Source organism: Lactuca sativa, chromosome 3 (assembly GCF_002870075.4).
Source record: "Lactuca sativa cultivar Salinas chromosome 3, Lsat_Salinas_v11, whole genome shotgun sequence".
NCBI lineage: Eukaryota > Viridiplantae > Streptophyta > Magnoliopsida > Asterales > Asteraceae > Lactuca > Lactuca sativa.
In genome coordinates, this window is record NC_056625.2 from 191281278 (window position 1) to 191353366 (window position 72089).

The 72089-nt window shown below is 39.2% G+C and overlaps 2 protein-coding genes across 2 annotated transcripts; one reads left to right on the forward strand and one right to left on the reverse strand.

Annotated features, from left to right (window-relative positions):
* Positions 1-19599: 19599 nt before the first annotated feature.
* Positions 19600-22360, forward strand: LOC111887256 (uncharacterized). Its single transcript, XM_023883416.3, has one exon. It carries the CDS (start codon positions 19658-19660, stop codon positions 22010-22012), a length of 2355 nt encoding a protein of 784 aa, XP_023739184.1. The 5' UTR covers positions 19600-19657; the 3' UTR covers positions 22013-22360.
* A 6133-nt stretch (positions 22361-28493) lies between these two features.
* LOC111887257 (uncharacterized mitochondrial protein AtMg00810-like) lies at positions 28494-29060 on the reverse strand. The gene has a single exon (XM_023883417.1). It carries the CDS (start codon positions 29058-29060, stop codon positions 28494-28496), a length of 567 nt encoding a protein of 188 aa, XP_023739185.1.
* Between the last annotated feature and the right edge of the window lie 43029 nt (positions 29061-72089).

A 72089-nucleotide genomic window follows, 5' to 3' on the forward strand; every position in this document is an offset into this window, starting at 1 on the left:
AACACAATATGCTACAACCTAGAAAAGGGATGTCGTAATCTAGTTGCAGAATATTTGAAGGTAAGTGAATGACAATTCAGTAATTTCCACCATAAAAACGAAAAAGAAATTTAAGTTTTAAATCTATGAAAACTCCTAGATCCTTTGAGATTCATTGAACATTTCAATGGCATGTTTAAATCTCGATATGCCCCTCTTGTTTGTGACTGGGATGCCGAGGATCACAAAGCGGGTGTGAATAACCATGCAAACTTACATGGTGCCCTCACATGTTACAGTCACCTATTCGATGTGCCGGTAAACCACACACGCTCCACCGAACTATGACAAACATTGAGTCACCCTTTGCTACCTTTGCTTAGAACCATTTAGTGTGCCGGTAAACCACACACGCTCCACTAACGTCTTCGCAAGGTTACAAAGTGTAATTTCATGGAATTGCATCAGTTCACTTTGCCTATGTAACTAAGATTGGGAATTTGTAAAACATTTAGTTACTTTTGTATTTCATTATACTTATAATGGAAGGTTTCGTCCTATCCTACCCGTTCGGCTAACGACCCTCCACTAGTCAAGAGTGCGGTGGGTAAGAGTGGATACCCATTCAATCGCCATATTATAGGCAGTTTCCTTAAACACCCCTTATAGACCAGCTTCGTGAATGAGGCCTACTAACGGTAAGACTGACTTTTACTCATACATATATATAATGTTAGACTTTTAATTTTATATATAGTATAGGGTGTATTTTACACTTTTAAAATACTAGGTGGTCAAATTTAACAATTATACTTTTAATTCAATTAAATTGTAAACCTAAACTTTTATGGATTTATTAAACCTCTTTTAATTATACACCTTAATTAATTAATAAAACCATAAGAGTGTGATTTGAACTTTTCAAAACATTACTAGGGTTTTAGAATTTAACATTCCTAATTAAACCTTTTAAATCAACTTTTAAATTCCAAAACTTGAGGGCAAGTTTTGAAACATTTCAAAACATTAGAGTTTAGAATTTAAATATACATCAAAATTAAACTATTAATCAAAATTTAAATTCCAAAACTTGAGGGCAAGTTTTGAAACCTTTTTCAAAACATTAGGGTTTTAACTATTTAAATTTCAAAACAACAGAACTTTTGGGTTCAAATTTAAACTATAAAACCTGAAGGGGAAAATATGAAACTTTTCCAGGCACAAGTATCAAATAACAAATAATCTAAATTAACATTTAATCTCATAATTATCCATATTTGATTTATTTAATGATTTCTTGCAAAACAATTTACCAATTTAATCAAAATAATTAATCAATTATCACATAAGGAAACAAATATTTTATTAATTGATAAATATCTTCAATTAGATCAAGAATATAGTCAAATATATCATAAAATCGGATTTATATTGATCTAATATGATAAGGCCACTATCCTTAAGCAAAAACAGCAAGAAATCCCAGTTTTCCTTCCATCTGACCAGCTGACTCGCCGAGTTAGGCATGGACTCGTCGAGTCACCATGGACTCGGCGAGTCCAGCCTCCAGAAACACAAAAATCGAATTTTTCAGTTACATCAAGCATCAATACAATAGAAACCAATCAAGGCTCTGATACCACTGATGGGTTTTGGTCATAAAAGCATCCTATGTGCTCATACAAACCCTAATGCTTGGATCTAGGTTTCTCTATTGTACATGCAAGTTATCCAAGACTATAAACCCTAATTCTAGCATTCAAGTAATCATATTAACATTAGAATAGGTTTAAGATCATACCTTGATTGTTATGTAGCAATAACAATCCCAAATCTCCTTGTATTGACTTTAGAAAGCATAGAATCACAAATATCACTCCTCTAATGGTTCACAAACACCATAAGCAAGAGGATGAAGAGGAGAGAGGATGGAGGCTGCCCAAAACGTGTTCTAACCCTAGAAGAAAGCTTCACCACGTTTTTGGGTCATAAGGGTCATATATATAGTGAGGCTATTAGGGTTATCTAACAAGGAAACCCTAATTTGGATGCTTAAGCCCTAAGCAACCTATGGACTCCTTTAATTAAGGCCTTGGACGATTTCCCCATGGGTTTCCCCATAGAATTCATCCACTCCTTAATTTAAGACAATCCATAGCCCAAATTGCAATTATCTTATAATTTCAATTCCAGTCCCTTAAGTTTAATTAATCTCTTTTAGTCACAAAACTAATTACCAATTAATTATTAACTAATATTAATTAAACAATATGATTTCTCCTTTAATATATTATTATCATAATACATTAATAAATCATATTTAATCCTTTCCATAATTCATCCTATCAAGTTGCTTTGGTGAAGGACCCAAAAGGACCATGCACCATCGGGTCAAGTACATACCAAAATAGTTATGGACTTAGACACTAATCCAACATATACCACATGCATTATCTCTCCCTGCACCTTTCCTTGATCACCAATGACCCTGATCTCATCAATTCAAGCCGTAGGTTTCTGTATCCAACCCTTAACCGCTCTTGCACAAATCCCTGGTTCCCTCAATAAAATACCCGGTTCTCCCCCACATAGGGTTCGAACCATCACCAACTGACATATCAATAATCCACCCCACAGACGGTTTCCGCCAGAACGTCGCACCTACGCTTGGAAGGTGCCACACAACGCCCAATGACCTCCCCACGAAGAGATCAAGAACCCTCAATTACCCTAAATCTCCGATGAAATCCTCAGGAACTCCTCATTATGACTGCCTCTAACCATTCAAAGTCTCATACCATCCCAATACCGAACACCTCAACTGTCCAGTACTATCACTGACTCTTAGACTGAAACAATATATCATCCTACTCCCCATCCTCGACTTCTCAACCTCCGTTCCAACACATGAATCATCACAAGAGTAGGGACTCCACTAGCATACTCAATACTCATCATAGACAGAAGAGCCACCGCTCTGATATACTCGACTGGATTACCCACTGATACCGCTACCACACGCCCTACTATACTCAATTAGGGTGTAATGTGATCCTTGACCATTTCAGTCCCCACTAACTACCTGCTCATGGTAGATCATTTCCTCGCAGCAGACATGCTGCCTGACACTCTGGTGGAAAAATCGCCATCAATGTCGACCCGTAGGGTTTACTCCTAAACCCAAAATTGAAATCTCATGCCTCTCATACTTCCCACGAGAAACATAAATAGCTCCCATCCGGTCACAAAAGGTGACATCTCCTCCATCGACTGATGGCTCACTCAGACCGCATTCCCCCATAAATGCCTTCTTTGCTAATTCCTGAGTCTTGCGACTACCTCTGACATCTTACTAAAATACTCTGAAATATTCTCGACCTCCCTCTCAAGGGATGCCTCTTCGAACTCAACCATGACCCTCAGGCCTAAAACCCCATCGCGTCCAAATTCCAACAATCAATCCTGACCGGACAACCGGAGAATCACAAGCATCATTTGCTAAGAACCATGGTACTCAACCCATGACATCCCTTCTCAATCTGCTACAATATATGGTACTCGAACCATAACATCACTCCTCAATCTGCTCCGATGTATGGTACACGAACCATAACATCACTCCTCAATATGCTCTGATGCATGGTACATGAACCATAACATTGCTCTTCAATCTGCTACGATGCATGGTACACGAACCATAACATCACTCCTCAATATGCTCCGATACATGGTACACGAACCATAACATTACTCCTCAATCTGCTACGATGCATGGTACACGAATCATAACATCACTCCCCAATCTGCTACGATGCATGGTACACGAACCATAACATTACTCCTCAATCTGCTACGATGCATGGTACACGAACCATAACATCACTCCCCAATCTGCTATGATGCATGGTACACGAACCATAACATTACTCCTCAATCTGCTACTTAGAACCTTCAGAATACTCCCTGTATCGAGTATGGGTCCTCTGCTTTCGGTAGTACGGGCCCATACTACCTGCCACATCTACCCATAATTTCCACACGGACCATCCCAGAGCTCCTAAGTAGCTACTCAACCTTCTCGTTCACTAATTCCACCACGCGTGTTTGCTCCTCAGCGAAATGCTCTACTCCGTCAGCCTACTCATCTTACTAAGGTTACTCCCTAGGCTCCTCCTTGGTCCTCCCACTTATCTGCCATCAGCTGTTGAAGAGCTCCCAATGATGTCAGCCATCTACCTCCTGAATATCGTCATATTCACTTGGTAGTTGGCTCCGATCATCGAGAGTTCCACAAAGCACGAAGCAAGCAGCATTCGGGCATCGAAGAATACATAGGACTCACTTTGGGTGATAACTCCGCTTGCTCTGCTCATCCTTGAAAGTACCACCGTACTCTGCAACTCTACCCCTCGCGGGTTCTAACTATTCTTCGATAAGCACCACAATACTCATCTAGGCATCTCCCCTAGATTACTCCTCTACAAATCCCCTAAAAGGATTCCAATTGGATATTCTCACTCATCACATACTCAAAAGCACCTCACATATAACAACAACTCCTAGGCTAAGGCATCACAAATCAGGCCACTCTAGTCCTAAGATATGAAGTACCTAGTCTGTCTCTAGCATGCATAATATCTCATAAAGTGCATCATAAATATCTCATAACACAAAAGTAAGGGTATTTTGGGAAATCACCGTTCGGGCTCTGGCTGATTGTACACACTACTCTTTCTTGCTTTCTATTTGAACTCTTATTCTCTTTAGAAAATCATTTATTTGAAAACTTTTCTTACCTCCTCAGTTTGAGTCCAGATTTACCCGAAGGTGCATCCGAATCCCTCAAACCAAGGCTCTAATACCAACTTGTAACACCGAAATTTTCAAAACAAAATTTTCATTTAAAATCGTTTATATCTTTAACACTTTTCACAAAAATCTCCATTTTGTTTAATTTACAATACATGACTCTTTTGTTCAATCAATTAATAAACTAGGATCCTCAAAGCAAACGCTTCCTCTGGTGTGTACAATCGAGTCGGTGCCGTCCCGTGATCCTATGATAACCTGAAACACATAACACAAAACACTGTAAGCACGAAGCTTAGTGATTTCCCCAAAATACCACTCTAACACATATCAGCCACTCGAGGCTATAATCTCTGTTGACCCTCCAGTCAGCGTGTCTCAATGGGACCCTCCAGTCCCAGCTCTCTGTGGGCCCTCTGGCCCTAACTCTATGGACCCAAGGGTCCTAACTCTGAATCATGCATATCACATATCACAATAAATCTCAACATATAAATAGCATACAAATATATTGGCACATAATACTAGAAACACCACATATAGCACATATTAGCCACTCGAGGCTATAACTCTGTGGGCCCTAACTATGCGGACCCTCTGATCCTAGCTCTGTGGACCTTCTGGTCCTAACTCTAATATACACACAACATAAGTCACATAGAAATAATGCGGTGCCACACATAACATAGATAGAATACAATAACTTTGTCACATAACTCTGTTACCAATCTAGGTAAAGTATAGTGAGAAGACTCACCTGGCAAGCAGAAAGCAGATATCCTCATACTTGAATCTCGAACTCACCACCGCCTAACACATATGGAAAATACTCTCATGAATATAACTCTTGAGACTAGACTCAACCCTCTCTTGCCACCCTCTTAAGCGTAAAAGACCATTTTACCCCTCTCTTGGCCCAAAGGCCACATCGCTGACCAAACCCTAAAAGTCAACAAAAGTCAATGGTTAAACTTTGACCCGACTCGTCGAGTGCACTTTGGCGACTCGGCGAGTATACACGTGTCCACTAACTTTTTAGTCCCGCTTGGCACGTCGAGTCCCTCCCCTGGCTCAATGAGTCACAACTGGCATGAATCGCGGGGCCACCCCGACTTAACTCACCGAGTATCAATAACAACTCGGCGAGTTCCGCCTTGAACTCCAGTCCTCTAATCCCCCTTTGACTCACTAAGTTATTCCCCTAACTCGTCGGGTCTCAACTGATCACGAAACTCGGGTAAACTCGATCCGACTCGTCGAGTCCTCCTATGGATTCGGCGAGTCTTCTCCATGACCAAACTCATTCGACCTTTTGAGGTCAGATCTGCTTCACCAACTTGTAGATCTATCCTTCTAGCACCCACAAATCACGTAAAGGTCCAAACTTTATGTCCATGCGTCATGATTAGAGCCATAAATGAAGAAATAGCCATCTAAATGGAAACCTAGGCTCAAACTCTCTATGTGACTGCATAAAGCTAAACATAAGGGACTCTCTAGACCTCCCATGGTCCAGATCTAAGGCGTATTCCATATTGGGACCTCAAACATTCCATAAACATCTAAAGGGAATGGTTAAGAAACCCTAGATTCATGAAATCAATATCAAAAAGTAGAAATGGTCCGATTTGTTACCTCAAAGTGAAACTCCAGGCTTCATAACCTCAGTACATCAACCCCCCTTTGGTCCCTTTTTCTAGATTCTCATCTTCTCTCTAGAATGACACCAAAATGCTCAAGATGGCTCTTCTTTACTCTCTAAGCTCTCATGGATGATTTTGGGTTTCTCCAGGGAAAGGATAGCCGCAAAGTGAGGCTATGAGTGCCCTTAAATAAGCTCCAAAACCCGGGAATTTAGGGTTTCATTAAACAGTGTGTACTCATTGAGTCCACTCATGGACTCGCCGAGTCTAGTCATGAACTTGGATGAAAATCCGCGACCCTACTCGGCGAGTCTAAGCACCAACTCCCTGAGTCCCTCCATAAACTCCAAAATAAATGAATAAAATAATATACCTGGGGAATCCAAATGTTACAGTTCTATTATGATAATATTATTTGTCTATGGTGGTTGGGCTGTTCACCAAGCTTGTATATTTCAATTGTATTTGTTGTTGTGCCTCTTAGGACCAAGTAAACCGATAAGGGTTAAGACATAGTCGAGAGATAGAAGAAATTTTAGGTGGATGGTAGATCCTGACTCAAATCCTTATATAGTTTTGCGATATACAATCCTTTTAATAATTACTTGTAAACTACTTGTTAATATAAATGTACACCATATTGTATGGTAACTTTAAAAATGATTATTTTGGGTGTACGTTGTATTATTTTTTCGAGTGTTACAAGTTGATATCAAAGTTGTGATTTAAGTGAAATAGGTTTCTTATAGTAGATTCTCATACTTATCGTGGACATACATTTGCCAAATATTATATACATTTAAAGTATGTTAGAGTGCCTATATTGTGGTTCCTTATAAACTACGTTATGGAGAAGAAAGCTTGATTGTGTGGGTACTCTTATGATTAATCATACAAGCTTTCTAAATATGTATTGTTTATAGTTAAAATTTGATAAATTCAGGCTCATTTGGAGATGTATGCGTATTTAATCTTATATAATATATCATTTAATTGCCCGTCGCTAGGATTACGATTAATTGTCCATTATTAGGATGTTATGTTATGTGGTCTTTTAATAAATGAATAGAAATTTTGTATGTTCAAGTTGGGATTAACAAAAGAAATTTTACGAATATGTTTAAGTCGGGACAATACTTATATGTTGTAACATGTCCGAATCGGGATGTTCTCATGAAGTCAAATGTACAAGTCGAGACTATATAAAGAACTTTGGTTTTCCACGTTGGAGATACCAAAAGGGGATGTGAATATACTCTAGTCAGAGTTATTGGTGGCGCACCTAGATGCTCTGATCAAGATAGAGGACTCGGTAACATAAGGGATTATATATTTAGGCCGGTAATTTGGTTCTCAATTCGAAGACAATTATGGCACTTATGACAAAAAAGAGTAATTATCCACTCAAAAGAAGACACAAGACACAGGGGATCCGAGAAGAAGGGTAAATCTTCCATATTGTAGTCCCAATTCAATTAACACAAGAAAGAATGAAAGAAGATGGTACTATAAATGTTGAAAGAAACATGTTGAAGATTATCACATGACATCTTTAACTCTTTGCATTATAAGTGTGGGGATTTAGGCCACCTAGCATAAGATTACTCGGAACGTGCTTGTTTTTTGTATAATTACATGGAGAAGATCATATACACCAAAATCAACCAAAACTTAAGGTAGATATATAGAAATAAAACCACGATATGGTTGAGGAGCTCCTAAGGATGATAACAAGAGTGGTAGTGATAACATTATAGATTGAGAATATCATATGAGGGTTGATGATGCAATGAAAATACTTGATATGGTGTCATATATGTTTACCTTAACCTTAATCTCGATATGTGCACTATTGGATTCGGATACAACATTTTGTATATGCTTCCTTTACTACTTAACTTACCACTCCTTCACCCTGTTGAGTGAGGGTATAGTGGTAGACATGGTTGACAGAAGTGATTTTACAGTTAACGAACAAATACACGTGCATTAGTTTGAAGTTGAACACCACTAAAGAGTTTAATGTAATATTGGTTTTGGATTGGATTGTTGCAAACAATACCGACATAATTTGCAACAAAAAGCTTTTCGTAATTTAGGCTCTAGATAAATCCCAAATAGTCATGAATTGTAAACGACATCATAATAGAATTTTTTATGGTTTTCGTATCTAAAGCGTGAAATGATATTAATAAAGGAGGTTTGTTGTACGTTGAAAATGTAGTGTAACTCGAATCGAAAATACGAGTTGTGAAAGTAGTACACGATTACCCCTAATGTATTTCCAGATGAAGTCTCAGGATTGCCATCCGACTAAAAAATACAGTTTATTATCAACTTGGTATCAGAATCTAATCCCATCGCTCCTGTACCCTATCGATTAACACCAAAAAATGGACGAATTAATGGTTCAATTGTAGAAGCTGATGAACCGATGTTTTATTTGTGAAAAAAGATGGGTCGATGTGTATGTGAGAACTGATTATAGAGAGTTAGATAAGATCATGATAAAGAACCGATATTCTTGTTGAGAATCGACGATTTATTTGATCAAAATTAAGAAACAACATTCTTTTCCATATATGATTTGAGATCAGGGTACCACTAATTAAAAGTACATGAATATGATATTCCAAAGACTGCTTTTCATACCCGTTACAGGCATTAGGAATTTATGTTGATGCCGTTTGGATTGATGACATTACTTTTATGGATTTGATGAATAAAGTATGTAGGTTGTTTATGGAAAAATTGATGTCGTACTTGCTTATTCTAGAAGTCAATATGAGAAGTTGCAAGTAAAGTTTTCAAATGAAAATTTTGGCTAAAAGAGATATAATTCTTTGGACGGATCATTAGTGGTGAAGGTGTTAAGGTCGATCCTACAAGTATTGAAGCAATGATGTAGTTGAAACCTCCACAAAACCCTATAAGATCCATATTTTTATATAGTTAGCATGGTATTACCAACAATCTATTGGGAACTTTACTAGTATATATAGCAACATCATTGCCTAAGTTGACAAGAGAAGACTACAAATATTTTAATAGTAGGAGGCACAATAAATGGCCTTTCAACACCTTAAACAAGCCTTGTGTGGGGATCAGATGTTGGTACTATGACAAGTCGGGATGATTTTGTTGTTCATATCAACACTTCACGAGTAGATCTCAAATGTGTTTTATTGCAATTATTGAAAGACTAAGACTACGAGATAAAGTTGAGAACAGTTGCTAAATAATGCACATTGTACTCCTTATACGATACACCCTAGCAAAACCAAAGAGGTATAAAACTCTTAAATCATTGTATTAGTGGGCAATAATGAGAATGGATGTGGGATGATACGTTGAGGGATATGTGACATGTTTGCAAGTAAACTTGAATCACCAAAAACCACACGAAAAAATTCCACTCGTTGTCGATTCTAAAGAAAAAATTATACAAGATTACTATATGGAATTCAAAACTAAGTTGCATCGAACAACAAACAATTATAATTCAATTTGATTTGTGGTAGATAGACTGACAGAGTTTTCTCAATTTATACCTATTTGTGAGAGTTATTCGACAAAAAAGTTAGTAGATTTGTACATTAAGAAAGTAGTTAGATGTTATGGAACACTAATATGTATCATTTATGATAGAGACAATCTATTTACTTCTCGCTTTTGGCGAAGCTTCCAGGAGGAGAAAATAGGCTCCAAGATACTTATGAGTATCGCTATCACCCGAAGACGAATAGACAAAGTGAAAGAACAATCTAATCATTGGAAGATAGGCCTTATGTGTGTGTCTGCGTGTGTTATAGATTTTGTAAGTAGTTGTGACGATTAATTACTATTAGTGAAATGCACCTATAATAACAATTATCATTACAATATTCAAATACCACCCTAAGAGGCATTACATGGTGCACCATGTAGAAGCCATACTTGTTGGATTGAGCGGGAAAAAAGCCTTTTACGGGACCTGAAATTGCAGTGGAAACAAAAGTAAAGATTATAAAGATTCGTGAACACATGCATTCAAGTAGCTTAAGAAAGTCAAAAACAATATTTCAAAATACGCCAGAGGCCACTAAAATTCGGGTTTGGGGACATGGTGATGTTTAAAAGTTTTCCCATAAAATGGTATTATCCGTTTTGAAAAATATAGGCTAATTTAAGTCCTAAAATGTGACGAATGAATGTGGATGCCGACACGTATCACCTTGAGTTACCGAGTGAACTACAAGGCATCCATAATACATTTCATGTATATTATTTGCAAAGTACATTGTCTAACAAAACATTAAATTGTTGTTAACCGAGATCAATGTGTTGGGTTATGAGCATTCTAACACTCCTAAGTGTACATGCAACACTAAATACCTTGGATCTAGGTTTTCTCTTCTAGACATGCAAATATGAACATCCAAGGTATTATCCTAATCTAGCATACAAAATTATCAATATAACAAGATAAAATACATACCTCTTTTGATGTAGAATGTCTTCATGAAGCTTGAGTGCCTAGTGCCCCAAGTGTGACACCTCAAATGGTTCACACAACACCAAATACACTTGGAATAACTTGAGAGAAATCTACACTTCATGAAATCGGCTAGCCCTCTCTAGATCACACTAGTGGCGATTTTGCAAAGAATAAGATCTTTATATAGTGTTACAATTAGGGTAAACCCTAATTGTCATGACTTTCCATTTCCTTGGATCCATGGGTTCAAATACACCATGGAGCATCCATGGACCATCCTATGGTTTTTAGCCCAACTTGATTATCCATGGAGCATTAGCCCACTATACAAGTATGGATGATTTACACAATCAACCCATATATTTAATTAGTCTTCTTTTGATCACTTAATTAATCCTAGATTAATTCTTGATCAATACTAGTTAAATAATCTCATTATTCTTATTACTAATATACTAGAACTTATGATATATTAATAACCATAAGTGTCTTATTTCTCTCATTATAGTTTATCCAAGTGCATGATGTCATGCAACCCAAATGGACCATGCCGGGTCGGGTCAAGTATTACCAATTATAGTTATGGACTTAGACATTAATCCAACAGTCTCCCACTTGGATAAGTCTAAAACTATTATTGCGTATGACTTCAGGAACCAACTGGCAATCGTAGCTCTCAAAAGCTTCTGTCGAACTCTGACCTTGTCGATAAACTCTGACCTTTGTCAATGACTTGTCCATTAGATAAGTGATCATATATTCCTCCATTCTAGATATCATATGGACTGAGACATGGATTATAATCATTCTCTCTGTCCATTTGTTGTTTCCCGATTTCCGATTTATGACGACTGACTAATTGAACAAATCAAATCAGTACTGGCCCGGCCGAGCACTTCCATTTGTCATCATCAAATCATCGAGGGGCCCACAGATATCGCTTTTATCCCGAAGGTAAAAGGAATGGATAAACTTCGACTCATATGGCTTGTTCTACTACTTGTTGAATCATACACAAAGGCACGTTTTATAGCACTGAGTTACCAAATGCGGTTTCGTGCAATCAATGTACAACCAACTCATAGTAACAACTCATATCTCTAGGTTTGAAGAATATAAGATATTATCGTCTCATGATCACTCGTGATAAAATCCATGATCACTCGTGATAGAATCCAATACTCAGAACTTATGAGCACTCATGAGTGTTGTAGCCCTTTGTCCAACACCTTAGACCTCTACAAGCCAACCCATGACAGTCTTAATTCATATCTACTTCCAACATATGACCGACTGTGGATGGTTTGAATAACTTAGTCATTCCGGAAGAATAACCTAGTTTATTCGGGAAGTCAAAACATGCAAAGTGAAACACAATAATAATTGAATCCAATATGGTATCAAAACCTATGAACATAAATAAAACACCTTTTATTTATCACCATATGATTACACATTATTCATTGTATACTGTTTCAGCTATCAACTTTATTCTTGAATTTAAAACAATAGTTGTCCCATGCTCCAAGCATGTACACTATGTTTTCTAAACACTAGTCATGCCATACACCAAGTATGCATACTATGTTTGTCTATGATCTTTACTTTGTGAACTAGATCAATTGAACATAACTTCAATGATTCTCTTTTCACACTCCCAAATCCTTACTTAAATACAAGAATTCCAAATTCATGTCATTTACTGAAATCTGTTAGATTCTAAACTTATATGCATTGATCCTATTGTAACGATTATGCATAAATTCACAAAGACTTGACAACAATCATTACAGAGTATTCCAAAGGAGATCAATTCCTTGGAAACATCCTTCTTGCATTAAGTTTCCTTAATCTTACACAGATTGAAATTTCTGACTTTGAAACATTTCCAGATTCCATTTTGACTATCACTTCTGAACAAGAGTTGCCTCCTTACAGATTATGTCAATATGGTCCTTCCAGAATTATCACTATACTTCCAACTGTCCTTGAGCAACCAATCTTTGGTAAACCTTAGATTTTCCTCGACAATTGTTTAATCCTTTTAGTCATATCTAATTCTAAACCTTTTCCCTTCTTAATGCCCCAGGCATTTGGAAACTTTTAGAAAGGATGAATATAGCACATGTAATCGATCCTATATCCGAAGCATATGGGACACGATTCATGATGTCTCACATAAAGACTAAACCAGTCTTTTGCTATAACATTTCCATTTCTATTTGCCAAGTTCTCATAATTCAGATTATGAAAAGGGATACCGTAATCATAATCGAATTTAAGAACGCAAATAATGGACCCATATACAGAATTTCCTTATGTTGAGCCATTCCAACATGAAATTCATATATATTTCCTTGACTAAATGACTAAAGCCTCACGATCTAAGCTTATAGATTTGAGATGAAGTATAATTTCCTCTCCCTTAATTATAGCAAAACAACTTTTTCCTAATTGAAACCTTTTATTTTCAATAATTAACATTGCTAACTTGCAATCTTTATCATAATTATCATGCTCCCACTAACATGATGATTATTAGCATAACACTTATGCTCCCACTAGCTTTGACATGTACTCAGAAATCAGCTAGACTTCTAGAAATCAATACTTTATTGACTTTCTTACCAAAGTTCTGATTTTTGATACTGGATTGTTTTGATAGAACTTTATCAAAATCATACACCTTCCTTTAGATAGTACACTCGTGTGTCTACACAATTATGAAGAGGGATGTCGTAATCATAATGGTTAGACCTTTTTGCCACTTCTCACAAGTCCAGGTTAGTGTGCCGGTAAACCACACACGCTCCACTAACGACTTTGAGAATGCAAATATCACAATTGCTATCTATCTAAAATCTACTTAGTGAAAGTGTTTCCTCACCATCATTTTCATGAATCGGAGAGAAACCTTATGACACTTAGATTTAATGGTGTATGTGTTCTTATCCATGTGAATTGTCAAAACCATAGTCTCAAGACAAGGATAATGACAAATCCGAACTCATATGCACTGAACTCAATCTTAACTTCTTGCTACCTGGCAGCTCAAGGGCCTGCCATTGCTTCCAAGTTGTTGTGCAACACATTGAGAAATCTAAGAACTCATATGAAAAACCAACTTTAACTGGAATGGCACAGAATATGTCAACACGATAGGTTATAAACCTCAAGTCATGTGCTAGTGAAGAACTTCAGGTTCTATTCTTGATTAGTTCTTGAGACTTTCAAGACCTTTAAGACTCCCACTTTCCTCTTGACCTATAAGACTCCCTTGTCAAACATCCAAGAGATAGTGTGGATTCTAACCAAGACAAACACTTCACACAATTGGCCTAAGTTGGTCTTTGTTTTATCCAAAACATCACAACTTACCAATTTCAAATGTACAAGAGTAGAAAACTTTTACTCTTACATTTGACAAGTGTTTTAAACCTTCTTTGAGACATGTCACTCAAGTTACAATCTTGGAGTATGACTCTAAGACTTGTATTGGAACGAAGTATGACTCATCTTCTTGATTTAACCACTTCAACAATTCAAGTTCCTCTTCTTAGTCATAAGAATGCACTAAGATTTTCCTTAGAGAACTAATTTTGATATGGTTTCTTAATCATTAAGATGATCACAAAGCTGATACTAAAGTACTCTCCCATCTTTTCAGATTTGAGAAACTTTTATCCTTCTGCCTAATTTGATTCTTCTTATTCGCTCTGCCTTACATTGGAACCTTTTTCCAATGTCTCAGAATTACACTTAAGCTTGTAAGTATAACCATATTTACTGAACTTTAGTAAATTATGACGAATAATCTTATTGATCTTTTGTGGTGGACTTGACCAGTGCACAAGAATGTGTACTTGATCCCTTAGTCCTTTACTTGACTCACACATCCATGTGAACAAGTAATTAGTCTTAATTTTCCAATACTTGAAAGTTCTCATTCATCATGCTATACAGCTTGCATGATTCCAAGTTCCGGTCTAATTGAGACTTGGGTGATGAGAATCTTTCCTTATTTGGTAAATTTAGACATTACCACAAATGAAAGAATCAATTTCATATTTCCACTCTTGCTCTTAATATAATCATATAAGCAACAATTTTTCCTCAAATGCCATTGTAAGGATATTTTAAAATAACTAAAATCAAAAATTTTATTTTATTTTAAAACTATGCAGAAAAACTTATCCTTACAATCCATATGAAAACTTGTTGTTATCTATTCCTAAGCAATATCTCATAACTCCTAAGAAGTAGCTCAAGAATCCGATCTTCAAACTACGCGATAGAAATCCATCTATGCGATCAGATTCAGCATATTCTTTCTTTAAGTTCCTTCACTTTTCTTTGATTCTTAAAACATCACCATGTGACCCAGTCACATCATGTATCAAGAATCTCAGAATAGAAACTTAACAGAGTTAGATAGTGGACTTTACTGAAGTAGAGTCAAACTTATTGACTTTAACATCCTTAGGTAAATCTGGCAGCTTCGCAACTAATGACCCTTCCTTTGGCAATATAAACATATGGACCCTTTGATAATGGTACACGGGACTATTACAGACTTAGCCTTTTCTCTTTACCATTTGGTCAACCTAGTTGACTATGGTCAATTCCTTTCCTTGGGAAGAGAATGCTTTTTCTGTATTTCCAGTGTCACCATTGTCAATGTCCATAAAGTTTCAGGAAGTTGATCTTAGCAAATAGATAAGATCATTAAGGGTCTTGTCATAGTCTGTTTCATAGGTGTTCCAAAAGAACTCACTATGTGACTTAGAAAGTAGTTGAACCAACCACTTGGGTTGTGGTGACTTGGTAAGGCATGTGGAAGATATGGTGGATAACCTATTGACCCATGTTCAAATCCTGGCACCACTCAGCCCTTGTGGCCATGGAGGTTCGCCTGCAGTGACTCCAGGGCATGAGGCAAAGCTTTATGTTTGCAGCGGGGGATTAGTCGGTGCGCGAAAGCTGGCCCGGAAACCCTCGTTAGGGAAGTTCCTTTTCTAAAAAAAAAAAGTAGTTGAACCACCAACTTCCTCAAGACTTTGACACCCTTCTCTCCCGACTTGTCAATATGTGACTACATCTCCAAGATGTGACCATACCTAGACCTTTACTTGCCAATAGGGCTCGAGTAACCTTAAACTTTTCAAGAACTTGTGGGGTAGGGAAAATAATTGGAGGAGGTGAAAGAAGTATGATTTCCATGGAACATCATCTTCATTTAGGAAAGCTTGTTTCAAGAGATTTGGGAAGATCATAAATGTCTAAACCATACATGTTTTGGGAGATATTCAAGATAGTTGATCTTAAAGTCCTTAATATGACACCCAATATGAAATATTAAGGCTAGGACCCAACAAACTATTTTATAACTTAGAAGAGGTATGCCGTAATCCAAGCTATAAAACAATTTGAAGGTAGGTGAATGACGATTCACCAATTTCCACCAAGATAAACGAAATGTATTATTAGGTTTTAATTGGTTTTTGAAACTCCTAGATCTTTTGAGATTCATTGAACTGTTCAATGGCATGTTTCAATCTCGAGTGTGCCCTTCAGGTTTTGTGACTGGGATGCCAAGGATCACAAAACAAGGTGTGAAGTAACCATGCAAATTACTTGGTACCCTTAAGTGTTTACCCCTCAATCGATGTGCCAGTTAACCACACACGCTCCATCGATACTATGATAAACATTAAGTTACCCTTTGCCTACCTTGTTAGATACGAGTTAGTGTGCCAGTTAACCACACACGCTCCACTAACCGACTTAAAACAAAGTGCAAAGTGTAATTTCATGGATTAGCACCTTATTCACATTTTCCTAAGTAACTAAGATTGGGTATTTATAAGAGTTTAGTTACTTAGTATTTACCATTAATACTTTTAATGAAGGGAGAATTATAGTCCTGTCAAACCCGTTCGGCTAACGACCCTCCACCAGTCAAGCAAGTGGTGGGTGAGAGTGGACACCCATTAAGTTGTCATTTTATAGGCAACAACCTTATACCCACCTTATAGACCGGCTTCGTGAATGAGGCGTACTAGCGGTAAGACTGACTTTACTCTTATACATACATATATATATATATATATATATATATATATATATATATATATATATATATTATTAACTTATAATATTATAAAGTATAAGGGTTGAATTTTAACTTTTAAAATTCTAAGGGCTAACTTGGAATTAAAGTATTCATAAGAGAAAACTTTACAAATTCCAAAACTTGAGGGCAAGTTTTGAAACTATTCAAAACTAATTAATTCCATAACTTATGTGTTTAAAGTAGTTTTAATCCAAAAAACTCTTCATGTTCCATAACTTGAGGACAAGTTATGGAAGACTTTAAACTAATAAAAGAATTAACTTTTCTTTATTTTATAACTTATGGAATTAATTAAGGTTACACCTTTTTTTATTTATTATTTAATGAAGAGACTCTTGGTCCTCCATAACTTGAGGACAAATTATGGAGTCATAACTCCAATTAATTAGAACTAGACTCTTCATTTTGTAACCTTTGTCAACTTTTATGAGTTTTATGAAACTTAAATGTGACTTTTCATATAACTTGAGGACAAGTTACAAAAACACATTTTAGAATCAACTCTTAGATTAATTTGGATTGAAAACAACTATTTCACTCAACTTTTCTATTAATCTAAGCAACTCATAAGAACAAGATAATTCAAATCAAACTTTTTCATGTAATTAGTCTAACCTTTAAACTAATACAAAACATGAATCTATTGACAATTATCTTTGAAATTGGATTAGCATGAACATTACCACATCAAAAACATGTTTATAAGTTCAAAAACATCTTAGGGTAATGTTCCTAGTCCAATTCCAGCCAAAAAAGTCGAATTTATGCTGTCTGGGGGTCCAACTCGTCGAGTGCACTAACCAACTCGGCGAGTTGGATGCTTTTTGCCTTGGACTCATCGAGTCCCTTCATGGACTCGGCGAGTCTGCTGGGCAGACAGCATCAAAACTCGTTTTTTCAGCTCCATTTGCAAGTATAACAAGAAAACAAGCCTAGGCTCTGATACCACTGTTGGGTTATGAGCATTCTAACACTCCTAAGTATACATGCAACCCTAAATACCTTGGATCTATGTTTTCTCTTCTAGACATGCAAATATGAACGTCCAAGGTATTATCCTAATCTAGCATACAAAATTATCAATATAACAAGATAGAATACATACCTCTTTTGATGTAGAATGACTTCATGAAGCTTGAGTGCCTAGTGCCCCAAGTGTGACACCTCAAATGGTTCACACAACACCAAATACACTTGGAATAACTTGAGAGAAATCTACACTTCATGAAATCGGCTAGCCCTCTCTAGATCACACTAGTGGCCGATTTTGCAAAGAATAAGATCTTTATATAGTGTTACAATTAGGGTAAACCCTAATTGTCATGACTTTCCATTTCCTTGGATCCATGGGTTCAAATACACCATGGAGCATCCATGGACCATCCTATAGTTTTTAGCCCAACTTGATTATCCATGGAGCATTAGCCCACTATACAAGTATGGATGATTTACACAATCAACCCATATATTTAATTAGTCTTCTTTTGATCACTTAATTAATCCTAGATTAATTCTTGAACAATACTAATTAAATAATCTCATTATTCTTATTATTAATATACTAGAACTTATAATATACTAATAACCATAAGTGTCTTATTTCTCTCATTATAGTCTATCCAAGTGCATGATCCCATGCAACCCAAATGGACCATGCCGGGTCGGGTCAAGTATTACCAATTATAGTTATGGACTTAGACATTAATCCAACACAATGTGGATGAGCAATTAAGATACAAAGAACAATCATAGATATGATGTTTTAGTTGTCTAAAAGTAAAGAATATGCAAAATGAAATTAAAAGCGAAAAATTACATTTTTGTAGATCTTAAATAGCCATATGTTTCAATGTTTGATATTTGGTTTATTGCTTGAGTGGTTTGATGCCTTGACATTTGGTTTCTTGCTTAGAGTGGTTCGATGCCTTTAATTCACGGGCAATGTATTGAAAGCCTCATTTAAAAGGAAGAAAAGAAGGAAACCGATGTTAGTCTTTAGTTTACTCGTTTGTTTAGATTATTTGGAAAGCTTAAAACTGATTGGTTCAACAGAAAGAGGTGCACTTTGCATATGCTACTGAGCCCATAGTAGTTTACCAGATAAATTAAAAAGTCGACATTCCTAGCCCACCAAGAGAAACCGATGGACGCTCCATTAAATATGGAAGATGATATTCAACGGTTGTGAAAACTGAATGAAGCATAAATCGTCTTTCAACTTTAATTATTGGTTTAATCGGTGTATTTCTCATTTTTAATGTTTATATCTTGTAACGTTTGTAGCTTATATTTTCATTTTTAATGTTTGTAGCTTATATTTTTACTCTGAGTTCTTGATGCTAGTCCTGTTTTAATACATCCACTCTTCATTTATTTTTTAAATCATATGCATTGCTTTTATGACAAAAATCTTACCCTTAACTCTTATTCTTAAGGACTAAATATATGGTTTCCAAAGTCATAAGATAAAGTTGCAAATTTCCACATAATCCAAGGACTACTTTCATAATTTATTGTTGGTGGACTTGGTCAAACTCAAGTCAGTCAACTCCTCTAATCGCTAATCCAAGATCGCGGCCTCATAATTTTCAGAATTCACCGCCCAACCACTCATCAATGGCCTCCGATCATCACCAGCACCACCACCATCAACACCGTCCCAACCGCCTATCTCTCCCGCCGCGCACGGCCATCCCGATCACCTCATCCCGCCATTACCCTCCCTTCACTCCAACTCCTACCCCCTCCAAAAATCGCCACCGTCTACCTTCCTTCACCGCCACAAAAAACAAAAAAATCTCTCCGTCATCCCTCTTTCTCCTCCTCTTCTCCCTCCGTTCCCTCTACTCTCTCCTCCCGTTTCTCCAATCTTCACCATCTTCGTTCTCAATCTTCCCTTTCGCGTTCCTCGTCTCTCTCCTCTCATTCCTCCTCTCTCTTTCTTTCTCTCTCTTCAAACAGAAATCCATTTTTACGTTTCATCAGTCGATCACCAAATCCCAACAACGAATACTCTTCGCTAAATCGATTCTGCTCGCGATCGTCTTCCTCATCCGTTTCCAAGCGCTTCGTTACTGCGGTACCGCTGCTATGATCCTCGCGGAAACGTCCGGTTACGTCGCTTCTCATTTCGTCACCGGACAAAATCGCAGTTTCACTCATCTAGATCGGGTTGGTTCCAATAAGGTTCGTGGATTTTTCGCGTTGTTCATCGGATTATTATTATTATCCATCAGTTGGGATCGAATTGAATGTTTCCCTTTCTCTTTTGTCAACCTCGGTAAACTAGGGTTTTCCTCTTTTCTTATTGCCAATAGAGAGAAATGCGTTAGGGTTTGGCCAATGCTGCTTCCCTTTCTTTCAGGGTTTTTGAGTGGGTACGAACAAGGGTCTATAAATTGGGGAACAATCAGGGAATTGGGTCGGAAAGAGGTTCGACTGATTTCATTGCTCTACACTACTGCTATCCTCTTTGTCCCTGCTGCCATTAGTATGCTGGTCTTCGAAGCAGAGGGAGACAGTGTTTCCATTCGCACCCTTGGGTGGCCATTAACAAACACAGTAGTTTTCGGAGTGCTTTTGAGTGAGAATTACACCGATGAGAAGCTAATAACCTTCAAAGATTTCCGAAAAGAGTTTCTTGTCACATTCGTATGCACCATTATCCTTGAGTTGCTTTATTACCCTGAACTTTCCCTTTGGGGGTTACTAATCTGTGGTATACTTCTTGGAATTGGTGTGATGGAATTAGATCCTGCTCGTTTAATCTCTCTGGAATTAGGGTTAGAATCATCAGATTCATTTCTAGTTTCAGTCACAAAGTCAATTCGTCACATTATGAGTGAAAGAAAATCAAGAAAGATTGCTCTTTTTCTCTTGATCAATTCTGGTTATATGGTGGTGGAATTTGTTGCAGGTTTTATGAGCAATAGTCTTGGGTTGATATCTGATGCATGTCACATGCTGTTTGATTGTGCTGCACTTGCTATTGGTCTTTATGCATCTTATATTGCTCGATTACCTGCAAACAATCAGTATAATTTTGGTCGTGGGAGATTTGAGGTTTTATCAGGTTATATGAATGCTGTGTTTCTTGTTTTGGTTGGAGCTTTGATTGTTTTGGAATCATTAGAAAGAATCTTGGAGCCTCAGGAGATTTCTACTTCAAGTTTGTTGATGGTTTCAATTGGAGGTCTTGCTGTTAATGTTGTGGGGTTGATCTTTTTTCATGATGAACATCATCATGCCCATGGTGGAGGTGCATCATGTTCCCATTCCCATTCCCATTCCCATTCCCACTCTCATCATCACGATCATGCCCATGTTGGACATGATCATGAAACAGATGGTAAACATCTAGAAGATCACAAACATAAACATGATCACCATCACCATGAACCCCATCATGATCATGATCATCACCATGATCATCATCATGAACACCATGATCATGATCATCATGAACACCATGATCATGATCATGTTGTCAAAGAGGATAAACAGAAGCAACATCATCATCATCATCATATTGATCACAACATGGAGGGAATATTTTTGCATGTTCTTGCAGACACATTAGGAAGTGTTGGGGTTGTAATTTCAACTCTTCTGATTCAATACAAAGGGTGGCTTATTGCTGATCCTGCTTGTTCTATCTTTATATCAATATTAATCGTGTCTTCTGTGATACCATTGTTAAGAAACTCGACAGAAGTTTTGTTGCAAAGGGTTCCTAGATCTCATGAGAACGAGCTAAAAACAGCTATAACTAGTGTTATGAAGATAAAGGGTATATCTGGAATTCAGAATTTTCATGTATGGAGTCTTGCAAATAACGATGTTGTTGGGACTCTTAATGTGTATATTTCTGAGGGAATTGATCAGGTTTCTATGAAGGAACAAGTTTTGGATATATTACATGATGCAGGGATCAAGGACTTGACTTTACAGGTTGAATATGTGAGTAGTTAGATTGAAAGATTCTTGCTTTCAAGAATCTTGAAAGGGCTCCAAGATTTGATCATAGAAGGAAAAGATGATGACTTTCTTGTTGGGTTTTTCAAGGTTGACCCATGGTGGTGGTGGTGGTGGTGGTTATTGGCGGCTGAAAACTGAAATTGTATATTGATAAAGAGTTTGCCTACACGTTTATCAAACAAGTGAGATTGTAATCGGATAGGATATAATCAAGATTATGGTGAAATTAGAGGTGCATGATTTGGTTAGTTTATGTATACAATGAATTGACAATTGGTGATTTTATGCAACATCAATTGAATGAAAGTAGAAGTTTTAATAGAAATAGCAACTTTTTACATACTTTCTAGTTTTTACACATGTTACATATGGGTTTCTGTGGATAGTTTTTTGCTTGAACTTCCAACATTCTCATATCATTTGCAAAAACCATCATTCTAAAAAAAGTAGTCGTTTCAAGGATTTCAAAGTCTCTTCTTAGCCTATTAAGATGTGCTCTCTAAACTCGATTATTTCCTTTATATCTCACCTTTATTGAATCCCACAACTGATTTATAGTCTTCTTTTTTGCTACTATTTAACGATTGTGCCAAATCTACACATACCATAATGTGTGTGATTCATGGGGTGTAAAATGTACACACAATGACACTTATCATGAATTTTCTATCTAACATCACATTTGCTAGACCATCAAATGTGAATCATGGTGCCATAACCATACTATCCGAAACACTCCTCATGTGTGGTTTTAAAACAATTTATAAAACCAAGTGGTTTTAGTTCTAAATAATTTAATTGTTGAAAATACATAATTAAGGCCCCAAAGTCCAAAAATATAAGTACTCTTTTCAAAATACAAGATATCATCGGTTAATCTAAACCCATAGTTAAAAAATGTAACCACTACAACAACATGGCCTTCTAAATATCATTCATATCCTCAATCTCTCTTCTTCCAATCATCTAGGCATATATCAAAATACAATTGTTAAGCTTGAAAATCCTAATGAACATATTTGTGGTTGGATCTTTAAGAGTTTTAGATAATGTAGATTATTTGAACTCAAAGTCAAACCTCCAAAAGTAGTTTGTAAAACCGAAGATACTATTTAGAATTTTGGGGTAATAAAGGCACTTGAATATCCTGAGAATTGTGATTTCACTATCAAATCAAAGTATTTGGGTGGTACTCCCTAATCTTTGATTGGATAAGACTTATAAGAGATTAGGAACAGAGAATCGGATGTATGAATTTCTTTAGTACAAAAAAACTGACCACAATTGGTTAAATACCTCATTTGTCTAAACACTGTCATAAAACAGTTTGGCAACAGTAAAAAGCCGTCATAAATCCGGGTTTTCTATAAGGATTAATACCAAGCCAAAAAACGGGTCAAATATTCTAAATTTGGATTTATGATACATTTTCAATACAACAATATAACCCAAATAAAAAACAGTCAGGGGCTCTGCCCCTTTGGGCCCCGGCAGGGGAGGTCTAGCCCCTTGGACCCTGCTCCTAGGGGCACTGCCCCCGGAACCCTGTTCGTTCAGGGGCTTCACCCCTAAATGACAGTCTACTTTTAATCTTGAATAAACTTAAACAAGTGTGCACTCCACACTTTCCTTACTTGTTTAATATTCATCAAGATTGATTTTGGTCAACAAGTCAAACCATTACACTTAAATACAATTAGTGAAACAAATCACCAACATATACAATATCGTTAAGGAAAGTAGCTTAAACCAAAATAACATTGCTTAAAACCGTTAACATTCCACAAAAAAATAGATAAATAATTAAAGGATGCAATGAAAAATACTTCTAAATCCCAATCCAAGTCAACCTCAACAAACCAAATCTCTCAAGTGCTAGTTAACAAATGCCACCTTGTAAATTAGTTAACACATAACACAACTATTTAACCGTTGTCAATTCTGCAAACTAGATACCAGTAGACCATCATACTAGACCACATGTGGGGTTGCAAGTCCATATGTTCATGTGAGACTGTCACACCCCTAAACCGAAACGACGGAAACGTTCGGGGGCGGAGGACCTCATGTACAATATCAAAACAATGAATAATAATAATTAAAGCAAAAAACAACCATTGTATTAACAATATAGTATTTACATTGTATTCGAATCACAGCTGATTGACTCCAAAAGTAAATAGCAAAAAACAAAGTCTTGAAGTTACTATGCTCCAACTTCTTGGACCCTATGCGTGTACCCGTCTACTAGTTTCCTGAGAATACAAGTGGTTTTAAAAGTGTAACAACATTTAAGTTAGTGAGTTCATAAGTATTTTGTTTTAGAAAGTAAGTTCTTTGTTCTTTGAAAATATTCATGTGTTTCTCCAGAAAATTCTGTATTTTCTTATTAAGTAAATGACCATACTAGTTCCTTCTATGATTACCTAGTGTATACAAGCTATATATAATTCAGTTTGGATGGACAATCGAATGGGTGAATCTGCCCTAAGTCCACAACCAAACAAGGAACAGGAAATGAGGCGGAAGTCATGCGTTCCACTGTCTATCAGATCCTTATTATATATAGCCCTATCGTATCCGCTAGGTAATCGTAGAGTTAATATTAAAAGTCGTTTTAAACATGATGAGTGTGTTCCTTTAGAAAATCTTATATTTTCTTAGTAAAATGGAATGTATTTTTATGCTTAAAGAATGATATATGGCACTTTAAATTCGTATAAGTAAAACGACCAATAATAATTCCTACCATGATTACTTAGTGCATACAAATTATATATAAACAAAGATCGTACGGACAGTCAAATGTGTGGATCTGCCCTAAGCCCACAACCAAACAAGGAACAGGAAGTAAAGCAAAAATCAAACATTCCACTGCCTATCGGATCTTCATTATATATAACCCAAATGTATCCACTAAGTAATCACACTGAAAATTAAGTAATCATGTTTGTTTCCAGAAAGATAAATTTTAAACTGTTTGTTTGTAAAACAATGATGTTTATCCCGGAAAATCCTATATTTTCCACAATAGTGAGTTGTAGTATTTAATGTTCCAAGACCGAAAATACAAATATTTTACCATACTTATATTAATAACATGTAATTTTATCATTAAGTAAAACTAACTGAAGACGTGTTTGTTCTGTAAACTGGATGAAATGTTAGTACCCTATCATGATTACTTAGTACACACGAGTTGTATATAATCAAGATCGAATAGGAAGTCGATTGGATGATTCTGCCCCAAGCCCACAACCAAACAAGGAACAGGAAGTAAGGTGGAATCACACATTCCACTGTCTACCAGATATTCATTGTATATAACCCTGATGTGTGACATGACATCCCTATTTTTCACAGCCAAAAAAGACCGATTTTGTTTATGCTTTGTTTGAAAATCAGAGTAACATTTCAAATAAAAGTGTTGCGGAATTGTTCCCAAAATAAAATATTATAAAGATTTATCAAAGCATTTCCAAAGAAATGTATTTCATTAAAAACCTCGGGATGTCATGTTTGATACAGATCAAAAGCATAAATAGTACAATATAAGCCTTACTACATTTATTCATATCTACAGGCCTATATCCGTAATCTCTCATCCCCAACATCATATCTATGCTCGTACGCAACTACCTGTAATACAAGAAACTGAGTGGGTCAGGCTTGGGAGCCTGGTGAGCACATAGGGTTTTCAACCCACAATAATTAAGTTTATTAACTTTATCAAACCAAACAAGCCCGATTACCTGTTCCCGTTATCCTCACTTTACGTCCCTAAAACATCTAACACAAGGGACCTAGTTTGAGGACTTTCATCGGGTGACAACACATGCTTCGGGGGTTCCTCAACAATTCATGTCAAATAAGGCAACCATGTGGGGGATGGAGTACTGCTGGTGAGCACTGTAACAACGAGAATTTTCAAAACAAAATTTTCATTTCTTAAAAACATGTTTCCATCCAAAATAAGTCATAAAGATCCAATGTATCATATCATAATACAAATCATATAAATCCCAAGATCATAAATCCTCCGTCAGTGTGTACAGATCACGCCGGCACCTTCCCACGGTCCTCGCTAGTACCTGAAACACATATCACAACAACTGTAAGCATAATTGGTTAGTGAGTTTCCCCAAAATACAACTTACGCACGTACGCCCTTCCAGGCCCTGACCTTCCGGTCCATGTGTCTCAGGGGACTTCCATCCCGACTAGGTAAACCTTCCGGTCCTACCTACGTCAACCTTACGGTCCACATCACAACGCCTTCCGTCCCATAACATATTCGCCTTTCAGCCCATAATATAATGCCTTCCGGCCCATATCAAGCATATCATACATGGCACATATAACGAATAACTTATCACACATAACACATATATCTCATAGTATATCCAACCTTCTGGTCACACAGTCAAACCCTTCCGGGTACCGTATAGTGAGAAAACTCACCTTGTGGAAAGTCTAAGATCTCGTGTCCTCGCTATCACCGAATCCAAACGACGGCTCAGCCTCGCCTAAACATAAAAATATCGTTTATTACACAAAGACTTCCACCACTAAAACTTTACCCTTATCATCATTCCTCAGAGGGTAAAAGCCCATTTTACCCTTCCTTGACCTAAAGTCCTCATGTTGACCAAAACCCTAAAAGTCAACAAAAGTCAACCCTGAGAGTACGCGGGGCGTACTGCTTGATGTACGCGGGGCGTACATCGCCAACCCCCCTGGATCGGGGTCTCCACCCAGTACGCTGCGCGTACTGGAAGTTACGCCCAGCATAACCACCAGAATCAGCCACCCTCCATTTCTGGTCTTAATCGGTTAAGCCATTACTACAACTTCTAGATCCGACTCTTTTAGTGTGTCTAAACCCATAAAGTCGAGACCTTTAAGCCTTGGCATGGCTGTAAAGGCTCCAACATCACATAACAACCTTTTATTCAAACTCAAGGACCTAGATCTCATGCATGGTGCAATACCCACGTCCAAGATGCCATTTTTATGAGTCTACAACTCCAATAGATCAGAAATATGAAGTATCTAAGCTTATGGAGGCCATTTGCACAAAAGTCTCCACCTTTGGGACTTAAACCCTAGAAAATGACATCTTAAGCATATGACATGAACCAAGTGACAAGATCCAAACTTTTTACCTGAAAATGAAGCTTTAACCCTTGCAAAGCTCAGATCTACACTTGAGCACCACTTCTAGCCTCTCCAACAAGCTCTTCTTCTCCTTTGCAACCTTGGAATGGCACCACCAAGCTTAGAATACACACACAATGGCCAAAGAACGAAGGTACACTCTTTTTAGGGTTTCAATCTGAGGGATGGTGGCTGAGAAGTCCAGCCACACATTCCTTTTATAGCCCCTCCAAAGGAAATTAGGGTTTGGGTCTGAACGAGTTACGCCGGGCGTAACCTTGGGTACGCCCCGCGTACCTGAGGGGGAACGCGTCCAAATGAGGCGCGCGAGTACGCACAACGTACACCTTGTACGCCCAGCGTACTCGCCTACCATGAAAACCCTAAATCATCAACTTAACCAAGATACAAGGCCAAAAGAAGAATACTTGGATTTCGGGCTGTTAAAAGCACGCAATTCTAATAAACTCCTATAGGTTGTGAGCCTGCTAGCGTTCCACTAGACTGTCTAGAATAGCCTGTGGTCGTCATCTATACTCCGCTAGATGACTGGATCATAAATAAATCTATAACGAGGCCTCTTATTATTTTATTTGGTCACACAACAAGTATTACATCTACCTATGTTTTACCCAACACATTTTGTAGATATAAAATACATATACATTTTAAATCATTTAAATCATGTATAGAAAATCTTTCATCAGCATAGACAACAAGTATTCAGACAATATGTGAAACAAAGAAAATTAGAAAATTAAACTGAAAACTGCACATATATTACATTTAGGGATATAATTTATAGACAAGAATAAACATGGAAAGAACTCCTAATCTAGGCGGGCTAGCTATACAAATATTCACATTAAAAATAAAGATTCCCTTTGACAGATGTTTAGGGATAAATCATGATTCTGATTTGACTTTCCATTCCAACACTCCCCCTCAAGTTGGTGAATGTATATCCCGAATTCCCAACTTGGAAACGTTGCATTCGAAATCTGTTTTCAGCAATGCTTTAGTGAACATGTCAGCTTCCTGCTGCTTTGCTGGTACATAGTTGAGAGTGATGTTACCATTCTCTACTTCAGTCTTGATGAAATTTCTGTCTATTCGAACATGCTTCATTCTGTCGTGTTGAATAGGATTATGGATAATTGCAATTGTGGGTTTACTATCACTATTCAACTTCATTGGACCATCAACATCTATTTTAAGATCTTCAAGCAACCTTTTAATCCAGATTAGCTCACAAATCCCTTGAGATATTGCCCTATACTCTGCTTCAGCACTGCTTCTAGCTACCATAGTTTATTTCTTACTTCCAGGTAACTATGTTTCCCCATACTTTAGTACAATAACCTGTTGTTGACTTGGCATCAGTTGAGCCTCCCCAATCCGCATCAACAAACCCTTCAATGTTTCGCTGTTCATTTTTCTTAAAAAATATTCCCTTCCCAGGTGTGCCTTTCAAATACCGCAGAATTTGTTGAAAAACTTCATAGTGTCTTTTTGTGGGAGAATGCATATACTGGCTTACAACACTCACACTGTATTCAATATTAGGACATGTTAGAGATAGGTAAATTAACTTACCTACAAGTCGTTGGTACTGCTCTCGATCAACTGGAGGGTCATTATCGTTGATTTTAGATGTCCAGTTTCGCTCTTGAGGAGTGCTTGCTGGTTTGCATCCAAGTTTTCCTATTTCTTTCAAAAGATCGAGAACATATCTTCGTTGGGACACAAATATTCCTTGCTTGCTTCGAGCAATTTCCATTCCAAGGAAATATTGTAACTTTCCAAGGTTCTTAGACTTACACATGGAATGTAACCTTCTTTTCAAGTTCTCAATCTCGTGAATATCATCCCCAGTGATGATCATATCATCTACATACACAAGTAATATCGACTTCTTACCATCACTAGACTATTTTGTAAATAGGCTGTGCTCAGCTTGTCTTTGCATATACCCAAATTGTTTCATAACCGAGCTCAATTTATTGAACCATGCGCGTGGTGACTGCTTCAAACCATACAAGGATTTTTGCAATTTACACACCTAATCCATTCCCTTATTTTCTTCAAACCCTGGAGGAAGTTTCATGTATACGTCTTCTTCTAGTGTTCCATTGAGGAATGCATTCTTTATGTACAATTGGTGTAGTCCCTAATCTAGATTAGCAGCAAGAGAGAGAAGAAGTCGAATGGAGTTCACTTTTGCCATGGGGGAAAACGTCTCTTCATAATCAATCCCATAGGTCTGGGAGTACCCTTACGCAACTAGCCTTGCTTTGTGTCTTTCAATGTTTCCATCAGCACCAACTTTAATTGAAAAAATCCATTTGCACCCAATTATCTTTCTTCCTTCAGGTGTTTTGACAACCTCCCAAGTCTTATTTTCCTTAAGGGCATTAATTTCTTCCATGACAACTTTCTTCCACTTCGGATCAAGTAGGGCCTCATGGATACTTGTAGAAATCACTTCTTTATCCACTTGTGAGAGAAAGGCCTTGTATTTTGAAGACAACTTATTGTATGAAAGATGCCCTGAAATCAGGTATCTACAAGATTGAACCCCTTTTCGAATAGCAATAGGGATATCAAGATCATCAGGATCATGTGTTTGAGCTTCTTCCGGAGTAGGTGTTTCAGGAGATGATGATTGGCAATTACCATGTCGTGGCCTTCTGGAATATACTTTGAATGTGGGTTGTTGTGGTTCTTCCCCTTGACCAGGATCCTCAATGGTTGGTGGTGTTGAAGATAACACAGGGGATGTAGAAATACACTCCGACAATGACACAGGAAGGGAAATTGAGGGATCCCAATGGATTTCTTCACTAAGGTTTCCCCCTGAAGAGATGTAGTGGGATAAAAGCTTTGTGTTTCAAAAAAATGTGACATCACAAGTTACAAATATCCTTTTTGAAGATCGACAATAACACTTATAGGCTTTTTTTGTCACACCCTTAAACCGATGGCGGAAACGTTTCGGGGCGGAGGATGTCATGTAAAGTATCACAACCAATGTACATAGCAAGCATAGTAAACACAACCATTACATTACATAGGAATATTCACATTTGTTTGAAAGCAAAGTAATACATGTTTATATATACATCAGTATGAACAAAAGTATAGACGAGACTTCTATATGCACCGTCATCTCCAAAAGAAAGCGGGATACCTGTCTAACGTGAACCTGAGAATACAAGCAGTTTTAGAAATATCAACATAAAGCTGGTGAGTTCATAAGCAGTTTATTTTTGGTAAAAGAATGTGTTTCCTTTGGTTTTATGAAAAGTTGTTTCCCAAGAAAATCCCATATTTTCTTATAAAAGAAGTTTGTCGATTTCCATAAGATAAGAAAAACCCTGGTTATCACCAGTAAGATAAGAAAACCATAAGTTATGATCCCTAGATTACCCTCCAGTACGAAAGTAGGTAGTTTTATTATGTAAAACTATAGGTTAAGATCCCTGGAATACCCTCCAGTACGAAAGTAGGTAGTTTTATTACATAAATAAAACTATAGAAGAAAGAAATTCGTGACCAAAGTTATTTTGTTTAATACGTATTGTGAGTCGTATAACCATACTGATTTGACCTGTGACCTCCTAGACGTTCTTCAGGCGTCGATCGATTTCCAAAATTTGTCACCCTAGGCGTGCCCGCCTAACTGTAGCTAGCAGTTTAGGTGTGGGATTGTTAGTCCCAAATAGATATATCCACAAATTTCACGCTCTCCCTCCAGGAGACTCTGGTTATACTTCCGGAGAGGATTTACTGGTACCCCGAAGGGTATAACGAAGACAAGTCTCACAAGCTAGTATTAAATAATTCACGGGATAATTGGTCGTTATCGAGTTTCGAAATCGTTTGGAACAAAGTAGAGTATAAATAATTAAATACAAAGTAATTATTTAGCATGATACTCTAGATTAAACATGGATAAACTAAATCAGACATAGTTTATATATTGACATTGCATGAAATATGAATCCGTAAAACAAGTAATAAAGATCCCAAATTATTCCCATAATAATTTGAATGGTTTGATAAGTTCCCAAGTTGTTTTGAAAACTATGTAATTATATTCAGAAAACGTCCCTTATGCTCTGCATACTACAAAAGGGATAAAGTATCTAAAGTTTGTCAGAAAATAGTATAATTACATCAGTTTTTAAGTTACGAAAACCTTTATGATTTGCTTGTATTCCCCCCTGAAAACATGAAAAACTCGGAAAAAGTGTAGGGATATGAACTCACCAGACGAGGATGTGTCGGGTAGGACTCTAGGTGTCAATTTAGGGTTTGAACACACACGAGGGTCCTATGTAACATGAAGTGATACATAATTATATCTAATTAGACATTGAACCACTAATTAAGTAAGATAATACACTCTGATGCTCGAAAACACCTTGTCTTAAGTGTTGGAAGTGATACGGCTTGCATCTAAGGAGTGTATGGCTTAGTTAGGGAGTTTACTCTCCAAGAGTAAACCCTTAGGGAAGATTACGGCCCAAAGACCATATCCCCATGAGTTCACGGCCGTAAACTCATGGGTGGGATGTTTTTGGTTGCTCAAAGGTCTTATATCACTTGGGGAAATAAGCTAGGTTCAATTCTAGGGCATAAGAAGTGACTAAGGTTTCAAATGGACCATTTAGGGGAGTTCGCGGCTGTAAACTCATACTTGCCCCCTCATTTCATGCTTTGATGGTTCTAGGTTAAGCATACATGTTTCTAGTCCTTTATACAAGCCATGGAGGGAAGTTAGGGCACCATTTGACCTCCTTAAGGGAGTTTACGGCCAAGGGACCAATTCCTTGGGGGTTCACGGCTGTAATCTCATTAAGGTCTTGGTTTCTTTAATGTTTAAGGTCCCTAATTAGTTAGGGAGTTTACTCTTCAAGAGTAAACCCTTAGGGAAGATTACGGCCCAAAGACCATATCCCCATGAGTTTACGGCTGTAAACTCATGGGTGGGATGTTTTTGGTTGCTCAAAGGTGTAACACCGTAAAAATTTAAAACAATTTTTCGCATTTTCCAAACACATTTTTACAACTCATTCATTCATAAAATGTCATAGTATCATGTCTTTGTTTCACAAAACATCTCCCAAGATCAAAATACATAAAATCCCATGTGTGTGTACGAATCAAGCTGACGCCTTTCCGCGGTCATCAGTGGTACCTGAAACACATAACACGTAACACTGTAAGCATAAGCTTAGTGAGTTCCCCAAATACCACTCTAACATATATTAGCCACTCGAGGCTATAACTCTATTGACCCTCTGGTCAATGTGTCTCAGTGGGACCCTCCATCCCTAACTCTCTGTGGGCCCTCTGGCCCTAACTCTATGGACCCGAAGGTCCTAACTCTATGGACCTATTGGTCCTACTCTGTAAACTCTGAATCATGCATATCACATACAATAAATCACAATACATAAATAACATGCAAATACACTAGCACATAACTCTAAAATACACTGTCACATAACTCTGTTACCACACTAGGTAAAGTATAGTGAGAAGACTCACCTCAGGCGTCTCGGTAAATCTCTGACTCGGTAGAAATATTGCCTAGTCTCCGCCTATTCAAATAAAGTAAATACTCTTATAAATATAACTCTCGAAACTAGACTCAACCTGCCATTGGCACTCTTAGAAGGGTAAAAGACTATTTTACCCCCTCTTGACACAGGTACTCCATTGTTGACCAAACCCCTAAAGTCAATAAAAGTCAACGGTCACACTTTGACCCTACTCGCCGAGTGCACCCTGGTGACTCGGCGAGTTCACACATGTTCTCTAACATTTGTCCCGCTTGGCACGCCGAGTCCCTCCCTATGCTCGACGAGTCATACCAGGAATGAATCGTGGGGCCACCCCGACTCAACTCGCCGAGTCTCAAGAACAACTCGGCGAGTACCGCCTTGAACTCCAGTCCTCTAATCCCCTTCTGACTCACTGAGTCATTCCCTAACTCGGCAAGTCTACTCACTGAGCAATTTACGTGAAACCCTAACCCTACTCGCCGAGTCCCAAGAACAACTCGGCGAGTTCATGCCATGCACAAACTCTACTGGCCTCCTGAGGTCAGATCTGTTTCTCTAAACCATAGATCTGGCCTTCCCAAGCATGAATGTCATGTAAAGTCCGAAACTTGATGCTTGTATAGTAGCAACAAGGCATCAAAAGGAGATTTAGTCCCAAAAATGGCAACCTAAGTCCAATAACCCCAAACTGATCCATAAAGCTCTAAGGGTTAAGGTCTCTGGACCTCTTTGAGTCCAGATCCAAGGCACAAACTCGAAGAAGGACCATTTACTCCACATAATCACTCTCCAAAGGGGTTAGAAAACCCTAACTCTAATGATCAACACCAAAACTGAAGGAGGTTCGAACTATTACCTCAAAATGAAGTCTCTGAACTTTGGAACTGCTAGAATCGCACCTCCTCTTGCTCTTGGTCACCTTCTTCTTGCTAAACCAAAGGTACAAGGATCAAAAGTGACTTCTTCTTCCTCACAGCGATTTGGCTCACTTAGGGTTCTCTCAAGGGACTGGTAGCCGCAATGGGAGGCTATAAGTGCCCTTAAATAGGCTCCAAACCCGGGGGATTAGGGTTTCATTAAACAGCGTGGACTCGCCGAGTCCGGACGTGAACCCGAATGAACATCCGCGACCCTACTCGGCGAGTCTTGGCTCCAACTCGCCGAGTTCCTCCGCAAACTCCAAAATAATTAAATAAAATAATATACCTGGAAATCCGGATGTTACATAAGGTCTTATATCACTTGGGGAAATAAGCTAGGTTCAATTCTATGTCATAGGAAGTGACTAAGGTTTCAAATGGACCATTTAGGGGAGTTCACGGCTGTAAACATAGAGTTTACGGCCGTAAACTCATACTCTCCCCCTCATTTCATGCTTTGATGGTTCTAGGTTAAGCATACATGTTTCTAGTCCTTTATACAAGCCATGGAGGGAAGTTAGGGCACCATTTGACCTCCTTAAGGGAGTTTACGGCCAAGGGACCAATTCCTTGGGGGTTTACGGCCGTAATCTCATTAAGGTCTTGGTTTCTTTTATGTTTAAGGTCCCTACTTCGATGGTGGTTGGTTCTAGACATTAATCCAAGCCATAGGAGGTGTTTAAGGGCAATTTAACACCTTAAAAAGGTGTTTACGGTCTATGAAAGGGTGTTTATGGTCCATGAATGTTCATCGGCCGTAAACTCATGTTTACCCACTAAATGACATGTTTTGGTGTTCTAAACTCATTCATGCAAGTCCCTAAGTCATAGCTAAGCACTAGAAATGATTTGGAAGGGTTTTGGGGCTTCAAAAACCCACTTATGGGTGCTTACGGTTTTGAGGGTGTTCCTCAACCGTAAAGACATGATTTTGAGGGTTTTGGATGATTTAAACACGAATTTGCATGAATACCAAGCTAAACAATAAGCTAGGAAGGATTACTTACGATTTTGGAGCTCGAAAGGGGTGTTTTTGGATCAAAATCGACTTGTAGAGAGAGAGAGAGAGAGAGAGAGAGAGAGAGAGCTATTGTGGTGGGCAAAAGGCTTCAAAAGATGACCACTCAACCCTTATATAGGGTTTGATTCTGTGTCCAGGTGGGGATCTACCCAATACCAACGTTATGCGGAGCTTATGGCCATACTCGATTAAATGGTCGTAACCCGACTTGGTCGTAACTAAAAACTTTTCAAGGGATATCGAGGGTGTTTCACGTGTTTTTATTTCGTTCCGACACTTAAGAAATCATAATAAAAATCTTAACTGATTTGCCTAACCCAAAAGTTAACGGAAAATTTCAATAAAAATCAATTTCACAAACGGAAATGGGTTACAGTGACGGAATAACTTTCGGGGTGTCACATTTTTTAGTATCCCAAAAAAATGCATTTGATAGCTTTAGGATCTAATTTCCCTCGATATGGACTTGTATTGTAAACATAGGCTTTACACCCAAAAGACACATGGTGAAAGAGAGTTTAGAAATACGAGTTTAGGGAAACATTTTTGAAGACATTATATTGGGGTTGAAAAAGCAAGAACTTTTGAAGGGAGCCTATTAATTAAATAGGCAGCAGTAAGCACAACTTCACCCCAGAAAGAGTGAGGGACATGAGAGTTTATCATGATAACCCTAGACACTTCAAGAAGATGACGGTTTTTTCTCTCCGCCACTCCATTTTGTTGTGGAGTTTTGGTACATGAAGATTGGTGGAGAATGCCATGTTCAATTAGATAAGCTTTGAGATCATTAGAAAAATACTCTCCGCCATTGTCTGATCGAAGGACATGGAATTTGGATTAGAACACATTTTCTACATGCTTGTGGATTTTTTTAAAAATTTCACCACAATCAGATTTGTTTTTTAACAAATACACCCAACAAGCACGTGTATGATCATCGATGAATGTGATGAACCATCAGGATCCATTTATGTTAAGAGTACGGGATGGGCCCCATATATCACTATGCACAATACTTAATGGTTGGGATGGTTGATATGCATGGCTTGGGTATGTATTTCTGGTTTGTTTAGTAAGAACACAACTTTCACATTGAAACCCGAAACAATCTTTATTGATGAATAATTTTGGATTCAAATGACGCAAGTAATCCAAACTAGGATGTCCTAAACGTTGATGCCATAACAAAACATTAGACTCAGAAGTAACAAAAAGAGAAAAGTGTTTAGGGGAATGCGACATGGATGAAGAGCGTGTGAAGTAGTAGAGACCGTTGTAGTCTTTAGCAATGCCAATCATCTTCCTCGAAGACTGCTCCTAAAATTCACAATGTGTAGGGAAACAAGTTACTATACAGTTATGATCTTTAAGAAGTTTAATGACTGACATTAAATTAAACCGGAGGTTTGGCACATATAAAACTGAATTTAGTTTTAAATCATCATAGATAGCATTCCCTATTCCGGTAACACGAGAGACGTTTCCATCAGTAACCGTTACAATAATGTAATTGGTGCTTGGTTTAAAGTCTTTTAGTAAATTCTTACTCCTAGCCATGTGATCAGAAGCACCAGTATCAACAATTCATGCTTCAAATGATCCATTTTTTAATAGAAAAGAAGGTATTTGTTTACCTTGTTGTGACCCATTACCTAATGGAGTGGAGGATGAACCGGTGGATTGTAAGAGTGACCTGAGTACTTCCATTTGATCTGCTGTAAAAGGGCTGGGAGAAGAATTATTTTCTTGTGAAGTTTCTGCAACATGTGCAGATGCGGTTTTGGATTGTACCCTTCGAGGAGTCCAGTTTGCGGGCTTTCCGTGAAGGCCCCAACATTGGTCCTTTGTATGATACGGCTTCTTGCAGTGTTCACACCAAACTTTGTCCTTCTGATATGTAGGCAGCAAGAGCAGAACCTTCAATATCGATACTTTTTGGGGTATGTAGCATCACCTTCTTGCGACTTTCTTCTCGTCGGACTTCTACAAATACTTCTCGAATAGAGGTAAGTGGTTTGGTGCTAAGCATTCCGCCCCTAAACTCGTCTAGTTCTTTGTTGAGACCTTGAAGGAAATCAAATATTCTATCTTTTTCAAGCATTTTTGCATGAAGAGCACCGTCTTGAGGACATGACAGTTTATGTTGTAAAACACATCCATCTCAGTAACTGATCGTCCTCCTTGGTTGGTATTCCAAAGAGCTGAACGAATCTCAAAACACTGTGAGGTGTTTTCAATATCGGAATACATTTCTTGGACAACTTTCCAGATTTCATGAGCTGTGTTATAATAGAGATAGGTTCTTCCGATATTCAGCTTCATAAAATTAACCAACCATGCCATAACAACGAAGTTTTCTGCCTCCCATACTTTGTAGCGAGCATCCTTTTGTTCCGGGGCTTTAGTTTCACCAGTAAGGTACCCGGTCTTCCCTTTCTCTCTGATGACAAGAAGAACCGATTGAAACCATTCACGAAAATTCAATCCATTAAGTTTATATTGGGTAATTTGAAGAGAGGGATTGATATCAGATGGTGGAAAAAGAAATAAATTTGGGTTTGAAGACGGATGGGTAGTAGATGATTCAACAGAGCCCGTCATTATGGTGGGAAAAGAAAAATCAAGAATAAGATGATCACAAATGGTTATTTGGCAGCAACAACTTTAGCCGGTAGAGGTTACATAGCTCTAATACCATGAAACAAAGAGAATTAGAAAATTAAACTAAAAACTGCACCTATATTACATTCAGGGATACAATTTATAGACAAGAATAAACATGGAAAGAACTCCTAATCTAGGCGGGCTAGCTATACAAATATTCACATTAAAAATAAAGATTCCCTTTGATAGATTTTTAGGGATCACTCATGATTATGATTTGACTTTCCCTTCCAACAATATGCACACATAACACGTATTTTATATTAAATACTTCATATCTATGTGTAAGATGAAAGGGACTATGCACTCACTTGTTAAGGTGGTGATTCCTAACTTGGACAGCACTTCGTTATTCTTAAAACAATTTCCTTCGACAAAACCTAGTATCATTACCACTAGGGTTTAGTCTAATATTCAATGAGACTAATTAATAGTCTAGCTATTATTACTATTATATAAGCATTAAACGATACTCTTCACCCACTATGTACAGACAGGGGCAGACATAAAACAACAGAGGGCAGGACCATTTTGGCATATAGCAATTCTGAAATCCAACAACCCTATGCGGCCATTTAAACCAGATTACCTGTACCGCGAGTGGTTAAAAAGATATTATAACGAAACTTATATAACTCATAATAATAGCCTAAATAATTATGATAAGGTCCTAATAACGTTACTATAATTAATTAAAAGCAATATTAAAAATAGCGTAGGCGTAGCTCACTTACAACGGGTTTTCTCGAAAACCGGGCTTCGCTTGGATTAACGTTTCCGAATCGAAAGACCCTTTTTCTTAGGACTCCGGGAGCCTCGGGGCTTCCTTCGGGACTAGGGGGTTTACCTAGGCTTGGGGGGGGGGGGGGTTAGGGGGTAGTGAGAGAAAGTAGTGAGAGAGAGAGAGAAGTGAATTTGGAGTGAAAATTATCGGCAGCCTTCGCAGGGTATTTATAGCCCCCAACTCCGGTCTATGCTAGGCGTAGGCTCGGATAAGAACAACACGCGTCGCTTCGCTGCTGGTTCATCGTGGCTCTTTTTGGACCGCATCCTTCAGAGAAATCGGGGCGTAGAATCTTGTACGCATGGCGTTCGAAGGTACGCTGGGCGTACCCCCTTCGCACAACTTCGTAATTTCACACTCCGACTTCAAAAATTCGTATATTTCATGTACGAGCTCCGTTTTTGATTTTATTTATATCCACGAGTAGGTAAAAATAAGATCTATAACTTTCATTTTGACTACATCGGCTAATTCTCGACCGATCTTAAATTTAACAGTACGAGGAGATTATACTATTAAATGTCCGTGTAAAATTCATAACTTCTACTTACGGACTTCGTTTTTGCCTGTCTTTTTACCGTTGAGTTCCTATTAATGAGATCTTCAATTCTAATTTAGGTCGCGTAGGCCAAAAAACACTCGATCTAAAATTCGAGTTTCGGGCTGTGCACTGTTAAGCCAAATCTTAGAAAATTCACAACTTCCTCATACGAAGTCGGATTTGGGATTTCTTTTTATGCACACTCTCGGTTTAACGTATTCTACAACTTTTGTTTAGACCACTAAGGCTAAAAGTCACTCGATCGTAAATTCACTATTTACGCTTCCCGGTGTTGTGCCGGTTCCGTCGCGAAACTTCGAAGGGTCATAACTTCTTCGTTATAACTCGAATTTCGGCCTTCTTTATATCCCCAGAATTCTTGTTTCGACCACTACAACCTTATGTAAAGATATCGGGTTTATCTCACACTTTAATTTTGAAGCTTATTTTTAGCCTTTATTAATTATATATTTATAAATAAGTAGAAAGCACATAAATTCACATAATTCACATAATAATCAAGTAATTCATCTTTATTACTTCAAAAAGAGTTACAATAGTTGACCTAAACTATTACATCATCTAATAATGCTTAGCCCTAAAACGCAGGCGTTACATGACGCATATACTAAATAATCATATAGTTACTACCCCTTTAGTCTCTTTGAAAATATACCATTACGTAAATATTTAGTTAATGCTTATTGTGAGTGTTGTTATAACCATGCTTACAAGAATACGACGTTATTCAGACGTCGGAATATAATGACATTTGTCACCCTTGGACTTTCGTTCTGATTGTAGCTAACTGCCAGGGCAAGGGATTGTCAGTCCCGTATAGATCTATACATAAACTCACGCTCTCCCTCTAGGAGACTCTGGTTATAACGTTTTAACGGGTACCTTTGTTGGTACAATGAAATAAGTGGCTCACAATCCTGTATTATCTTGATATTTATTTATAGAGAAGCTAAATAAACTTTTAGTAAATAACATGTAGCTTTGTAAAAATAGTCTGTTTGTTCCATAAACTATACCTATAATAGTTTATAAGTTTGTTTCCGTGTTGTGGCCTGAACTTTGTAAAATAGTACCTTTGTTCCATAAAGTATACCTATAATAGTTTATAAGTTTGTTTCCGTGTTGTAACCTGAACTTTGTAAAATAGTACCTTTGTTCCATAAACAATACCTATAATAGTTTATAAGTTTGTTTCCGTGTTAATGTGAAAACCGATACGTCTTGACAAGTTCTGTATGTATATATATTTTCACGTAATTGTTATAAAAACTATAAGAAAATAATAAAGATGTTTTGTATTTTAATGCAAGTATTCCTGTATTTTTACTTGTATCCCCCCTTAAAACAATTAAAAATTATGAAAACATAGGGGTTTGAACTTACTTGATAAAGTGGCGATTTGGGCAGTACTTCGCTACTTGAAATCACGAGTTTTAGGATGGCTTGAGAGGGTATAGAGAGGTCTCACAACCCTTTTATAGTTGGCTTTCTTCAGGGACTTTGACTGTTTAGGGCTTTCTTCGGGCAGGGCTTCGCTACTTGAAATCACGAGTTTAAACCGAAAAATATTATTTTCTCGAGGACTTTGACTATTTCAGGCTTTCTTCGGGTGTTAGGGAAGTTCCCTAGGCTTCAGGGAGTTTTAGGATGGCTTGAGAGGGTATAGAGAGTGAAAAAGTGGGTAAATTATAAACCAAAATTGGGAGGTCTCACAACCCTTTTATAGCTGGCCAAAGCCTCGCAATACGCTGGGCGTACTTTAGTACGCAAGGCGTACCCTCGTACACGAGGCATAAGGAGGAACGTGGCGCCTGATCGGATTCCGAGCTTCGGACGTGTCTAATATGTGTTTACCATGCGAAGGAAGGGCGACATGGATGACTTCGGACCATGTTTCTGAGTATGCGGGGTGTAATCCCGTACGCGGGGCGTACCCCTTCTGACACACCTCATAATTTGTGCCTCAAACTTCTAAAATTCATAACTTTTGCATACGAGCTCCGTTTTTGACGTTCTTTATATCCACGTGTAGGTGAGACCATACTCTACGTCTTCCGTTTAGACTCGTCAGCTAATTTTGAATGTATTTTTAATATTATATTTTTAACTGGGACATGAAAATTCCGTTAAAAATTCATAACTTCTTCATCCGACATCCGTTTTCGTCTGTCTTTTTATCGTTGAACTACTATTGACGAGATCTTCGATTCTCGTTTAGGTGGTTTCGGCTAAAAATCGCTCGATCTGTAATTCGAATTTCGGGATGTACACTATTGTGCCGAATCTTAGAAAAATCATAACTTTCTCATACGAAGTTAGATTTGGACGTTCTTTTTATGCATGATCTCGGTTTAACGTATGTTAAAACTTTCATTTAGATACCTAAGGCTAAAAAGCATTTTATTGTAAACTCACTTTTTACGTCACATAGTGTTGTGCCAATTCCGTCGCGAAACTTCGATAGGTCATAACTTCTTTGTTATAACTCAGATTTCAGTATTCTTTATATATTCAGAATCTTTGTCACGATCACTACCACTTTATTTATATAAATCAAGTTTATCTTACATATTATTTTTGACGTTTATTTTCATCTTATTTGTTTTATATCTTAATTTCTTCAAAACGAGTTACAATTGTTGATCTAGACTTTGACATTGAAAATTTACAGTTACATGGTTGAAGTTTGGACCTTGATTGATCTTGAATTTTTTTTCAGTTGTGACATCATCCCCCCGTTAGAGGGAATTTCATCTCGAAATTAGTTCCAAAGTGAACACTCATGGATTAAGGAAAAGATGTGGATATTTTTGTTTCATCTGGTCTTCTTGTTCCCATGTGAATTTAGGTCCTCGCTCGGTGTTCCAACGGACCTTCACTAATATTATGCGACCTTGTTTTGTTTAGTCTGACTGTCTGTGTTGTGATGGTAAGCTGTTCTTAAGATGGGAGAAAGTGTGGGTATATTTTACTTGTCTATGTTCACTCGAATGGTAGCATATCCACTCGTAATCTTGGGCAGCTTTGTCCTGAATTTCATGGTAGGACTCATACTTGGATCATCTATCATCACCTCGTGTATACAAGTCGTATATAATTAAGATTGAAAAAAATGTTCGGATGGGTGGCTCTGCCCCAAGTCGACAACCAGACAAGGAACAGGAAGTAGGGCGGAATCACACATCCTAAATCCATAAAATCTTAATTATACTCTACCCTTGCGTATACCTTAGTAGTGATATACTAGCTACATGGGTCCTTAATCTCTATTCTCGAACTTGACTTGTTGTACTAGTGGTATTCCTAGGAGGTGTGCCGAGGATACTTCGGGAAGGTTACGGGCTTCCGGAACATCCTTCGTGTTTCACTTTAAGTTTCTTGTCTACGGAGTGAGTTAGGAAGGCGTAGTACCCCTCACATGGGTACTTCTGAGTTTTTAAGCGAGAGGTGATACGAAGTTTTATGTCAGGTTTGTCATTATAGGTTGAAACGATTTCGTTAGACGGTTGGTTAAGGCGAAGGGTCATTCTGATAGCACATGCGATTGGTATGGTGAGGACCAAGCCAATCCATGTCAGATGAATATGTTAGAACTTCTTATTGACACATGTTGTTAAGTCAATTTGTAAGGAGTATTTGTTAGAGTGATATTGCATCCTATGTGTTGGTTTCTAGGGCTTTCAGTTACATGCTTGTTATTACTACTGTGAGCATTTTGCACTGCATTACGCGAGTACTGGAAGTAAGAGTGTTCCGATAGATAGTGATGATACTTCATATTATGATCCCCACCAGATTCGTCTATGATCGCTTGGTGTCTACAAGTCATATATAATTAAGACAGAGAAGACAGTCGACTGAGTGACTCTGCCTAAAATATACAACCAGACAAGGAACAAGAAATAAGGTGGAATCACGCACTCTAAGCCTTTAGAATCTTAATTATATATGACCCTAATGTATACACTAAGCCATCATAGCTCATCTCCAAGAATCCTTAGTTTTTATATGAAGGATGTGTTTTGTTTGGACGAGGGAGTAAATTTATAATTTCTTTTTGCTTGGAACCAGTTTTAGTAAAGATTTAAGCTTTAAATATTTTTTTGGGAAAACGTATCGTTGTTCACAGATGGTTCCGAGACAGTCTCTCCTGCAGTGATCATCAATATTCTTCCATCTTTGCCAGAGTTCCTTGTTATTGGACAATCCCTCTTGAAGTGTCCAGTTTCACCGCACTGGTAACAAGCTGGGTTTACTCCAATATCAGGGACGTGGTTGAGGGGTTGTGTCGGCGCCCTACAGAAACGGGCAGTGTGCCCCTTTCTGTTGCAATTTATGCTGTGTAAATCTCGGCATGCTCCTTAGTGATTGAAATTGCACTTGTTGCATTTTGGGTGATTCCCAACATATTGCCTCGCTGGCGTTGGTGTGGCAGGTGTTGTGGCAACATGAACAACAACAATCTATTGTTTCTTCAAGGGATATTGAGTTGGTTGTCCCTTTTTCTTATTCCCATACTTTTGCTTATGGTTTCCCCCTTTTGTCAGCTCAAGAGTAGGAGTCATCAAGCCTTGGCAGACTCCATGGTCCACCAATGTTTGAGCCAGACGTTTGGCACTGTCGAACGTGAGGGGTTTCGCTGCTATCACGTTTCCTTGAATTGAAGAAGATAGTCCCCAAATGTACCTTTCTATCTTCTTGCTCTCCGGGGTAACCATCTCGGGGCATAGTGCCGATAGATCACTGAATCTATTAGTGTAGGCTACTATGTCCGAGTCTGCCATGGTAAGGGTCCATAACTCTTGCTCCAACTTTTGTATTTTGCCCCTCGGGTGTAATGACCCAATTTTTCAAAGATTTTTTTTTCATTTTTGAATTAGTCAAAACACTTTCCCATAAATCATAACATCACAACACAATAGTTTTCAAATTCATATCCAATAAAATTTTATTAAAAATCATCAAAGTGTCCCATAAATGCCTGTGAGAGAGTGCACGCTGTGCCATCAAGCCTTGCCCTTGCCCTTGGGCTCAGATGTACCTGAAACAAATCCACAAACTGTAAGATAATGCTTAGTGAGTCCCCTAGAGCATACTCCACACACAATCCACATAACACATATAATTTTAGCTATAAAAGCTACATACACCACATAAGTCATGCATACAACAAATAATGAAGGCATGAAAACCCTCCAAGGTCTTACACTTAATGCCACTGGAACCCCAATGTGGTCTTACAACCTGCCATGGGAACCCCTACATGGTCTTCCTACCATGGGAACCCCCACATGGTCTTCAAGCCAAACAAATATCATACATACCAATCATGTAGCACATTAGGATGCCATGGAAACCCTCAAAGGTCTTATACCAAATGCCACGGGAACCCCCCGGGGTCTTCCATATAAATATCATATAATCACTAGCACACCACTTAGCCTAAAGCTAACTATCATACCACATATCTCTACTACAGCTAGTGTACTACATAACATAAAATGGGTCGGCCTTCGTGCCTTAGACCCATTGGTATGGTGAGGAGACTCACTTCTGTCTGAAGAATCCGAAAGCTGCTCTCTTAACTGTTCGTAACCTCCTATGCTGAACAATGATAACATTACCCAAGGTTAGGGCTAAACACAATCCAATTGAAAAACCCAAACTACAAGTCCTTTCACAATGGCCTAAAAGGTATTCCTTAGTTAATGGGCCCAAAGTCGATGTCCAAAAGCATTAATGGGCCTCATGGCCCAATAAAGACCAATCATAACATCCATGGCCCAAAACAGATAAACTGGACCACTAACCCCAAAACATGACCAAGCCCAATGACTAATTGAGGCCTAAAGGCTCAAAGGCCCAAAACAAATCCAAGTCCATTTGCTATGCGTACGCCTTGCGTACCACCCTGGTACGCGCAACGTACTCAGTCCTTGAGTTGTACGCACAGCATACTCCAGGTTATGCCCAACGTACAAACATATTAAGCACCTTTTCCATTAAGTGCTTAATAATCTGTGTTCTAACGTCCAAGCCTTAGATCTGACCTCATTAAGATGTATTAAGGAATAAAGTTTGCAACTTTATGCCTTTACATGTCCCCTATACTCCCAATCAACCCATTAAGACCTTTCCAAGGGTCTTAATCTATGCATGAGGTCAAAACAGCCATCAAGACTTCATTTTTATGCTACGAATAGATTAAAGGGCTTCAAATCTGACCTCCCTAAGATCTGGAGTTGCTCAAACTCTCAAGAGGTGGTTTAAGAACACAAAAGGGACCAAACAAAAACCCTAACTAGATCTAAAGAATAAGATGGCAAGATCAAAGCTTTATACCTCCAGAAGCTCTTCCAAGTGAATTAGATGCAGATCCTTGAAGTCCTAGGCCACCCCAAGCTTGCTTACCAACTCCTTCTTCTTGAATGACACTAAAAATGGCCACAAATACCCTATTTAAGCTCAAAAATTATCTCACAAGCTCTCTCTGGAGTAGAAGGACGAATTAAGGTTATGGAGGCTGTCTAGGGTTAGGTCCAAGAGGCTTAAGGACGTTTAAATAGGCCTCAAGTCCAAAAATTAGGGTTTTAGCATTCGTCACGTACGCCCAACGTACTCTTGGTATGCCCAACGTACGTGTTGTCCCTCCGCGACCACTCTTGCAAAATATGCTAAGCGTACCCATGAGTACGTCCAACGTACTTAAGGGACTTATTATTCAATATTTTAAAAATCTCAACGTACTTAAGAATATTTTAAAACGATATAAGTAAATAGTCAATCATTCATAAATTAACTGAGACATATATTTAGACAAACTAAATTAAAACATACATTGTTCCAAATCAAACATTGTTTCACATTACAAGTACATTATGTTTCTAGCATACTTAATAATCTAAGCTCCAAGAGTACAATACCAACTTGATTGTGCTCAGCTGGTTACTCTTCTGTAAATATCTATAAGTCATTTACAAATATTGTTTAACATTTAAGTGCCAAGTACTATAGTTTTATACGAAGAGTAAGAGTTCTATCTAGTGGATACTTGAAGTACTAGTCTCTTCCATACTTTCTTTCTAGATAAGAGGAGCAGTTCCTCTTCTAATGTCCAGTTTCTCCACAAAAGAAACAAGATTCATCTATGTGGGCCTTCTTTGATTTCTTGAGCTTAAAGGTGTCCAGGCCATGAAACATAGGCTTCTTAGATCACACAAAAGTGACTCTTTTAGTCTTGCATTATTCCATTTTAGAACTAGTTTAAAACAAAATACCACTATATATATATATATATATATATATATATATATATATATATATATATATATATATATATATATATATATATATATATATATATATATATAAAATCCAAGACTTCATGGAAGTCATGAATAACTATTCCTAGTTTGATGTTAAAAGCATCTTTAGCATCATAGTGATGCCTTTACTAGGTGTCATGTTCCGGTTTATTATAACGACCCAAAAATCATGACTAAAAATTTCGTTTTTAATTTAATAAATAAACCACAAATGCCAATCATTCATTCAAAACATATCACATCAGAGTATCATGTCTAAAACATTCTTTTATTTTATCAGAGTAAAACATCCCAGGCTGACTAAACAATGGTGTGTGCCATGCGATCACCCCGAGCTCTTCCCTCCGCTACCGGAAGTACCTGAAACCAAAACTGAAAACCGTAAGCACGAAGCTTAGTGAGTTCCCCAACCTACCACATACCATACATAATCACATACTGCAAGCATTAGGCCACGCCCGCTACTTCGGGCCTCGCCCGCTATATCGGGCCTCGCCTGCTACATCGGGCCCCGCTCGATCCCACGCCTCGCCCATCTCTAAGCCCCGCTCGGTATACAAATCTGTTTTTACGTTAGACCCCTCCTGTCTCTGCGCCCCTCCCACTAAACGCATGCAAACATATAACCATAACACATAGCACATAAACTGAATATACCCTACTACATTACTATCCTAAGGCCTCGCTTATCTTGGGCCCCACCCCTGTCCTACTACTGATGAGTCATGGAACCCCGTCCACACTCCTGCTGATAGTAAGATACGGGCCCAGCCCACACTCACTCCTTCCCTAACTCGGGCCTCACCCCTGCTCGGCTACTAATGAGATACGGAACCCCGTCCATACTCTGCTAATGGTGAGATACAGGACCTCGCCCACACTCACCTCCCTAACAGGCACATACAAGTATCACATAAACAACAAGTATACTCTATCATGCAAACCATTCCTTGAGCACCCGCCCAACTTTGGACCTTGGTCCTGAATATCATACTAGCAAACGGTACCTAGGGCTAACCCCCGGGTCTTCATACTAATAACGACATGGGCCGACATTGTGGCCGTAGACCCATTCACACAAAGGGAAACTCACCTGTACTGTTGAACTTTTGTTGATAACCCTCAGGCTGCTAATCGAAGTTTTCCCCCGACTACTGCTCCCTCAGCTCCCCGAGCTACCAAGATCAAATAACACTTAGCTCAATGCGATAGTCCTTCTCAGGGTAAAATGACTATTTTACCCCTACCCCCAATATGGCTCATAACTAAGGCTCAAACATAATATAAAAGGCCCAACACTAGATAGGCTTCCCAAGCCCACTCCTATTAATGGCCCGATTTGCTACATTGGGCCCAATCCCTTTATTAGGCCTTACCTTAAGCCCAAAACATATACTTGGCCCATAATCACTGACTCCTGATGGCCCACTAAGGCCCAAAGACCCATAGTCCAAAGCGCAGCCCACACCGAGGCCCAAATGCTCGAAACCCAACTGGCAGCGTTACGCGGGCGTACTCCAATGTACGCTTAGCGTACATGATTAATGACGAGTACGCTGGGCGTACCTGCACGTACGCTCAACGTAGCACCCTGTTAAGCCATCTTTCCATTAAGTGCTTAATACTCCGATTCAAAGGTTACAAACTCAGATCCAGGTCTTATTTCATGTCTTAAACCATAAAGTTGCTTACTTTATGGCTTCGATGACTCACATAAGCTCCAACTCCAAAAACCATAATCTATTTCCATGGAAAAGGTCATAACTCATGCATGAACTCATTTGGACCATCAAGATATCAACTTTCTGTTCTAGGGAGTCATTTAGCACCAAGGGAGGCAACCCATGGTCTGGAAATCGGGTTTAAGCCATAAAGCTTTCACCTTTGGACCAAAAACTAAACCATACTAGATCTAAGCACCCTTAAGTAAAGTTGTGAGCTTTATACCTTCAAAGAGTTACAGAAGATGATGTTATCTCAGATCTATAAGCTCTGGCCTCCAAGGTTCCTCCTTGTCACTCTTCTTCTTTTCTCTTCCAAGCTTTAAACCACCAAACTAGGCTTCCCAAGGTTAAGATCTCACAAAATGAAGGGTTGGGGCGTTCTAGGGTTTCTCTGAAGTTGGGGAGGCTGATAAGGGGGCTAGGTTGGAGCCATTATGTTCTTTATATAGTGGCACTCCCTAAAAATATGGTTTTGAGGCTCTGAGCTAGAGGTGGCAAAAATTGACACGACCCGAAACTCGACCCGAAATCGACACGAAATAAATGGGTTTGGGTTAGAGATTTCGACACGTTTAATTAAACGGGTTGACACGACACGACACGATTATTAAATGGGTAAGGTTAGGGTTAAGATTTTCAACTCGAAAATGACACGAAAATAACCCGTTTATATATATATATATATATATATATATATATATATATATATATATATATATATATATATATATAGTGTGTATTGGGTTAAAATAACATATTGGGCTGTTATTGTGTTCAAAGGGTATTGGACTATTGGGCTAATAAAGAGATTTTTTGTCCTAATTGGCTAATTACGTGAATACGTGAATCGTGATGACCTAATTCGTGATTTCTAATTTTCTTTCCTAGTTTCCGCACACTCCTAGCTTCCGGCTTCCGCACACCAGTGAGCAGTGACGACAAAAGACAGAAGAACGCACTCGATTCTCATCTTCTTTTCCTCGTACGCGTTCGATCAATCGTTCCTTGTGAGTCGCAAGTCGCAACAACTATCGGTTTAATTCCTCCAACATATCAATCGATTCTCATCTTCTTTTCCTCTTATGTGTTCGTTTTTTTTTTGTTGCAGTTAGGTAATCATGGATGAACCAATCAACTTGTCTGGTGATGAAATCGATGTTTCTAATGACGAAATAGGAGATGAGATGGAAGAGGAAGTTGGTAGTGCACCACCAATTTCTAATCGGAATATGCATAAACCGAATCTGTCTGGTAACCCACCTGTCAAACGAAAACGTAAGCTTACTTCTCGTGTTTGGAAATCCTTTGAAATACTTAAAGAATCGGATAGTAAGGGGAATATGTTGTGCAAATGCAAGAAATGTGGGACTACATATATTGCTGAAAGTAGTCACGGGACAGGGAATCTACTTAGGCATAAAAGGGCTTGTGATTTGAAACACAAAAGTTATAAAGATGTTGGACAGCTTCTTATACAATCTAATTTGAAAGGGACTTTGGGTACTAGATCTCCTGCTTTTAATGCTGATGAATTTCGTGAGTTGGTTGCTGTTGCTATTGCTAGACATAATCTTCCTTTTCAATTTGTAGAATATGAAGGTATTAGGAAATGTTTTGCTTACTTATATCCAGAAGTTAAAACATTTTGCAGAAATACCATAAAAAAAGAAATATTCAACATGTATTCATTTGAGAAATCAAAGCTCTATGATTTGTTGCGACTTGTTCCTGGTAGAATAGCATTAACATCAGATTGTTGGACTTCTGTAACAACTGATGGGTATATTTCATTGACTGCTCACTTTGTTGATCATAATTGGTGCTTGCAAAAACGTATTTTAGCTTTTACTTCTATGCCCCCTCCCCATAATGGTGCTTCCTTAGCAGAAAGAGTTTGTGGATTGTTAAAACAGTGGGGAATTGATAAGAAAATAGTTTCCATAACCTTAGATAATGCCTCTGCAAATGATTCTATGGCTAATGCATTGAAGTTTGATTTGAATTTGATGTCTGATGGTGATTATTTTCATGTTCGTTGTTGTGCTCACATCCTTAATTTGATTGTACAAGATGGCTTAAAAGAATTAGATGAAGCTATCGTTAAGGTGAGAGATACTGTTAAGTATTGCAAAGGTTCTCAAGCTCGAAAAAAGTCATTTTTGCGTTCTGTTCAATATGTTGGCATAGATTCCACAAGAGGGCTAAGGCAAGATGTTCCAACTCGTTGGAATTCTACATATCACATGTTAGATAGTGCATTATATCACAAAAAAGCAATTCTTCATTTGGCAAAGACTGATGCAAACTATGTTCATTGCCCAAGCTTCGAAGAGTGGAGTAGGATTGAAAAAATTTGCAACTTTTTGCAAGTTTTCCATGATGTGACTTTAGCTTTTTCAGGTTCTAAGTATCCCACTTCCAATCTTTATTTTCCTAATGTTTTAAAGATAAGATTGCTTTTGCAAGAGGAGAAGGAAAATGGTGATACTTTTATAAAGAACATGGCTAAAAATATGCATTTGAAGTTTGACAAGTATTGGTGTGAGTTTAGCACTATTATGGGCATTGCAATTGTTTTTGATCCCCGTTACAAGTTTCATTTTATTGAATGGGCTTTCAAAAAGATATATGGTTCATCTTTTGATGTTGAGTTGGATTTGTTTAAACAAAAATTGTTTTCCTTGTTTGATGAGTATACGGCTATTAGTGCTACAACCAAGGCTAATGAAAGTTCATCTTATTCCGGTGTTGCCAATGATAAGTCGGACACATATATGACGGTAATATTTTGCTCCTATCTTATTTTATGATTTTTTTTGTATTTTCCTAACTTCTACATTTTTTGCTAGGATTTTGATGATTTCTTTAGCTGTGAATTTACTACTGGTGGTAAATCTGAGCTGCAATCTTACCTAGAGGAGCCAAAATTACCTCGCACAGGTGATTTGAATGTGTTGGAGTATTGGAAACATCTTCAAGGACGGTATCCTGTTGTTTCTCAAATGGCTAGAGATATTTTGGCCATCCCAATATCTACTGTTGCTTCCGAATCTGTTTTTAGTATTGGAGGAAGAGTTATTGATGCTTATCGTAGTTCATTGAAGGCAAATGCTGCTGAAGCCTTGGTTTGTCTTAGAGATTGGGTTTTTAGTGAAGGTAAAATTTTCATTTATAAAATTCTGTATTTAAAAAAAAAAAAAAAAAAAAACTGCATTTCAACAAATATTAAGAGTAAAATCTGCATTTTTTAAAGAGTTAAAATTTTGCATTTACAAAAAAACAACATTTAAATTTATGCATTTATAAAAACTGCATTTATAAAATAAAATAAAATAAAATAAAAAGTAATGCTAATATAATTTTTTGTATTTTGTAGGTTCAATGCATCCAGATGTTGAGGCGTTATGCAAACAGACTTTAACAATGAAGATTGGCGATGTGAATGAAGATGAAAGTGATGTACCAAGTGCTCCTAGTATTCAAACTCAACAATCCGGTTTAGGTTAAAGATTTGAAGTTGAATTCTCGTATTACTTGTATTTTTTATTTTAATGTTGTGGATGTTTGATGTTTTGGAAACTTGCTATTATTTTGGATTGTAAACTTCGCTTAATACTTTGAATGTTTAATGCTTTAACTTGTGAACTAAAAGTTTTGATCTACTGATTTGGTTGTTTACTTTCCTGATGTAAAATTTAGAAAATTTTATTCTTTAAACGGGTTAAACAGGTTAAACGGGTAAAACGGGTTAAACGGGTTACATGGGTTAAACAGGTTTCGCGGGTTAAACAGGTCGTGTCGGGTTAGAGGGTTTTATACGTGTTGAGTTCAGGTCAACAATTTTTGACCCGTTTAATAAACAGGTCGTGTCCGTGTCACATATTTCCAACCTGTTTAAGTTTCGACACGACACGAACCCGACACGACACGACCCGTTTGCCACCTCTACTCTGAGCGTATGCTGGGCGTACGCCTCTCCTCACCCATGATCATTCGCTCCACTACGCTGGGCATAACCCACCTTACACTGGGCGTACCCACACGTGTTCCAAAAATGCATGCATGGCCTTCCATGCGAACTTTTCTCCATAAGGGCCATTATTGCCAATATCTTCAAAGTGTCATAACTCCTTCATTCTAGATCCGTTCCCGATGAAATTTATATCCACAGAAAGGTGGCGAGAAGCCCTACGCTTCTAACAATACACCCCAGCCCGAAACCCTCTTGAATAAAACTCAAAATCCATATATGGCCAAAATGCCCTTAGCCTTGACTTCTGGATCCATAAATGAATGCTTGTCCGAACAGGGTGTTACATTTATTGCTCAAAGCAAGTTGTTTAGGACTAGGAACTTTAAGTGTACACAATTTCACATCTCTCACAAGAATGTCTCTCAAGACATAATATTTATTGAATGTTATTGTTTCATTAAGCCATTAAATAAAATGACAATTCATGGTAATGAGAATTAATTATTTATATCTACAAAATTTTAACAAAATTCATTTATTTTTTTCAATATTTTGTCTTTAATAATTAATACCCTTTTAGTTTTCAAAAACATTAATTATCAAAGTCTATGATCCAAGTTAAAAAACAAATAGATGGTTAGATGACCTTTACCCATTCATTTGAGTCCAACCCAATAGATATCAATTATCATTTATATCATACTATATAATTCCTAGATTTATGGGATATCTAATAAAAAATTTAATTAGACATGTTTGATCCCATCCATGCCTTAGATTTCGCTTGCTTAGGTATCCTATATAACAAAAGATTTTAGATCAAATCATTCAATTTGAAAAACTTGTGTGATCAGCCTATAACTTGGTTATAGAAATCGCAAATACACCCCAACCATGAAAAGATAACACTAAATGGTTATGTATCCTTTATCCTACTAGTGTGTACAAGAGATGTGTGAGTGTTCTTCAAAATGGAATGGATAGATTTGAGGTTTGAAATGCTCTTTTTTTGTTTTATAATTTCAGTTTTAAAAACATATGATATCATGGTTATTACATGCATATAATAAGTCATGATATCAAATTTTCAAAAGAAAATCACTTTTAGAGGTAGTATATAAAAGCTAGTTTTTATATAATTTAACACGATTCAATTTTGAATTTCATAATTGGTATTAAGTTTGAGTTTGAGCATATTTAAACCTTTTATATCTTAAATAAAACTCATTTTATTACTTTTATATTTGGAGTTTGTATAAGTTACAAAAGTCACCATTTTTAAAACTTAAAATTGAGTATTTCAAAATTTACCGTTATTAACGTTTTTATAAATCAAATTTTATTTGAAAACAATAATTTGTTACATCTTATGTCCACATTATAAATTTTAAAAAACCAAACTCCACGTGATGTTTATTTTTGTTCAAAAATTATTTTAGCATGTGAAAATTAATTTATCAACCACACGTAATAATTGCATAAAATAAAAACACAAACATGCATAAAAATATATGTATAAACATAACCAACTAACGACATTTTTGTGAGCCAACACAAATGATGCCAAGTCCATTCCTAAATGGACATCTAAAAGGACCAAAAATATTTTAGTAATGTTGTTGTAGAAGCTCACACTTGAGAAAACACCTATTGCTTGAAAAGATTGGATCCAAAAACTACTTGAAGGTAATAATTCAGCAACTGTCGCTAAATGTCCAACAACCCTTAAGAAACAACTTTAGTGACAGTTTACAAAAACTGTCACTAACTTCCCAACATGCTTTTAACTTCAAAAATTACCACTTTTTGCCTTCAAAAATGGCTCCAACTTCATTTCTTGTTGCATTTTTTGTATAAACAAATTATTTGTAAAAACTAATATATTACTTACAAAAATAATCCAAGAAAACTAATCTATTTAATTATTACATACCACATGAATAATAAAAATACAACCATTTTTAAACAATAATAACAAACACAACAACACAAAGGTCATTGACTAGTTTATGCACATCATACGTATCAACATACACATAAAACAACCTTTGTTTTTCTAAGACAACTTTAAATGACAAAATATGCATGAAAACTTTTGTCACAAAAATAATAATTAGAGTTGTCATAGAAAATATGTATGAACTCATTTTCTTATAAATAAAAGTTATCCATATGTTTTAATCTGATACCAACTGTTGAGCTTTTATTCAAAAATTAGTTTTACAAACAAGATTTTAGCAGTAGAAGACTTGTGTATTTTTAAATAATTATAAACTAGTTATAACCAACCATGGATCTTCTTGCAAAGTTTGGAAAGAAATCAAGAACCAAAGAGGAAGAAGAGTATAACAACCTTTGTAGACTTTGAAGCCTCAAGGATAGGCGTGGAGTTGATGGGGAATGTGCAACCTTTGAGACACTAACAAGTTACCAACTTGATTTAAGATGCTAGTCTAGTAAAACTCTTAATCTCTTAAGCTTTAAGTTCATATAAAAATAAGAACTTAAAGAGAAAAAATGAGATGCAAGTAATCTTCAAAAGGGATGAACAAAATAGGAGAGGATGCAGTCCAATATGTATATTACGGTTTTGTATTAAAGAATGAGGAAGTAGTGAAAGTCTTCTTAAAGTAAATACATTACCCAAGAGTTCTTAGCACACCATACCTCTAGCCATATTGTTTATTATTATCTTAAGACATGCTTCTAAAGCGTGTCTCCTACAATCTATCTATCTATCTATCTATCTATCTATCTATCTATCTATATCTATCTATCTATATCTACATATCTTATAAAGCTAGCATTTTTCCTTGAACCTTATGCATTTGAAACTCCCATGACCATTTTTCCTTGAACCTCATGCATTTGAAACTCCTAAGACTATTCAACCTATACAAATTAATTTATGATTAATTGAAATATTATGATTTGTAACTCCTAAAACTCTTCAAATCTTGCTATTTAATTTATGAGTTAAACAAAATATTTAGCCTATATAAGAAATTTGTAGGTTACATATTGCATGTATGTCAACTCAAATTGGGTGCATGTAGAGTTTTAGATATCAACCAAGGTTCAAATTTAGGTATGTTTTTAAAGGTATACTTGAGATCATTTTTAAGTTTATGTGTTATGCATCTTTCTATAATCACACGATGATGAAGTAGCATTGATAATTACTTCTCATGAGCTTTTGGTAAATCAACCATCAAACTATTTATCAGTTAGAACAATTAACTTTGTTAACATGTATGTATCTTTATGTTGTCTCTCTCTTTTTGTGTTGAGAAAATATATTTTATGTACAAGAGAACATTATTCAACATGTATTTTATGCTATGTATATACTATGGTAGTTTCTATTGCTTATTTTGCTGTAAATAACATCGATGGAGTTTTTTATAATTGATTTTGATGAAATGAGTTTACAATTATTATTCCAAACTAGATTGTTGTCCCCCACTATGCAGGGGTTAGATGATGTAGACGTTTGTGCGTTGACTGTTGTAGTTATTTTCATATGTATTCTATAAAGGGTAGATGTGTCATCTAATGGTAATAAATATATTTTCGGAATATAAAATTATACTATATATTAAAATTGTCTACCCTTAGCTACAGTAAAGTGGCTAAGGGATTGACATAAATGGTCCCCTGCTTATGTGACTCTCTCCATTTCATGCTGTAGGTCCATTTGTGTTAATATCAATATTGTTGATGACCACGTGTTTCCGTCACCGTTTTCTGATCCAATCAGATTTAGATTTGTGTACATCGTCGCCGCCCCCACCCTTATCTCATCGACTATATTCCATTATACGACACACCCACCGTCTTTATCTCTATCTTTCAAGAAACACCTACTCCTCCACCTTCTCTCTTCCGTTTCGTCTCCATCCATCACCGCTCCCTCCAAGGATCCTTTTTGTCCACTTTCAATTGTATCTGGGTCGGTTTCCTAGACAGACGTTCGACACATGTTCTATTTCTGGAATTTTCCACCGCCTCTCCTATGTAATCCATTTCTATTCTCTTTCCCCATCCCACTGTTCTTTCCATTCGCGACCCGTCGCTGTCTCGGCTGTGCTACCGGAGGCTCTGGGGAAGTCAAAATATGAAATGTTTGATTTCTTAGGGTTTGTTATATTGTTTTCTTTCTCATTCCTTTTGTGTTGGACATGTGGATCGTATAACAGAATACGAATCAAAAGATATTCGTTCATTATAAGGTGATTACATTATTTTTGATTACAGAACTGCATACAAAGTTATCAAACATACACAACTGCGTTTGATGAAGTAGAATTTGTCTATACACTGTGAAAAAACTTGTCCCAATCTCATCATAACGATTACTAATGCAGAAAACAGTTATTTCCTACTTGCTCCAAAATGCATAAATAACCATCTAATTTTCTACAAGGGCAAACCTATCAAAATGGGACAGTTTTTGTTCTATGGAGTCTTAAGTGTTCATTCTTTTAGAGGCACACATACCTTCAAATAAATATAAAGACAATTAATTTATTTAATTAAAAAAGAACAAACAAAATAAATTATATTATGAGTTTATAACCCAAAAAATAGGATTCTTTCTCATAAATATTGGATACTGAACTTAATGGGGATTGAACTTAATCCAACATGAGGCACCTCATTTTACTTTTCTTGCTTGTTCTTCACCCGATGAAATGGATCTAAAATATGAAAATATAAATTTACTCTTGTAATACACATGTTGATAACATAAATAAGCAAAAATAACAATTTATTTTGAAAGTATGTTGGTATAAATAACAGGAATGGTTCTTGTTACTATTTGTAACGACCGAAAAATACAACCAATTTTAAATTTTTCAAAAACAGCTCAATTCCATTAAATCTTTACAAAAAGGTTTTCAATACAAAACATTTAACGTATTCCTAGAATCACATTACTACAAAATCATGAGGAGCGGTACGATCACGCATTCGCCTTGCCACGGTCTCCTAAAGAACCTGAAAAACATAAAACCACAACACTAAGCCCGAATGCTTAGTGAGATATCCCCAAAATACCAACCACATACACCATACACGCATAACATGCCACAACATATCTGATCACAGAACAACCATGCACCTCGAGTCTACAGTGTGATTGGTCCGCCCGCACCGGGCCTTCAATCCACCTGGTCCACTCTACACATACATTGAGTCTGCAGTGTGATTGGTCCGCCCGCACCGGGCCTTCAATCCACCTGGTCCACTCTCTGAGTCTACAATATGACTGGTCCGCCTACACCGGGCCTTCAGTCTGCCTGGTCCACTCTCCGAGCCTCGGCACGTCTGGTCCGCCCTCTTGGGGCCTACAGCCTATCCGGACCGCTCGCTGGGCCTTCGGAACAACCGGTCCGCCCTGGGTATCTTGGCCTACAGCACAAAGCAAGACCCGCCTCAACCCAACTCCAGTCCAAACAACCATGTGCACATATACATACAATCATATAGCAATTCACAGTCAACAAGCAGATCAAACAAATCACATATCATATCATCATCCTAACCAGGATACCGACCTAACAGGTCACTAACATAGCATCTCCCTATCTCTCAGGATACCGATCTCAATCGGGTCTCTAACATATACCATCCTAGCTCACAGGATGCAAACATATCAAAGCTGTAACATAATAACAACTACCCGGATCTCAATCCGATAAGGGCCGGCCTTGGTGCCTTAGACCCTATTGATATAGTGAGGATAACTCACCTCGAAATTGCCGGCTGAAAGGATAAGATCTCGCTGCTCCAAGCTCTGACACGAACTCCTCCACTAAACACCAGCACACTCAACTCAATAAATATCCTTAATTACCAAATACCCCTGAAAGACAACTGGTCAACCTTTGGACAAGGTCAAAGTCAACCCCTGACTGACTCTACTCGCCGAGTCAACCCGATGACTCGTCGAGTCCCCATACTCAGAACTTCCCTCAATCCGCGACCTGACTCGCCGAGTTACCCCGAGACTCGTCGAGTCCAACAACTCTGAGTCCACTCGCCCACAACTCACTGAGTCATCCCTTGACTCGCCGATTCTCGACTCAACCAGAAAATATTGGGACTCTTCGACAAGACTCGCCGTGTCCAAGAACAGACTCGCCGAGTCTAATGCTATCTTCAACCTACTCGTCGAGTTGTTCATACAACTCGCCGAGTTCCAGGCCATCTTCAAGCAACTCGTCGAGTCCACCCATGTGACTCGCCGAGTACCACCGGTCTGAATCCATACAGAAGCATTCCAGGCCATGCAATTGATCCAAAACATAGATCTAGCCTCCTACAACCCATCCATCACGTAAAGTGGCAAACTTTACGTGAATCCAAAGAGATCTAGGCCTTAAACACTTTAGGGCTAGGCTTTGGGACATGATAGCTTCACTACACACTCAAACACAGGGACTTTCAGGCATTCCAACCCTTCTCCATTCCAGATCTGAGGTAGCAACCTCAGATCTAACCTCTAAACTCCAAAACACCAAAAGATAAGCTCCCCACAAACCCTAAAATGATGAATCCAAGAATAACAGCCCAAGGACGAGATACTACCTCAAAAGAACGCCCCAATTGCAATGGAACTCGAATCCAAGCAAAGCCCCTTGCTCCAAGCCTTCTACCCTTCAAGATTTCCTCAACAAATGCTTCTCCAAGCTTCCCAATGCAATATGATCACTCACCCACGAAGGCTAAGGGTTTATGGACTTGAGGATGAGTAAAGAGGCTGGGGGAATGAATGTTATGTTCTTTATATAGGGCTCAACCCCGAGAATTAGGGTTTTCTCCACTCAGCGCCTACTCGCCGAGTCCATCTTACTGACTCGCTGAGTCGGCTACTTAACACGCGACCAAGTCGCGACTCTACTCGCCGAGTCCACCCATGTGACTCGCCGAGTCGCTCTTCCCCAATTTACTCTTTTAGCCCTTCCACTCTACTCTTGATATTTCGGGATGTTACAATTCTCCCCCACTTAAATTAGGCTTCGTCCTCAAAGCCTACGACAACACAACTCTTAGAAATACTCCTGTCATGCACCACCTGGCATTAATCCAACCAGGTTTCTCAAAACACAACCATAGAACCAGAAACTCGGTTTCTACTTCCTTACGGTGTCCTGACCACCGCCTCGAGCCGGGCACCGGCTGTGTCCTTTGATAATCACACTCAACAACCGAGAATTACCCATGATGCATCACTGCTCCAAATCTCAACAATCTGTAACAGCCCAAAATCTCAAGTATTGTTAAATTGCAATTTGGGGTGTTTTAAAGGAGAGACTCGGCGAGTTGGAGCCAGACTCGCCGAGTAGGGTCGCAGAGTTGGTCGCGGGTTCGCGACTGGACTCGACGAGTCCAGGTATGGACTCGGCGAGTCGACGCTGTTCAGTAGGAAAACCCTAGCCGTTCGGTTTGGGAAGTATTTAAGGGATCTTATGCCTCCATTGTTCGCCTTTTGGCCGACTGAGAAGGACCCTTAATCGTTGTGGACGTCTAGGGCAGGAGAAGAAGCTTTTGGAACCTTGAAGAATTTGTTAAGCAAGAAGAGGAAGAGTTTTGGCCAAAGGAATACCAAGGGGATCGAGTTCTGAGGTTTGGAGACACAGAGGGGGTGTTATTCAGGTAATATTCCGGATCATTTCTGCTATATTGATGTGTGCACGATTTTAGGGTTTATGAAACCCATTTGGTGATTGGATGGATTATTATGTTGTTATACAAAAGTTTATACCCTAGTAATAGGATGATTAGAGGTCCAGAAGTCCCATGAGTGTGTATTTCGGGAAAATATGTATCTCAGGAAGCAGTTTGATCGACTGCATGGCATGGACTCCCCAAGTCGGATGATCAGACTCGGCGAGTAGCTTGAAGATTCACTGGGACTCGCCGAGTTGTTCTTCAGACTCGGCGAGTGGAGTCGGGGTGGCCCCGCGATTCTTCCAGGAGTGACTCGTCGAGTCAAAGAGGATACTCGACGAGTAGAAGGGGAATCTCAGAGGATGGAAGGACGACCAGACTCGCCGAGTCGCTAGGGAACTCGCCGAGTCCAGTCGAGCTGACAATGGACTGTTGACCAGAGTTGACTGGTGTGATTTCTTAAGGTCAGTTAACGTGGAAGATAGAAGTATTAAAAAGAGATATATGATGAGACAGGGAGCTTGTAGCTCGGAGGATCAAGTGCAAGAGGTTTCAGGAGTTGCTATCTTCCAGTGTCCGCGAGGTGAGTCTTCTCACTATACCTCACCCGGAAGGGTTTGATTGTGTGGCCGGAAGGTCAAGTATGTTGTGTGTTATGTTTATATGCTACGAACGGAAAGTTAGCTGCTACGTGTGATATACATGCTTATATATGGGCCGGAAGGCAAGGTATTATGTGACAGAAAGGTCAGGTATGATATATGATATATGTGCTTTATGAGTTAGAGTATTTGTATTATGTGTTATATATGTGTATGGGCCGGAAGGCAAAGTTATGTGGATTGAGAGATCCGGGCCGGAAGGCGATATTATGTGGATCGAAAGATCCGGGCCGGAAGGCGATATTATGTGGATCGAAAGATCCGGGCCGGAAGGCGATATTATGTGGATCGAAAGATCCGGGCCGGAAGGCGATATTATGTGGATCGAAAGATCCGGGCCGGAAGGCGATATTATGTGGATCGAAAGATCCGGGCCGGAAGGCGTATGTGCGTAAGGTATATTGGGGAACTCACTAAGCTTCGTGCTTACGTTGTTTATGTTATGTTGTTTCAGGTTCTTACAGTAACGCGGGATGGCAACGGTTCGATTGTACACACCGAAGAAAGAGTTGTGTTTTGGAGGATCCTGGTCTTCTATTATAATGAAAATGAAACCATGTTTTGTAATTCGAATGTGAATACGATTTTAAACAAGTGTTTTTAATATTAAATTGATTATTTAAATAAAAATTTTGTTTTTGGAAATCTTGGTGTTACAAATTGGTATCAGAGCCTTGGTTTGAGGGATTCGGACGCGCCTACGGGTAAATCTGGACTCAAACTGAGGAAGTAAGAAAAAGTTTTCCAAATAAATGGTTTTCTAAAAGTGATTAAGAGTTCAAAGAGAAAGCAAGAAAGAGCAGTGTGTACAATCAGCCAGAGCCAAACGGTGATTTCCCAAAATACCCTTACTTTTGTATTATGAAATATCTATTATGCACTTTATGAGATATTATTGCATGCTAGAGACAGGCTAGGTATTTCACATCTTAGGACTAGAGTGGCCTGATTTGTGATGCCTTAGTCTAGGGTTTGCTGTTATATGTGCGTTATGCTTTTGTGTGTATGTGATGAGTGAGAGTATCTAGTTAGAACGCACAAGGGGTAAAGCTACGGGGTACAGAGGTACTTCCGAGGATGAGCCGAGAAGGTGGAGCTACCACAGATGGGGAGTCCTATGTATGCTTCAATGCTCGAATGCTGCTTGCTTTGTGCTTTGTGGAGTTATCGATGATGGGAGTCAGCTACCAAGTGAGTATGACGATACTCAGGAGGTAGAGGGTTGGCATCATTGGGAACTCTTCAGCAGCTGATAGCAAAGGAGTGGGAGGACAGCGGAAGGGACTAGGGAGTAAACCTAGCCAAATGAGTGCGCTGGTAGAGTAGAGGATTTCGCTGGAAAGCGAGCACGCGCGATGAGATGGGTGAAAGAGCAGGTTTATCAGCTACTTAGGAACTCTGGGATGGTCCGTGTGGAAAGTATGGGTAGATGTGGCAGGTAGTATGGGCCCGTACTACTGAAAGCAGAGGACCCATACTTGATACAGGGGGCATTCTGAAGGTCCTAAGGAACAGATTGAGGATTGATGTTATGGTTCGAATACCATACATCGGAGTGGATACAGAGTGATGTGGTGGTCAGGGCACCATACATCAGAACAGTTTGAGATAAATGTTGTGGTTCGAGTGATATACATTGGAGCAGATTGAGGAGTGGTGCTATGGTTCAGGTACCATACACCGAAGCATGTTGAGAAGGGATGTCATGGGATGAGTACCATGGTTCGTAGTGGATGATGCTTGTGGCTATCTTGTTATCCGGTTATCGATCGGACGAGCACGAGCGAGCGGGATGCGAGGATTCGCGGGATCCGGCGTGATGAGGTTGCTGCATTGTTGCGGGCTGAGTCGCCAGAATTGTTTGGGTCGATCAGGACCACTATGATTGAAGTAGTTTGATGAGCGATATGCGGCTTTCGCAGAGACGGCTGCCGCGGCGGTTACAGCGGCTGTAACGACGGCAAAGAAAGGGGCTAGTCGGGGTTTTCAGTATCGGGACTTCTATTATGCGAAGCCTCCCACATTCGATGGAGTTCAGGACTCGATTGTTGCTATGAGGTGGTTATCAGACATGGAGGGGTGTTTCTCCACGAGTTTATGCCCTGCTGATCAGAGGGTGGGGTGTGCTCTGAACCTGTTGAGGCTCGGGGCGAAGGATTGGTGGAGATTGACCACGAGGTCATTTTCCGATGCGCAGAGGGCTGCGGTTTCATGGGATCAATTCAGAGGGATGTTCAGTACTCGCTATGTTCCGCGGGATGAAAAGGAGAAATTGGCTCGGAAGTTATTTAAGCTGAGGCAGGATTTGGAGTCGGTGACTGAGAGCACCGGGATGTTTATTGAGAGGGCGATGTTTTGCCCTGAGTTCGCTTCGGAGCAGGCTCAGATGTCCCGATATTCGAGTATGCTCAAGAGGGGGGGGGTATCAGACAGTTCGTGTCTGCGCAGAGACGCGAGACCGTGTTGGTATCGCAGGAGGCCGCCATGTGGCGTGAGTTAGAGGTTGAGTTGCAGTAGCGTGAGATGAGGCAGGCCCCGATGCAATCGCAGCCGGCGCCGAAACGGTCCATGACCGTAGACGTTAGAATGGGGGATCGGAGCGGTCACACTTGTGGGAAGTGTGAGAGAGATGACACCGGAGCTTGTTGGCCCAGTGGTGCATGCCGCAAGTGCGGAAAGGAGGGGCATGGTGCACGGGATTGTCGGCAGTCAGTGCCAATTCGGGATTTCAGGATTTGTTATCAGTGTCGGTAGGTTGGACATTTGAGGGTCAACCGTCCTCAGTTTCCTGCAGGACCGGTGCAGGCTTTAGCATCGGCCACCTTGAGGAGTTCAGGAGGAGGACAGTATGGAGCAGAGCCCAAGGGCTCAGGGTCGTGCTTAACGGCTTGCGGCAGAGGGAGACGGAGTAGTGTCGGAGGCAGCTGCGGGTATGATGCTCTCTTGATGTCTTGAGTAGCTTGCGTTGATTGTGGCGTATTGTTTGTGCTGGTGTCTGGTGTGGATTTCGATGCGGTTTCCGTTGTTTCGCAGGTTTGGCATGGTTATGGATTGGTGCTTCAGGTTTTCGCTTGGCATTTGTTGTTCCCTGATGGTTTAGTATGATTATAGTTTGGTGTTTTGGTGCCGGTAGCCTTGTGTGGTTTTCGATGCGATATCCATCCTTTGGCAGGTTGTGGGTTTGGTTATGGGTTATTGCTTGGGAATTCCGTTGGTCATCGTTCGTGGGGGTTGATAGTGGAGATGCGGCACTGGGTTGAACGACGGGTAGCATCTGCAGTTGTGGAGTGGATAATTGAAAGATCGGATTCTTTTGAGCGGATCGATCAGGGAGGAGATGTGTTTTGCTGAGGGTTGCTTATGCTTGTGGGAAGCAGTCAGTGGGTAAATGTCCTTTTTGTGCAGGATTGTTCTGAAAGGTCGTTAATGACGATCGGTGGCAGTTAGTCAGTGCTTTAGTGGGGGAGAATTGGAGAATTCTCCGGGAGATCGACGAGTATGTGAGGGTGCTTAGCTGTTGGGATTCAGCAGTGTTTGTCAGCGCAGAGTATAGGCCGACGAGAGCGAGTGTCGGGTATGCGGGGCGAGATACGGACCCAGGGCAGTTTATTGTGGAGGCCTGAGAGAAGGTCGGGATCAAACTTGAGTAAGTAACCGGGGTTATGCGATCAGAGTATTGGTATGTTTGAGGTATGTGATGGCAAGAGGAGTACTTGTGAGAGTTGATCTGAGAGGGAGAACGGATCTCTCAGTCGGTCCGGAATGGGCAAAGTGGGCTTTGGATCGGGGATCCGGTGGTTCAGGGTTTCCTAACCCTTATGGGTCGAGTGATCGTCGAGATTTGGAGCAGGGTGCATCGTGGGTAATTTCCGATTACAGAGAGTGATGAGCAGTTCAGAGTTCGTATTTTAGTTGACAAAGCAGACTCAGCAGGTTAAAGAGAGTTAGTGATTGTCTAGAGTTAACAGGAAGGTTATGCAGGCAGACGCCGTTACGAGCATGTGATTCAGGTCAGCGACTTCGTATTTCTGACGGGGTGCTTCGATTTAGGAAGAGGGGTAAATGGGGGGCCCCGGTATGTTGGGTCTTTTCGTGAAGGTGCGAAGGTAGGAAGGGTGGCTTATCGTTTGGAGCTGTCAACGGAATTGGGACGGATCCATGACACTGGTATGTGTCGCAGTTGAAGAGGTGTGTAGCGGATGAGTCAGCAGTGGTTCTACTAGAGAACGATTAGGTGGATGCGAGCCTGTGATACGTCGAGAGGCCGGTGGCCGTCGGAGATCGGAAGATCAAGGTTCTGAGGAACAAGGAGGTACCTCTGGTATTGATTCAGTAGCGACCTTGGAAGATATCGGAAGTGTTTAGGGAAGCCGAAACGTGTGAAGCGGGAGCAGCATCCAGAACTATTTTCAGAGTGAGACTTCGAGGGCGAAGTCTAATTCTAGTGGGGGAGAGTTGTAACAGCCCAAAATCTCAAGTATTGTTAAATTGCAATTTGGGGTGTTTTAAAGGAGAGACTCGGCGAGTTGGAGCCAGACTCGCCGAGTAGGGTCGCAGAGTTGGTCGCGGGTTCGCGACTGGACTCGACGAGTCCAGGTATGGACTCGGCGAGTCGACGCTGTTCAGTAGGAAAACCCTAGCCGTTCGGTTTGGGAAGTATTTAAGGGATCTTATGCCTCCATTGTTCGCCTTTTGGCCGACTGAGAAGGACCCTTAATCGTTGTGGACGTCTAGGGCAGGAGAAGAAGCTTTTGGAACCTTGAAGAATTTGTTAAGCAAGAAGAGGAAGAGTTTTGGCCAAAGGAATACCAAGGGGATCGAGTTCTGAGGTTTGGAGACACAGAGGGGGTGTTATTCAGGTAATATTCCGGATCATTTCTGCTATATTGATGTGTGCACGATTTTAGGGTTTATGAAACCCATTTGGTGATTGGATGGATTATTATGTTGTTATACAAAAGTTTATACCCTAGTAATAGGATGATTAGAGGTCCAGAAGTCCCATGAGTGTGTATTTCGGGAAAATATGTATCTCAGGAAGCAGTTTGATCGACTGCATGGCATGGACTCCCCAAGTCGGATGATCAGACTCGGCGAGTAGCTTGAAGATTCACTGGGACTCGCCGAGTTGTTCTTCAGACTCGGCGAGTGGAGTCGGGGTGGCCCCGCGATTCTTCCAGGAGTGACTCGTCGAGTCAAAGAGGATACTCGACGAGTAGAAGGGGAATCTCAGAGGATGGAAGGACGACCAGACTCGCCGAGTCGCTAGGGAACTCGCCGAGTCCAGTCGAGCTGACAATGGACTGTTGACCAGAGTTGACTAGTGTGATTTCTTAAGGTCAGTTAACGTGGAAGATAGAAGTATTAAAAAGAGATATATGATGAGACAGGGAGCTTGTAGCTCGGAGGATCAAGTGCAAGAGGTTTCAGGAGTTGCTATCTTCCAGTGTCCGCGAGGTGAGTCTTCTCACTATACCTCACCCGGAAGGGTTTGATTGTGTGGCCGGAAGGTCAAGTATGTTGTGTGTTATGTTTATATGCTACGAACGGAAAGTTAGCTGCTACGTGTGATATACATGCTTATATATGGGCCGGAAGGCAAGGTATTATGTGACAGAAAGGTCAGGTATGATATATGATATATGTGCTTTATGAGTTAGAGTATTTGTATTATGTGTTATATATGTGTATGGGCCGGAAGGCAAAGTTATGTGGATTGAGAGATCCGGGCCGGAAGGCGATATTATGTGGATCGAAAGATCCGGGCCGGAAGGCGATATTATGTGGATCGAAAGATCCGGGCCGGAAGGCGATATTATGTGGATCGAAAGATCCGGGCCGGAAGGCGTATGTGCGTAAGGTATATTGGGGAACTCACTAAGCTTCGTGCTTACGTTGTTTATGTTATGTTGTTTCAGGTTCTTACAGTAACGCGGGATGGCAACAGTTCGATTGTACACACCGAAGAAAGAGTTGTGTTTTGGAGGATCCTGGTCTTCTATTATAATGAAAATGAAACCATGTTTTGTAATTCGAATGTGAATACGATTTTAAACAAGTGTTTTTAATATTAAATTGATTATTTAAATAAAAATTTTGTTTTTGGAAATCTTGGTGTTACACAATCACTCGACCAATATGGGCTAGAAAACCATGAACCATCGGATCCCCGATCCAAATCCCACTCTATCCATTCCATGCTGACGGAAAGACCCATTCTTCAATCTCAGAGCAACTCCCACGAGTTCTCCTCTTGCAATCACATACACATACTGAACTAGCTCTAGCACCCTCAGGTTGGAAAAACCTGATACACGGATGATATCCTCAAACATCCCCCAGGATGAACCACTAATACATACTCAATACCCTGATCAGAATCACACTGAGAGCCCAAGACCCTCTCCCTGCATCCCTTCCGAGCCTCTTGGTTCTACACCTGTGGAATTCCCTCCGCGACCTCAGCAGACATCCCAAACCGGATGAGCTTCCATCCCATTGCCGCAAACACGCTGCTCAATAACCATACTCGAAACACTCCAATCATAACTCTGCTCTGCCGCTTTCACTTCCGTGAACTTGCACTCCCTCTCGGAGTTACACACCTCTCTCTTTTCCTTTACCAAGGAATCCACTTGGCCACATTGTCACTCTGACAAGTGTCACGGTGCTCGCCCAACGCTACACCACCCTTTTATAGTGTATCCGCTATCCATCCAACACACATACTCTGGCTCTCATCGCAGGGACTCTCAAGCCCATGCACTATCTCAACTAATCAAGATCACTACTCGGGGCCATACCTTCTAATGCAATCACACTGCAACATACACAATCCATATCCTCGAACCGATCCAACAATACCTGCAGAGTCTTCAGCATGACTGGACCGCCTCACCAGGCCGTCAGCCAATCTGGACCACTCTCAGAACCTTCAGCCAATCTGGACCGCTCTCAGTGCCTTCAGTTTGGCTGGACCGTTCTCCGAGCCTTCGGCCTGACTGGTACGCCTACCGACCTTTAGTCTATCCGGACCGCTCAACTAGCATTCGACATTCCGAGCTATCACTCCCGGAAATCCTCCTATGCGCACTGTTTTAGCCCTTTAAGGGTTCCGAACTCTGTCTCAATCACACATGCTCGATCCCAGCCTGCTCCCAGGCCCTCCACAATCAAATGCCCTAGGTCTGTATCCCGCCCCGCATGCCCGACACTTGCTCCTATCAGCCTATACTCTTGGCTGACAGAACACTGCTGAATCCCAACAGCTAAGCACCCTCAAATACTCATCGATCTCCCGGAGAATTCTCCAATTCTCCCCCACTTGTAGCACTGATTAACAACCACCGGTCGCCATCACCGACCTCCCCGAACAACTTTGCACAAAGAATACACTTACACGCGGACTGCTTCCCACAAGCATAAACAACCTTAACGAGATCTCACAACAACACCGATTAACCCGCTCAAAAGAAACTCAATCCACTCCGCAGAAAGCAGATGTTACCCGGCCTTCAAACCAATGCCACGTTCCCACTAATAACTCTCATGGATGATAACCAATGAAATTCCCAAAACAAAAACCCATAACCAAACTACAACCCTCAAAACGAAGAATACCGCATCGGAAACCACACAAAGATACTAGCACATAAACAATACACCACAATAATCACAAGATAACAAAATATCAAGAAAGAAACATACCCGCAGCTGCATCCGGCACTGCTGTGACCTCCTCCGCCGCAAGCTGATAAGCACGACCCTGAGCCCTTGGGGGCTCCGCTCCACCCTGACCTCCACCTGTAATCCTCAAAGTGGCCGGTGCTGGAGCCTGCACCGGTCCCGCAGCAAACTGTGGACAGTTGACCCTCAAATGTCCAACCTGATGACAATGATAACAAATCCTCAAATCCCGAACCGGCGTTGACTGCCGACATTCCCTCGCATAGTGCCCCTCCTTTCCGCACTTGCGGCATGCACCACCGGACCTACAAACTCCGGTGTGACCCTTCCCACACTTCCCACAAGTGTGGCTGCTCAGATCCCCCACTCTAACATCAACGGTCTTGGACCGTTCGGCGCCGGCTGCGACTGCCCCGGAGCCTGCCTCAGCTCACGCAACTGCAACTCAATCTCTAACTCACGCCGCCTAGCGGCCTCCTGCAACTCCAACAAGGTCTCGCACCTCTGCGCAGACATAAACTGTCTGATGTCCCTCTTGAGCATGCTCAAATATCGAGACATCTGAGCCTGCTCCGAAGCGAACTCTGGGCAAAACATCGCCCTCTCAGTGAACATCCGGGTGATCTCAGTCACCGACTCCGAACCCTGCTTCAGCTCAAGGAACTCCTGAGCCAATCTCTCCCTCTCAACTTGCGGAACATAACGAGTGCTGAACATTTCTCTGAACTGATCCCATGAAACCGCAGCCCTCTGCGCATCCGAATATGACCGCGTGGTCAATCTCCACCAATCCTTCGCCCCGAGCCTCAACAGGTTCAGAGCACACCTCACCCTCTGATCAGCAGGCCATGAACACATGAAGAAACACCCCTCCACGTCTGATAACCATCTCATAGCGACGATCGGGTCCTGAACTCCATCGAAGGTGGGAGGCTTCGTATTATCGAAGTCCCGATACTGAAAGCCCCGACCAGCTCCTCCCCCTACCGTCGCTACAGCCGCTGTAGCCGCCGTGGCAGCCGTCTTTGCGAGAGCCACATAGCGCTCATCAAAATACTCAACCATGGCGGTCTTGATCGACCCAAACAGCTCCGGCAACTCATCCCGGAACAACTCAGCAATCTCATCACGCAGGATCTCACGAATCCTCGCATCCAACTCGCACGTGCTCATCTGACCGATAACCTCGGGCGGTACCGATCCGCCCAGAACTCTCTCTCCTGCTCCCGATCCTGATCCGGATCCACTCTCATCATGCCTCGGAATCTCCATACTGAAAAACACCACACAAAATCTCAGACTCTTCCCACTATCCTGGAATCCAACTCTCTCAACCCAACCCTAGAGATCATGGTTTCCCTGATACGTGTATGGGTCCTGTGCTTTCAGTAGTACGGGCCCATACTACCTTCCACACCTACCCATATTTGTATGAAGTACTACCACAACACCCTAGAGAAACATGCATAACAACGCTCAACCCTCACCACTAGAGGAACACTGAAAATCTCCCATAAGGAACCCTAGGCTACAAGCATCACAAATCAGGCAACATTATCATGAAATCCTGAAGATCCCTAGCCTGTCACTAGCATGCTGTTCTATCAAAGCTCAAAAACAAATAACATTCATGGTATTTTGGGGTTACTGTCACACCCCAAAACCACGAACGGCGGAAACGTTCTGGGGCGGAGGACGTCATGTATGCATCACAACAGATGTAAAGTAGTAAACAAGCAACAACATCATCCATTGCATCAATAGTATAATTTTAGTTACAAGTGTTTTCTTTCATTGTACAAGATATGATAATAACTTATCAAAATAAAAGACGAGTCTTGACTGCTCCGTCTTCTCTGAACCTTGTATCGACACCTGTCTATTTGTAACCTGAGAATACAAGTTATTTTGAAAGAGTAGATCAGCATTTAAGCTGGTGAGTTCATAAGTATTTAATTTCATTGCTTTGATTAGTTGATATGAAAGACTGGTAAATGAATGATGAAACATTTAGTATAAGTATGAAAAGCTCTAGAAAATCCCATATTTCCTACTAGTATAAAAGTAGTCTTCTACCAAGACTCGAATGTTTTGAAAGTAGTCTTTTACCTAGACCTGACTGTTTTGAAAGTACGCATCTCTTGAAAATGTGATGGTTTTTCCTTTTTTAACTCTTATTAGTAGTCTCTTAAGTATACCTGAAATGGTATCAACCTAGAACATCCGTAGACTATTCATTTACCTCTGTTGCTAACAGTCGGGTTTAGGAATAGTTAGTCCCTTCTGTATACCCACGATGGTATCAACCTAGAACATCCGTAGATTGTTCATTTACCTCTGTAGCTAGCAGTGGTTATCGGAATGGTTAGTCCCTCAAAGTATGATGTGGTACTAGGAGATAAAGTCCCAGTCTACCTCGTCGATGATGTGATTGAATCACAAGGTAAAGATAGAAAGGCGAACAATATAACCGTATCTAGACATATAACATGTAATATTAAATTGCCATATGATGTCTATGTAAAAGTATTCATGTACAAGTATTCATGTATAAGTATTCATGTAAAAGTATTCCTTCATATAACATGTAGTCTGGACTCATGAATGAACTGACTCTGGTGTAATTTCTTGTAGTAGTGAAAATGTTTTGTTTACTCTAAACTATTCCTATAATAGTTTACTAGAATGTAATTGATGAGTGTCCAAGTAGGTTTATACACCTTTGCTACCCAGGAGTATCGAAACTAAATTAACTGGTGGAACATTTATGACCATATATGTATACATGATATATAACTAATATTTAAACGACCTTCGGAGGAGTACCCGATATCCCACCAGACCACATCCAAATCGAGGAAAAGGAAACAGGGTGGATAGCCTTTCTAAGTCTTTTAAACATTTCTTATATAACTATACATATAGAGGCATGCAATTTATAATATAAAAGCATAAAGAAGTTTTGTAAACAAAACATATATATGTATATGGTTATATATATGTATAAATTTTAAAAGATGATTTGGTATGTTTCGTAATTGTTGTTCATATTCTTACGTTTTTATTAGAAACTTTGCATGAAATAATCCTTAAGTTTGATACTAAAGACCTTTTTGAACTTATCACTTTTGTAAAAATGGTAATTAAACATATTTAAATGATTGTGTTTTAACTTCCTTAATGTATAAACATTGCTAAAAAAAAATGTTAGAAGGTGTTAATAAATGTATAAACCACTTTTGACAGTTTTACCCTTTACTGTCCCTGTTTTTAGAAAACTCATATAAAAATCCTCGTAAGTCAAAAACTGAATCCGTCACCTCTGAGAGTTTATAAAATGAGTCTACTTTGTTCCTAATTTTTATTATGATTTTTAGTGGTCTCAAACTAGTGAGAAAATGGACATCTTCACAGACTGGTCCGAAATCACTTCTGAAATGACAGGCAGTTTTATAAAAATCGCCATAAATTGTAGAAAAATCGTATGAACGCGTGCAAGTAGTCATTAGAAAGGTATAAACTTGAACTATTTGCATATTGTACAGTTTTGAAAGATATTAAGTTTAAGATGGTCAAAACAGTCCGTGAACAGGACTCAACTTTTCTGTAGAAAGCTGTCATTTAAATTTGAGTTATGTTTAGTGTTCTAACTTGTATTCCCCCCCTTAAAACTTGAATAAAACATGAAAATGTAGGGGTATGAACTCACCTTATGTGAATACTTGAAGAATGGAAAGTTGAAGATGAACTTTTGGTTGTTGGTTTGATGCTCCAAAACAGCCACTCTTTTGGCTATGTTGTTGTCACGAAAATTTCACAGCAAAAGTGCAAGAAAAAGGGTAGTTTACTCACTGTTTTGAATCAATAATTTTGAGTATCAAAACAAGTAACTTCCAGGGGTATTTGATGGTAAAAATATCAAGCAAAAAGGAAGGTGTAGATGGGTGAAATGGTGGCTGAAACACAAAAGGGACAGCAGCCCTTTAGTTCATGGTTTTGATGGCTTTGGAAGGAAGTTCTTGTGCTTGAAAATGAGATGAAGGTTGAGGGTAATTCCCTGGAGTATTGGCTGGTCAAATGAGGGTAAAATGAAGATGAAATTTCGTGATTATGAAGGAGGAAAGAGTGGAAGAGGATAAGGGGACAAAACCTAGACTAGCTTGTGATGGGATGTGAGTTTAAGTGATGTGATCTTGTCTAGCCACTTGCTTGGGTGGTTGTTTAGAGATAGAGTTAGTTAACTAACTAACTACTAGTTATTTAGTTAGTTAGGAGTTCTAGTTAAGGAGAGGGAAGGTCTTAATCTCGAAAATTAGAAGAGGGATTAATAAGCATTCTTA

What these genes read in the sequence shown, in the direction of transcription:
- LOC111887256 (XM_023883416.3), top strand. Translation starts at nt 19,658, where the DNA reads ATGGCCTCCGATCATCACCAGCACCACCACCATCAACACCGTCCCAAC.
- LOC111887257 (XM_023883417.1), bottom strand. Translation starts at nt 29,060, where the DNA reads ATGATCATCACTGGGGATGATATTCACGAGATTGAGAACTTGAAAAGA.